Below are 72,089 nucleotides of genomic sequence, written 5' to 3' on the forward strand. Positions count from 1 at the left end.
GGGTTAAACTTTGTTCAGACCCCGTGTTGATGTAGTATCAACTAAGGATAAGTTGAGTTTGCTATTTTGTTATATTGAAACGAAATCTTTGGATTTCGATATCGAGGAAGATGAGGGAAATATTCCCTTGGATTGGTTGATGATTTCTGATTATCTTAGAACGGATATTGGAAACTCTGAACCGAGAAGATAGATCGGTGTATTAATACACTGGTGTTTCCATCAAGTCGGATGATGCGATGCGGGAGCTAGCGGTAAATTTTTTTGGGAGGAACGTATTGATGTGTTATTTCCTTGGGAATGAGTTTTAATTAAGGTTGAGGTTAGTTGGATAATTATGCGGAAGAGTGGAAATGAAATTTTAGGTTAAATTGTAATAGCATCGAATGTTGCTAGGTTCAAGTTAGAAATTTTGAGGAATACTTTGAGGTTATCGAGTGCACATCTCACAGAGTATAACGTCTAGCAAAGGTTTGATTATGAAATGAATTTCAAAGGTTGATTTGCTAAAATATTTAAAATATTTTAACACGTAATTGTGCCCAGACATATCACGAACATGCATTTTGAATGTCACGAATAGGATTGCATTGAACACTGAGTATGTTCACTAAATAAAAGATAAATTAATAATTGATACATGCATAATAGTACATGCATCACGTGCATAGAAATGATTAGGGTTAGATGCAACTCTTTGGGGATGAGAGATGTCATCACCCTGGCGCACAATTATGTAAAATGGATTTTTCGATAAAGTGTTTTGAGAAATATGTTTTGAAACGAGCTCGCGAGTCACACTATGATAAATGTGTTTGTAAAGTTGTCGAATTTCAAATAATTTTGAAACTGTTACCGAAATGTAGCTAGACAAATACTCTGTGATGATGGTTGTGAATTTTGGACGATTACTTAGTTAGGAATCGATCTGCGTTTTCAGAATCTTGTGCTTCTTAAAAAGTAATGATGGCTTGAGGTTTGCGCTCGAGATTTGAGTTGTGCTAAAAAGCGGAATAGAGTAATTTAGAATAGAAATCTTTCGTGATAATTTCCGATTTGTGATTTAAGGATTTGAGGTTTAAGGATGTTGGTTATGCTCATGTGTGTATATACACTACGTTTTTAAAGGAAACTTTATCTTTTCAGATTTGAAATTGTCCAAGTATTTTGGTATATGAATATAAAGGTATTTTCATAAATAAGGAGATTTGTATTGTTAAATTTTACCCTTCTGAGTAAAGGAAGGATTTTTATCAAATTGGTTTCAAAAGAAATGGTAATTTTGTGGGCTTAACGATTTCTTCAAATTGTGATTTTATTTACAAATTAAGATTTGTAAGTGACAATAAAATTTTATTGTTTTTAAAAAATCAATGTATATTTTCAATATAAAGGATGTTTCCACGGTTTGTGTATTTTTGAAATGGGGATAATTTGATTTTAGCAAGTTTGGATTAAAGAGGACATAAATTTTGTCAATTTACTGTTTTATAAATTTACAAACGCATTGAAAAGTAAAGGGAAAATTTCAAATTCAAAATGCGAATATTTTGAAAATTTTCAAGGGTTCATAAACCGATGGATTTTCAACGGTAAAGGTATTTCGATATTGAATGCAAAAGGCTTAATTACTTAAAAAACCCTCACCTTTAACTTCTTTTTCGTTTCTACCCTGACCTAGGAAAATTGTCACATATACTCATGACCTTGTCTTTATGTTTCACCTCTACCCTCGAGGTATTAAATTTACATCCTTTCATTTGAAAAAAAAGTTTAAAATAGTCCTTCATTTTTAGTATATATTCTAATTACACGTCAATGTTATTAATTATACAAAAATTGAATTTTTTTTTGAAAATAATAATATTAGCGGTTTTTTAAATTGGAGTATAATTGTAGATTGTAATTAATAAAAAATATTTTATTTATTTTATTTTATTTAAATTAAAAAATTAATTAATTTTAGGACTTATTTGAGCGTTTTTATAGATTAAGTATTTGTTTGTAATTTTTTTTATTAGAAAAGGGTATAAAATAACCCTTATATTTAGTTATTTTCAATAAATCATTTTTTTTTGAAATTTGGGGTAGAGGTGAAACATAAAGACAAGGTCATGAGTATTTGTGACAATTTTTCTAGATCAGGGTATAAACGAAAACAAAATTAAAGGTGAGGGTTTTTAAGTAATTAAGCCAATGCAAAAGGAGGTGTAAGACGTCAAGTTTTTTTTAAAAGAGAAGTGGAAAATTTGTATATAAACTGTTTTGTATTAAAAGATTTTATACCCCCAAGGGTTGGTTTTGAGCATAACTAACAATCCGGTCGTAGTAAACTGGTCGCGATTCATGAAAATGGGTCGTGACAAATTTTTATAGTCAATTGATTAAATAATTTTGAGAATTTGAGTTCAATTTGGTTTTATGAGATAGTTGATTTGAGAATCGGGAATCGCGGTTAACAGGTTCGACAACCATGATTGGTTGATCGATTTTGTTAATTGATGGAATTATTGTAATGTCTTGTTATCGTCTGGGTCAGTGGTTGAACCCTTGGTGAGAGAGGCAAAATATTTTTTTAAGTTGTGAGGTGTAGTCGAGGATCATTGTAATTGATATTGTTTATTATTAATCTGGAGTTTCTATTATTATGAGTTAAATTCACGTTTTCTTGGGAAAAACGGTATGCGTCTTGTGTTTTTATGATTCACAAGTTAATGGTATTATCGAGTTGGTATTAATCATTAGGATTGGATGATTAGTATAGTATTTGATGAGGAACTGAAATATTATTTGAAGTTTACTGGGTTTTGTTATTGATTATTTCGATGTCGAGATGTTATAAGTGAAAGTAAGTAAGTGCTTTAGAACGATAGATTTTTATCAGCTATGTTTGCAGTATCCTTGTTTTGTTTGAGGCAAAAGAGCTTGCAATTGTAGAACTATAGACGAGTTAAGGGCTTGATCTTGTATTTTGATATTAAGGATTTTATAATTATTAATATTCGAGGTGGTTTTGGAAGCCATTCCGGTAAAGAGCATTTGTGACTATTAGTTAGAAAATTGTGGATTATTCAACTGTGTTGATCGAGCAATGGTTGGAGCACCTAGTTGTTAGACTCAGAATTTTGCCCATACGTGTGTTGTAACCGTTTAAAGTGCGAATCAGTATCAGATTTAAAATTCGAGGTCGAATTTTTCATAGGTTGTGGAGAATGTAATACCCCATATGTTTTTGGCGTGTTTCGTCTTGTGTTGACTTTCTCTGGGTGGAAAATTTGATTAGAGTTATCATCGAAAGAGATTTGAGATTTGTTCTTGATTATCCTAAGTATTTCAATCGAGCTTTATGTGGGAGAGTTTGTATTCCTTCGTTTGATTTCACCTAGAAAGGGCGATATCATTTTATGTTAAGTGGAAATTAGTATTAAGGCTTTGCGACCTTTTAAGATTGTTTGGTTATGAAAGTTGTGGTTTTGCGTTATCGTTCGAGGAACAACCTGTTGCGTTTTGCTTACGCAAGTGCGTTGGTCGTTAAGCACATAGTACTAATGATTTTAGTCGGGTTGGTTTTTGATTAAAGATTATTCTTAAAAGACCGGGTTCGTTGTAGTGTTGTTGATTATTGTTCTTGTTACGTTGGGTATCTTGTTGATACGTTTTCATATCAGTCTTGTGCATTTGTTCAGCTAGACGTGTAGTTTTATGCTATGTTGTTCGACAGTTGTTTTTGTTTTAAAAATCGAGGACGATTTTGTTTTAAGTTCGGGAGAATGTAATACCCCGTGTTTTTCCGGCTAGTTCCGATGAACTTTCCAATATACCTTGGATTTGTTTGAGTTAGTTTGACTTCTCGAAAACATGGTTTGAAGGTTCATGACCTCTTGAATGATGTTTTATGATGTTTTGAGTGTGGTTTGGGTCATCGGATCGATTCTGAGCTTAAAGTCAAATTTCACATTTTTCCTTCTTGGGCAGAAAAGTTAGCGGTCGCCAACTTTAGTTAGCGGTCGCTAACTACTTTGCGGTCGCGAACTAGTTTGCGGTCGCCAACTTGCACTGTACAGTTCGCCGTTTTTCTATAAATACCACCTTATTCGACCTAAATCAATTTTGAACTTTTCTTAAAACCCTATTGCGGCTGTCACTCTCAGATTATCATCTCCTATTGATTCCTCAACCTATTTTCTTCAATTGTAAGTATTTTAATCAACTATTTCAACATTTAATCCCTTAAAACGCATTCAATCGATTTCTTATTAATTGTTCTCTATTATATGTTGCTATAGGCTGAATTGAGTTATTATTTTTCTGGGTTTTCTCTATTGGATCATTATTAATCTATTTCAAGAGGTTAGTGGTTCTAATCCTTTGCTTTGAATTGTAGAAATTGTTAGATATTGGTTTACTTTAATACTTTGGGTGATATAGCATGTTGTATATTCTGTTTTGACTTGATTGAAATCTGAGATTTCATACTTTGGGTGTTGTTGTTGTTAATTGTTGATGTTCTTACTTGATTAGCTTGGAATCATTGTTTAGACTAAGGGCTATGTGATTTGGTATGTGGTTATGAATTAAATTATGTTTCTCTTTCTATAAAAATCTGGAAATACGTATATAAATTTGTAATAGGTGGCTAGTTAAGAATCTTACATTGGGTGACTTGAGATCATTGGCTAGACTTAAGTGTGGTACTAAATTGTAGGTTTCTATAAGTAATCCGATGTTTTAAAGGCATATAAATGTGGCTGAAAATTATCTTTTCAAAAGGGTTATTTTGATAGTTCTAATACGTTGGGCTAATTGATTGAATTGGAAATTGTTGGACAAATCGTTTATAAGTTAAGATAAGTTACCATTGTTTTGATAGTGGATTAAAAAGGTAATTTCAAATCTGAATTGGTTAGTTTATAAGTGTTTATAATCATTGTTGTATCTATTTAAAGTGATTTAACACGTTGTGTTTATTTGGGTAATCTTTTGCCAAGTGTTGGCTTAAGTGTTGGCGTGTTGTTACAATTGGATTGTTAGTGATGTTAAGTGTTGAGTTCCTTTGTTTCAAGTTAATATTATTGTAAAGATATTCCAGATTTTTAAATTTGGTTTATACATTGGTTTTGGGTGGGTTAGACTTTGGTCGCCTGACATGTGGGAAGAAATTGAGCATAGTGATGACTCAGTTGACTCACTACTTTGGAATCACTTATTTGAAATAAAGTTGATTTGGGTTTTTTCCCACTCCGGTTTATGTTTTAAAGGTCGGGAACTTAACTTAACATGACTTGTTGTTGGCTTGTTATTTTATTGAGTATTGTGTTTATTTTGATGGGCTTTACCTTGACTTGTCGTTTGTGCTAGTCCTATGTGGTTTCTAGTACTCTTTAGAGTTAGGGTATGTTTTTAATTATTATTTATACCTTGTTTAGACCCGTCGACCGTTCGTACTTCGGAGACGAAACATGATTCGTTTGCTTGCGAGGTTGTCACGTGGATTAGCAAGCAGTGAGTTTGTACTTACTATTTACCGCTTTATTAAGTAAATTGTTATTTTAATATTAAATATATATACTATACGTATATTTCGAACTGTTTTTATATTATGGCTCTTAGTTGGAACATGCTACCTAATGGGCATCATTAGGACTGCGTGCGCACCGGTATTGATCTGCGTAAGGTATATATGGAAATGTGGCAACTCGGTGTGAGCATAGCTCTCGGGACCAGGTAGAGTAACTCGGTGTAGCTCAGCTCTCGGGACTCTGGTATAAGTGTGGTCAGTGGTAACTCGGTGTAGCTCAGCTCTCGGGACCAGACCTATTGGATTGTGATATTTATTAGAATTGTGGATTAGGGTTCCAACTATTATCCGTAATATCGTTATTAAATGTTTTAAACGGTTTTAAAGGTTTTCCACTTATTAAATGTAGATAGTGGTATAAACTCATCTCAGTATATCTGACCCCGTTGTTTTCCCAATTTTCCCCAGGGTTATGATTTGAGAGAGTCTGGTGATCTCCGCATTTACTTTTCCTCGGAGGTTCCATTTATTTTAGTAAAACTGTAAAACTGTTTTATTCTTAGACCGCAGTAGTAACTAGACGTCTTTATTGTTATTATATCTTTGTCGGATTGGTTCGACTGGTTTTATTGCTTTGGCATGTTATATCATTTACTTGGGTTTATGATAAATCTATTTTAGACTCGGAATTGGATAAGCATGTTATATTAACTGATGAATATTATAACTGCTAGATTTAGGCTGAAGTCTCGATTGCCCCCGAGCATTGGTTTTCTGCAGGTATAATTGAATTGTATGTTTAAGGAAGGCTAGCTACGGGTTTCGGTACTACATTACCCATACCCTAGCGCCGGTCGCGATTCATGAAAATGGGTCGTGACAAACTTGGTATCAGAGCTTTGGTTTCAAACCAAGGCCTTATGCATGTTGTGTGTTTATTATTTTGGCATGATAAGTTGATGTCGTGTCTTAGGAAATACTGCGGAATTAGGATTCGTGTCTTGTCTTTTTAAAACGTCATCATTTGTTTTCAAATTTTCAGCCTACATCCTATAGGTGATGTCTGTCAGTCTTTATTTGGTATTGATGCTATGATTGTCAATTAATTTCACTTGGATGTTACTTGCTGTGATTTATTATGTTGAGGTTATTTCACTTGGGTGATTTTACTTTTGCTTTCGATTTCTCGGGAAATCATAGCCTGGTAAATTTTTCTAAAACTCGTACTTGGGTATGATGTTGTTTTATATATTTTGGCTTTATGCCACTAATGAATTAATAACGATGGATTATTTCGTAGTACATGTTGGCTTTGGCCGTAATTGTTGGGTGCTATATACGCTAGTACATATGAGGATACATTTGGGTGTTAGTCTTGTTTCCTAATAAAGAAATTTTGGATTAAACTTTAAAACATGTTTTATGGTCATATATGGTCTGACCACATGTTCTTTAAGGGTGTTTTTTTTATTAAGAAAAGTAATTTTGCTTAAATTGTGTTTTGACACAAAATCATAAGAGAAGTTTGATTTTAAATTCTTAAAAAGTTTGATTTTTGGTTGAGTTATCAGTAAAAAGAAATTCTTGTGTTTTGAAATATTATGTTTGGTCTGGTGTTAACAAGCAATTATTTCAAAATGATATTTTATGAGATGAACCATTGTTTTAAGAATTTAACGTTGAACTTATTTTATCATGTTGTAGTATGCCAGCATTTTAAATTTTTGGGATTTACAGAATAGATGTTTGAAATCAAAGATTTCTCACTTGAGTTTTAAATTACCGTTTAGCGGTTGGTTTAAGTTGAGTTTCCAAATTTGAAAGGCTGGAAATTTTATTAAAATACTTTTCCGGATTTACAAATATTTTAAATACGTTTTATAAACAGTTGTTTTGGGTTTGACTTGGGTCACCCAAATTTAGGAGTTGAGCTTGGTAGTTGTAATGACTCGGCTAGCTCGATGATTTTTATTGTTTGAGATACTTGGGTATCCGTTTAAAAGCAACTAATAAATAAGAAGAGACTTTTACAGACAGTGATTTTGTTTTAGCCGTGGGGCTCAACAAATATTTGGAAGTTTTCATATTCGACTTTAAATTTCAAAACGAATTTTAAAGCATACTATTAAAGGATGATAAAATTACATGATGATTTTGTAATGAGATTTTAAAGAAATGTTGTGGCATGTCCCGATTTGTCTTTTAAATATGTTTGGGTTAATTGTGTTCAATGGCATGCTTGGGTGAATTGTGGTTCATAGAATTCGTAATCTGTTGGTAATAAAATTTGTTGTAAAACTCGCTTGTCTGTTGGACTAAGTTGATTGTTTTGTTTTGTCTCTTCGTGCGGAGTAGCACGTGGGATGATTTATTTCATGCGGTTATAGTAGATACCTGATTTTTAGTTTGATTGTGGGTTAAACTTTGTTCAGACCCCGTGTTGATGTAGTATCAACTAAGGATAAGTTGAGTTTGCTATTTTGTTATATTGAAACGAAATCTTTGGATTTCGATATCGAGGAAGATGAGGGAAATATTCCCTTGGATTGGTTGATGATTTCTGATTATCTTAAAACGGATATTGGAAACTCTGAACCGAGAAGATAGATCGGTGTATTAATACACTGGTGTTTCCATCAAGTCGGATGATGCGATGCGGGAGCTAGCGGTAATTTTTTTTGGGAGGAACGTATTGATGTGTTATTTCCTTGGGAATGAGTTTCAATTAAGGTTGAGGTTAGTTGGATAATTATGCGGAAGAGTTGAAATGAAATTTTAGGTTAAATTGTTATAGCATCGAATGTTGCTAGGTTCAAGTTAGAAATTTTGAGGAATACTTTGAGGTTATCGAGTGCACATCTCACAGAGTATAACGTCTAGCAAAGGTTTGATTGTGAAATGAATTTCAAAGGTTGATTTGCTAAAATATTTAAAATATTTTAACACGTAATTGTGCCCAGACATATCACGAACATGCATTTTGAATGTCACCAATAGGATTGCATTGAACACTGAGTATGTTCACTAAATAAAAGATAAATTAATAATTGATACATGCATAATAGTACATGCATCACGTGCATAGAAATGATTAGGGTTAGATGCAACTCTTTGGGGATGAGAGATGTCATCACCCTGGCGCACAATTATGTAAAATGGATTTTTCGATAAAGTGTTTTGAGAAATATGTTTTGAAACGAGCTCGCGAGTCACACTATGATAAATGTGTTTGTAAAGTTGTCGAATTTCAAATAATTTTGAAACTGTTACCGAAATGTAGCTAGAGAAATACTCTGTGATGATGGTTGTGAATTTTGGACGATTACTTAGTTAGGAATCGATCTGCGTTTTCAGAATCTTGTGCTTCTAAAAAAGTAATGATGGCTTGAGGTTTGCGCTCGAGATTTGAGTTGTGCTAAAAAGCGGAATAGAGTAATTTAGAATAGAAATCTTTCGTGATAATTTCCGATTTGTGATTTAAGGATTTGAGGTTTAAGGATGTTGGTTATGCTCATGTGTGTATATACACTACGTTTTTAAAGGAAACTTTATCTTTTCAGATTTGAAATTGTCCAAGTATTTTGGTATATGAATATAAAGGTATTTTCATAAATAAGGAGATTTGTATTGTTAAATTTTACCCTTCTGAGTAAAGGAAGGATTTTTATCAAATTGGTTTCAAAAGAAATGGTAATTTTGTGGGCTTAACGATTTCTTCAAACTGTGATTTTATTTACAAATTAAGATTTGTAAGTGACAATAAAATTTTATTGTTTTTAAAAAATCAATGTATATTTTCAATATGAAGGATGTTTCCACGGTTTGTGTATTTTTGAAATGGGGATAATTTGATTTTAGCAAGTTTGGATTAAAGAGGACATAAATTTTGTCAATTTACTGTTTTATAAATTTACAAACGCATTGAAAAGTAAAGGGAAAATTTCAAATTCAAAATGCGAATATTTTGAAAATTTTCAAGGGTTCATAAACCGATGGATTTTCAACGGTAAAGGTATTTCGATATTGAATGCAAAAGGAGGTGTAAGACGTCAAGTTTTTTTTAAAAGAGAAGTGGAAAATTTGTATATAAACTGTTTTGTATTAAAAGATTTTATACCCCCAAGGGTTGGTTTTGAGCATAACTAACAATCTGGTCGTAGTAAACTGGTCGCGATTCATGAAAATGGGTCGTGACAAATTTTTATAGTCAATTGATTAAATAATTTTGAGAATTTGAGTTCAATTTGGTTTTATGAGATAGTGTATTTGAGAATCGGGAATCGCGGTTAACAGGTTCGACAACCATGATTGGTTGATCGATTTTGTTAATTGATGGAATTATTGTAATGTCTTGTTATCGTCTGGGTCAGTGGTTGAACCCTTGGTGAGAGAGGCAAAATATTTTTTTAAGTTGTGAGGTGTAGTCGAGGATCATTGTAATTGATATTGTTTATTATTAATCTGGAGTTTCTATTATTATGAGTTAAATTCACGTTTTCTTGGGAAAAACGGTATGCGTCTTGTGTTTTTATGATTCACAAGTTAATGGTATTATCGAGTTGGTATTAATCATTAGGATTGGATGATTAGTATAGTATTTGATGAGGAACTGAAATATTATTTAAAGTTTACTGGGTTTTATTATTGATTATTTCGATGTCGAGATGTTATAAGTGAAAGTAAGTAAGTGTTTTAGAACGATAGATTTTTATCAGCTATGTTTGCAGTATCCTTGTTTTGTTTGAGGCAAAAGAGCTTGCAATTGTAGAACTATAGACGAGTTAAGGGCTTGATCTTGTATTTTGATATTAAGGATTTTATAATTATTAATATTCGAGGTGGTTTTGGAAGCCATTCCGGTAAAGAGCATTTGTGACTATTAGTTAGAAAATTGTGGATTATTCAACTGTGTTGATCGAGCAATCGTTGGAGCACCTAGTTGTTAGACTCAGAATTTTGCGCATACGTGTGTTGTAACCGTTTAAAGTGCGAATCAGTATCAGATTTAAAATTCGAGGTTGAATTTTCCATAGGTTGTGGAGAATGTAATACCCCATATGTTTTTGGCGTGTTTCGTCTTGTGTTAACTTTCTCTGGGTGGAAAATTTGATTAGAGTTATCATCGAAAGAGATTTGAGATTTGTTCTTGATTATCCTAAGTATTTCAATCGAGCTTTATGTGGGAGAGTTTGTATTCCTTCGTTTGATTTCACCTAGAAAGGGCGATATCATTTTATGTTAAGTGGAAGTTAGTATTAAGGCTTTTGCGACCTTTTAAGATTGTTTGGTTATGAAAGTTGTGGTTTTGCGTTATCGTTCGAGGAACAACCTGTTGAGTTTTGCTTACGCAAGTGCGTTGGTCGTTAAGCACATAGTACTAATGATTTTAGTCGGGTTGGTTTTTGATTAAAGATTATTCTTAAAAGACCGGGTTCGTTGTAGTGTTGTTGATTATTGTTCTTGTTACGTTGGGTATCTTGTTGATACGTTTTCATATCAGTCTTGTGCATTTGTTCAGCTAGACGTGTAGTTTTATGCTATGTTGTTCGACAGTTGTTTTTGTTTTAAAAATCGAGGACGATTTTGTTTTAAGTTGGGGAGAATGTAATACCCCGTGTTTTTCCGGCTAGTTCCGATGAACTTTCCAATATACCTTGGATTTGTTTGAGTTGGTTTGACTTCTCGAAAACATGGTTTGAAGGTTCATGACCTCTTGAATGATGTTTTATGATGTTTTGAGTGTGATTTGGGTCATCGGATCGATTCTGAGCTTAAAGTCAAATTTCACATTTTTCCTTCTTGGGCAGAAAAGTTAGCGGTCGCCAACTTTAGTTAGCGGTCGCTAACTACTTTGCGGTCGCGAACTATAGTTCGCGGTCGCCAACTTGCACTGTACAGTTCGCCGTTTTTCTATAAATACCACCTTATTCGACCTAAATCAATTTTGAACTTTTCTTAAAACCCTATTGCGGCTGTCACTCTCAGATTATCATCTCCTATTGATTCCTCAACCTATTTTCTTCAATTGTAAGTATTTTAATCAACTATTTCAACATTTAATCCCTTAAAACTCATTCAATCGATTTCTTATTAATTGTTCTCTATTATATGTTGCTATAGGCTGAATTGAGTTATTATTTTTCTGGGTTTTCTCTATTGGATCATTATTAATCTATTTCAAGAGGTTAGTGGTTCTAATCCTTTGCTTTGAATTGTAGAGATTGTTAGATATTTGTTTACTTTATTACTTTGGGTGATATAGCATGTTGTATATTCTGTTTTGACTTGATTGAAATCTGAGATTTCATACTTTGGGTGTTGTTGTTGTTAATTGTTGATGTTCTTACTTTATTAGCTTGGAATTATTGTTTAGACTAAGGGCTATGTGATTTGGTATGTGGTTATGAATTAAATTATGTTTCTCTTTCTATAAAAATCTGGAAATACGTATATAAATTGGTAATAGGTGGCTAGTTAAGAATCTTACATTGGGTGACTTGAGATCATTGGCTAGACTTAAGTGTGGTACTAAATTGTAGGTTTCTATAAGTAATCCGATGTTTTAAAGGCATATAAATGTGGCTGGAAATTATCTTTTCAAAAGGGTTATTTTGATAGTTCTAATACGTTGGGCTAATTGATTGAATTGGAAATTGTTGGACAAATCGTTTATAAGTTAAGATAAGTTACCATTGTTTTGATAGTGGATTAAAAAGGTAATTTCAAATCTGAATTGGTTAGTTTATAAGTGTTCATAATCATTGTTGTATCTATTTAAAGTGATTTAACACGTTGTGTTTATTTGGGTAATCTTTTGCCAAGTGTTGGCTTAAGTGTTGGCGTGTTGTTACAATTGGATTGTTAGTGATGTTAAGTGTTGAGTTCCTTTGTTTCAAGTTAATATTATTGTAAAGATATTCCAGATTTTTAAATTTGGTTTATACATTGGTTTTGGGTGGGTTAGACTTTGGTCGCCTGACATGTGGGAAGAAATTGAGCATAGTGATGACTCAGTTGACTCACTACTTTGGAATCACTTATTTGAAATAAAGTTGATTTGGGTTTTTTCCCACTCCGGTTTATGTTTTAAAGGTCGGGAACTTAACTTAACATGACTTGTTGTTGGCTTGTTATTTTATTGAGTATTGTGTTTATTTTGATGGGCTTTACATTGACTTGTCGTTTGTGCTAGTCCTATGTGGTGTCTAGTACTCTTTAGAGTTAGGGTATGTTTTTAATTATTATTTATACCTTGTTTAGACACGTCGACCGTTCGTACTTCGGAGACGAACCATGATTCGATTGCTTGCGAGGTTGTCACGTGGATTAGCAAGCAGTGAGTTTGTACTTACTATTTACCGCTTTATTAAGTAAATTGTTATTTTAATAATAAATATATATACTGTACGTATATTTCGAACTGTTTTTATCTTATGGCTCTTAGTTGGAACATGCTACCTAATGGGCATCATTAGGACTGCGTGCGCACCGGTATTGATCTGGGTAAGGTATATATGGAAATGTGGCAACTCGGTGTGAGCATAGCTCTCGGGACCAGGTAGAGTAACTCGGTGTAGCTCAGCTCTCGGGACTCTGGTATAATTGTGGTCAGTGGTAACTCGGTGTAGCTCAGCTCTCGGGACCAAACCTATTGGATTGTGATATTTATTAGAATTGTGGATTAGGGTTCCAACTATTATCCGTAATATCGTTATTAAATGTTTTAAACGGTTTTAAAGGTTTTCCACTTAATAAATGTAGATAGTGGTATAAACTCATCTCAGTATATCTGACCCCGTTGTTTTCCCAATTTTCCCCAGGGTTATGATCTGAGAGAGTCTGGTGATCTCCGCATTTACTTTTCCTCGGAGGTTCCATTTATTTTAGTAAAACTGTAAAACTGTTTTATTCTTAGACCGCAGTAGTAACTAGACGTCTTTATTGTTATTATATCTTTGTCGGATTGGTTCGACTGGTTTTATTGCTTTGGCATGTTATATCATTTACTTGGGTTTATGATAAATCTATTTTAGACTCGGAATTGGATAAGCATGTTATATTAACTTATGAATATTATAACTGCTAGATTTAGGCTGAAGTCTCGATTGCCCCCGAGCATTGGTTTTCTGCAGGTATAATTGAATTGTATGTTTAAGGAAGGCTAGCTACGGGTTTCGGTACTACATTACCCATACCCTAGCGCCGGTCGCGATTAATGAAAATGGGTCGTGACAATTTACAAACGTTATGAAACAAATCCAAACGTTTTCCCTTTTTAGCGATTTAAGCGAAAGTTTTACAAATGTTGCGAAACAAATCCAAACGTTTCCCCTTTTAGCGATTTAAGCCAAACGTTTAAAATGTTACAAAAAAATCCAAACGTTTCACCTTTTTAGCGATTTAAGCCGAACATTTACAAATGTTACGAAACAAATCCAAACGTTTCACCTTTTTAGGAATTTAAGCCAAACGTTTACAAATGTTACAAAACAAATCAATACGTTTCACCTTTTTAGCAGTTTAAGCCAAACGTTAACAAACGTTACGAAACAAAACAAAACGTTTCACATTTTTAGCGATTTAAACTAAACATTTATAAACATTACCAAACAAAACCAAACGTTTACAACGTTATTAAACAAATTCAAACGTTTCACATTTTTAGTTATTTAAGCCAAACGTTTACAAACGTTACACAACAAAACCTAACGTTTAAAACGTTACGAAAAAAATCCAAACATTTCACATTATTAGTGATTTAAGCCAAACATTTAACAACGCATTGAAACAAATCCAAACGTTTCACTTTTTTAGCGATTTAAGCCAAACATTTACAAAGGTTAAGAAACAAAACCAAACGTTTACAATCATTATGAAACAAATCCAAACTTTCACCTCTTTAGCGATTTAAGCCAAACGTTAACAAACGGTACGAAAAAAATCCAAACGTTCACCTTTTTAGCGATATTTTAGCCAAACGTTTACAAAAGCTACGAAACAAATCCAAATGTTTCACCATTTTAGCGATTTAAGCCAAACGTTTACAAACGTTACGAAACAAAACCAAATGTTTCACCTTTTTAGCGATTTAAGCCAAACGTTTACAAACGTTACGAAACAAATCCAAACGTTTCACCTTTTTAGTGATTGAAGCCAAACGTCTAATAACGTTATGAAACAAATCCAATATGCCCCCGGTTCTCTACTAATAGAAACCTGATGCCCTTATTTCTTCTGCTGGTGGAGACCTCATGCCCCTTGATCTCTGGCTGGTGGAGACCTGATGCCCCCGGTTCTGCTGCTGATGGATGCCCGATGCCCCCAGTTCTCTAACTGATGGAGACCTGATGCCCCCGTTTCTCTGGCTGATGGAGACCTGATGCCCCCGTTACTCTGGCAGGTGGAGACCTGATGCCCCCGGTTCTCTACTGATGGAGACCTGATGCCCCCGTTTCTCCTGCTGGTGGAGACCTGATGCCCCCGTTTCTCTGGCTGGTGGAGACCTGATGCCCCCGGTATTCTAGGCAAATGGGACTAGCGCATGTGACTTCCGGTTGTGGCGAGGCTAGCGCCCGTTGTTTCCGTATGACGGGGACCTTAAATCTCCCAAATCTCCGGATGAGGAATTCTTCTGTTCCTTCTGTTTGGCTGGGGTAGTATTCTGCTTCTCTATTGGAGGACTTTGATGCCCCCTGTTATGAGATTTTCATCTCTGGGTAGCGGAGGCTTGTTGCCTATTCTGTAATTCATCAGGAGGTAGAGGCCTGTGAGGGTTATGGTGGTCCGTGTTGGTCGGACTCCGTCTTCGGGTGTCGTAGGCTTAGTGCCTATTCTTGCTATTTCTTTTGGGCGTGATCCTGGTGTTTGTTTACTTTTGAAGGTACCGGCATTGAGGCTGTTGTTTCTTGTGTTTCCGGAGCTGATTCTTGAAGGTAGTGGTCTGGCGGTTGTTGTTTCTTGTGTTTCTAGAGCCCAATTTTTCGAAAATCGGCCCAATTTTTTGCTTATCCTATTTTCTTGTGGGGTAGGTTCTGCTCCCTACGTCGTGTGGGCTCTACTTCTTGTACTCTTTGTTTCCCCCTCATTAGAGCGTTCAGTTTTCCGGTTTGGGGAATTTCTGGGGTACGAGTTTGGAAACCCGTCTTATTTCTTGGAGGAAGGCCCGACGCCTTTTCTGCATACTTCTGGAGTAAGGAGGAGGAAGTCTGTCTCGTTTCTGGAGGAAGAATCGACGCCTTTTTAGCATACTTCCGGAGTAAGGAGGCGGAAGCCCGTCTGGCTACTTCTGATAATAAGGCCACATTATCCGTTCCATAGTGGAAAGTTTGGTGCTTGTTTTGAGGACTTCGATATCTCTTGATTCTGGGATGAAGACTGTGATTCCCTATGTCATATGGAATAAGGGTTCTGATGTCCCCTTGAGATTCCGAGATTCCGTCTTAGGATAGCGATGACATGTCTGCATGAAGCCTATTGAGAGGAATCTGACGTCTACTGTCATCTGGATTTCCATCTCCGGATAGAAAAGGATTGTTGCGTGTCTGTGTCTTTTTGGTAGTATAGAGACTTAGAGTCTGCTCTGGAAGCCTTGATGCCTCCTGCTATTTGGATGTCCTTCGTAGGACGGTAGAGGCATAGCCATAAGTTTAGTATGAGGCCTGAAACTTGTGATGAGGGTTTTGATTCCCCCTGTTATCCAGATTATTGAGGTGTATCTTGCTTATGGGAGCTTCTAGGCCTGCTCGTGACGTCCAAATTTGCGAAAATTGGCCCCATTTTTCATTTTCTTGAGCTTGTCTATTTTAGACTCGGTGTTACCCCCTTACTGAAGCATTCAGTTTTCTGGTGGAGGACTGGATATTTCAATGAAGAATCTTGCTCTTGCTTCGTCAATCGGGCTCCTGTAATCTGGCTTTGGATAGATCGATCTATGATTTCCATGACAGTTTATGCGCATTTCAACAATTACATGACGCTACTTGGAAATGTATTTGATTATTATTATCATTTCATTATTATCAACTATCTCAAAGAATGTGCTTTAGAATTTATGGTCGTTTATCTGTCCTTTTTAGGTACTTGTGCTGGTCAATAATCATGGCATGCATGGTTGATAAGAGCTCTATATCGCCAACTCATTGAATAACCGGTACAATTGAGATACTTTCTGTTTCAAAAGGCCATACCCCTGTCGTCAATTAGTCCTTACGGATTTTCTGGATTTGACTATTTTTATGAGCGTCTTATGCGGCTCGCAGGCGTCCAGAGGAGGTCTAGTAGCGCACTCCTTCTTCCACTCTTTAGATCGTCCCGCTCTCGTAGATAGGTGGGCTGCTGCTTGGTTGTGGACTTCTTTGTTGGTGGTGATTCCTATCCGAGCTAGACGTCCGTTCTAATGTGTGCCTCTACTGCTGGATGCCTTTGAGTCGCGTAAGCCTTCCGGTATGTGGAAAAATCTTTTTATGCCAAGAGACCTATGAGAGATCTCTTGTGGGTGCTACCCCGCAAGCTGCTATCCCATTAAGATAGCTATCCGGTTTTTCTTATTATTTAGGAGTAAAGTCTCTTGCGACAAAATTATCTCTAGAAGTTATTCACTTCTTTGTACCGGTTATTGAATGAGCTAACGACATAGCTCGATCTCATCAATGCATGCATATATGGCTATTGAAAAAAAACATGTCCGTCAGGCAAGACATAACATAAATGAGCATAATAGAATTCATCATTGACTCTAGAATTTTAATGAAATAAAAAGTTTGAAAATAATCAAATGCAGAGAAAGCATTGTAAATAGGTCTCCTAGGGTTTGAGACTTGGGATGGGTCCCTGTATCCGTCTTGCTGGAAATGCGTTCGATCCGGGCGCTAATTCCTCTTGCTTCTGATGCTTGGTCTCTTCTTGAGGTCGACGTGGGACATTAAGTGTGTAGTTGAGCTTTTCCAAAAGTTCTGCTGCTTTATTCGTCTGTTCTGGAAATGGTTGGAACCCTTTGTTGTTCCTTTCGATTGATCTGGAAAGCTAAGAGCTCCATTCTCCCGCATGATTTTTCCAGATAGATGGGATCCATGTTGTCCCGTCTGCTTGTCCTGGATAGATTAAACCCTCGCCGTCTCGCTTTGCTATTCTGGGTTACTGAAACTTTCGCTGTTCCATTCGGTTGTTCTGGAAAGCGGAAACCTCCATCGTTTTGTCTGGTGGAAACCTTTGCCGTTCCATTTGACTGTTCTGGGTTACTGATTCTAGAGTCGTGGAAGATCCATTCTAATTCTTCCGGAGGCCGGAAGCCCGATCTAACTCTGTAGGTGTCACGACCCATTTTCATGAATCGCGACCGGCGCTATGGTATGGGTAATGTAGTACCAAAACCCGTAGCTAGCCTTTCATTTAATACATAAACACATAAACCTGCAGAAAACTAATGCTCGGGGGCAACCGAGACTTCAGCCTAAATCTAGCAGTTATAATATTCAACAGTTAATATAACATGCTTATTCAATTCCGAGTCTAAAATAGATTTATCATAAACCAATGTAAATAATATAACGTGCCAAAGCAATATAACCAGTCGAACCAATCCGACAAACTATATAATGCGGTCTAAGAATAAAACAGTTTTACAGTTTATTAAAATAATAGGAACCTCCGAGGAAAAGTAAATGCGGAGATCACCAGACTCTCTCAGATCATAACCCTGGGAAAAATTGGGAAAACAACGGGGTCAGATATACTGAGATGAGTTTATACCACTATCTACATTTATTAAGTGGAAAACCTTTAAAACCGTTTAAAACATTTAAATACGATATTACGAATAATAGTTGGAACCCTAATCCACAATTCTAAATAATAAACATAATCCAACAGGTCTGGTCCCGAGAGATGAGCTACACCGAGTTACCACTGACCACACTTATACCAGAGTCCCGAGAGCTGAGCTACACCAAGTTACTCTACTTGGTCCCGAGAGCTATGCTCACACCGAGTTACCACATTACCATAATTACCTTTCCCAGATCATTACCGGTGCGCACGCAGTCCTAATGATGCCCATTAGGTAGCATGTTCCAACTAGAAGCCATAATATAAAAACAGTTCGAAATATACGTACAATATATATATTTAATATGAAAATAACAATTTACTTAATAAAGCAGTAAATAGTAAGTACAAACTCACTGCTTGCTAATCCACGTGATAACCGGCAAGCAACTAATCCTGGTTCGACTCTGAAGCACGAACAGTAGACGGGTCTAGACAAATAAAATAATTATTAAAAACAAACTCTAACTCTAGAGAATACTAGACACCACATAGGACTAGCACAAATAACACGTCGGAATTAAATAATCCAAAACAACCCAAAAATACCCAAAAGGTAATAATGCACAATTATTATAAGTCTATTGAGTTCTTATTTAAAATCCAATTTATAAATATTATTTAATAAATTTTAAATAATAAATAGATTTCGAACAGTGGGTTAGCCGAGTTACCAATAACTACCAAGCTAACCTCACTTGTCGGGTGACCCAAGTCTAACCCGACTCAAAACGTTTATCAAATATAAACCCGAGTTTATATTTATAAAATAATTCGATAAAATAATAATCCATTTTAAAGGCAGAACTCAATAACTTCAATTTCAAGTAACCCAAGTTACAACCCAAAAATTTAACCATTTTAAGTTTAAAAGTTTAGGGACTAAACTGTTCTTTAGCCAATTTGGGACTAAATTGTACTTTAGCCAATTAGGGACTAAACTGTACTTTAGCCAATTTGATATTCAAAATAAAATTTATTACTTTTACTTATAATTAAAACAAAATATAAAGTTACCAACTAAAAACCCACTTAATTAAGTTATAAAAACATTCAAGGGCTAAATTGTAATTTAACCAGTTTCATGCCAAATAGATATTCGAAATTAAATAAGGTTATTATAATTCAAAATGAAATATAACGTTATAGTCAACAACTTAATAAGTTACAAATATTATTAAGGGCTAAATTGTACTTTAGCCACTTTGATATTCGGAAGTAAATATAATTACCCGAGTAATTATATTAACTTAAATTATTAAAAGACTTATTGTTTACACTTTTCTAATTTTAATCCAAATCAAGATTCAAGGGTTATAATTAAAACAAAATTAATTAAGATAACCTTAAGCATTAACTTGTTTTAAAAGAAACAATATGGTGACTATAACGGCTAATTAGCCATCCCTTTCCATTTAAAATAAACTCTTCCCCGCCAACCCTCATTCATGAACATAGAACAAACCATGAACCAAGACACCAAAATTTAACCTTAATGATTCATCACTCAACTTAACTAAATTATACCTAATGTTAATATAGTCAATGTAACCAACAGGAGATGGAAGCTAAGCCATGAACACCATACGCCAAGGAACATAACGAACAAACGGAGGAGGAGGACGATCGCCGAACCTCAAACAACGTATAAATCAACCTAAAAAAAACTATTCATAACCTAATAGCAAACTAATTGCTCCACAATTCACCCATCTTAGAGCAGTTCACATCAGTATATCGATGTAAAGGAACGGCAGAAAACAATACAAGAAAGCGATGAACCGTACGGCGATAAACGAGGAAATTTCACGTACCGTTTACGATTATAACACGTCGGAATCAAAGGAGTCGATGGATAATGAAAAATCGTCGAAGAAGTTCTCGGTTTATAGCTAAAACAAACGAGGGGAATCAAACGCCGTATAATACGATATCGAAAACATGAACTAGGAAGAGAGTCGTGAAGCTTACCAATGATAGCGTGTTTGAAGAACAAGGAGAAGGGTGTGCTGATCTTAAACGTTTCTGAGTTTGAGAGACGGCTAGGTTTTGCAATACGTTTGATGAAACAAAAAAAAATAAAAAAGTTATTATAAAGGGTTGATAAAAACGTGTGATAGTTAAACTGCAACATAGGTCCCGTTCGTTCTTGCCAAAGCACAAACGATCAGTGCAAAAAAGAAGGGTCTTGTTGCTGGATTGATGAAGGGAAATGGCTTTCTTGGGCCAAAGGAAAAGTTATGTGTTGCTGGATTGATGAAGGGAAATGGCTTTCTTGAGCCAAAGGAAAAATTAATTTCTTGGCCCAAAAAAAATATAACTAACCCATCTTTTGAACCAATCACGAACCGAACCGTTTAACCTTTAATTAACTTCGAAACACAATCGGAAGCTCGTCAAAAACACTGAAAATTATACGGGGTATTACATTCTCCCCAACTAATTACAAATTCGTCCTCGAATTTAACACGATAAGCAAACGATAGCAGAAAAACACATAACACAATTAAACTCATAAAGATCATATAAAATTTAAATATCGTACCTCACGGAAAAAGAAAAGGATAGCGATTCCGCATATCCGACTCGGTCTCCCAAGTGCACTCCTCTACAGAATAATTGCGCCAGAGAACTTTGACCATCGGAATCTCCTTGCTCCGCAATTTACGCACTTGCGTATCAACAACCTCCACTAGTTGTTCCTCATACGATAACTCTTGATCAATCTCAACGCTCTGAGGCACAATCACATGCGAAGGATCAGAAATGCACTTCCTCAACATAGAAATATGAAACACAGGATGCACTAGAGACATGTCTGGCGGCAAAACCAGACGATAAGCCACAGCTCCAATCCTCTCTGAAATATCGTAAGGACCAATATACCTCGGTGCCAACTTTCCCTTGACACCAAAACGAACCACGCCTTTCATAGGCGAAACCCGAAGAAACACGAAATCACCAACATGAACCTCAATGTCTTTCCTCTTCGGATCAGCATAACTCTTATGCCGACTAAAAGCAGTCTCTAACCTCCGTTTGATCAACGGTACCTTCTCTGAGGTAATCTGAATAATCTCTGCTCCCGAGAGTTTACGCTCTCCGACCTCCTCCCAACAGATAGGAGATCTACACTTGCGCCCGTACAAAGCCTCATACGGCGCCATCTCGATACTCGCGTGATAACTGTTGTTGTAAGAAAACTCAATCAACGGCAGATGAGTATCCCAGCTACCCTTAAAATCGAGAACACACATCCTGAGCATATCCTCCAACGTCTGAATAGTCCTCTCAGATTGACCGTCAGTCTGAGGGTGAAAAGCTGTACCGAAATCCAACCGAGAACCCAAGGATTCCTGTAACGCTTTCCAAAACCTCGAAGTAAACACAGAACCTCTGTCTGAAACAATAGAAACCGGTACACCATGCAAACTGACAATCCTGTCGATGTACAACTGAGCCAACCTCGAAGCAGTATACGAAACCTTAATCGAAAGGAAATGAGCTGACTTGGTCATCATACGGTCAACTATCACCCAGATGGAATCGTACCCCTGTCGAGTACGTGGTAAACCAACCACAAAATCCATAGCAATCCGCTCCCACTTCCATTCTGGAATAGGTAGTGGCTGCAGATAGCCAAAAGGTCTCTGATGCTCCAGCTTCACATGCTGGCAAGTCAGACACTTAGAAACATACTCAGCGACATCTTTCTTCATCCCGCTCCACCAATAGGTACCCTTAAGATCATGGTACATCTTAGTAGAACCCGGATGAAAACTATAAGCAGACTTGTGCGCTTCCTCCAGAATCTGGTCCCTCAAACCATCTAAATCCGGAACACACAGTCTCTAACCATGTCTCAGAACACCATCCATAAAAGTGAAATCAGAATTTCCATCCTGCTGAACCTCCTCAATAATCTGTTTCAACTGTGGATCCTCAGCTTGTAAAGCTTTGATCCGATCAATCAAAATAGGTTGCACTTGTAACTGTGCTAACAAACAACCAGCCTGATAAATCTGGAAACCATAGCCCGAAGCTATCAAACTGTGCCACTCTCTAACCATGGGTCTACGCCCAATCTCAGAAATATGAGCCAAACTGCCCGAAGACTTGCGACTCAACGCATCGGCTACTACATTAGCCTTACCAGGATGGTACTGAATAGTACAGTCGTAGTCTTTCAGCAACTCTAACCACCTCCTCTGTCTCAAGTTCAATTCTCTCTGATCAAAGATATACTTCAGACTCTTATGATCAGTGAAAATCTCACAAGTAGCACCATACAAATAATGCCTCCAAATTTTCAATGCAAAAACCACACCTGCCAACTCTAAATCATGAGTAGGGTAAATCACCTCATGCTTCTTCAACTGTCTGGAAGCATAGGCAATCACCTGTCCATGTTGCATCAGAACGCAACCCAAACCAATCCGAGACGCATCACAATACACTGTGAAACCGTCAATGCCAGAAGGCAATGCCAAAACCGTAGCTGTAGTCAAAATCTCCTTGAGCTTCTCAAAGCTCACCTCGCACTTGTCAGTCCACTCAAACTTAACACCCTTCTGTGTCAGTTTAGTCAACGGTGCAGATATTCTGGAGAATCTTGCACGAACCGACGATAGTAGCCAGCTAAACCCAAAAAACTTCTGATCTCGGTAACTGACCTCGGCCTCTGCCAATCCATAACCGCCTCAATCTTCTTCGGATCAACCTTGATCCCATCTTTCGACACCACGTGTCCTAGAAAGGTAACCTGATCCAACCAGAACTCACATTTTGAGAACTTAGCATACAACTGATGCTCTCGCAACGTCTATAGTATAGTCCTCAAATGGTAAGCATGCTCCTCCTCACTCCGAGAATAGATCAAAATGTCATCAATGAAGACGATAACAAATTGATCCAAAAACGGCTTGAACACTCTGTTCATCATATCCATAAACGCTGCTGGTGCGTTCGTCAGACCAAAGGACATAACCAGAAACTCAAAATGTCCATAACGAGTCCGAAAAGCAGTCTTAGGCACATCTGCATCAAGGATCCGAAGCTGATGATACCCAGACCTCAAATCAATCTTGGAAAAACACTTCGCACCCGGCAACTGGTCAAACAAATCATCGATGCGAGGAAGGATATCTGTTCTTGACAGTAGCCTTGTTCAACTGTCTGTAGTCGATACACAGTCGAAAGGAACCGTCTTTCTTCTTCCTAAACAGAACTGGAGCACCCCACGGAGAAGTACTCGGTCTGATGAACCCGCTATCCAACAACTCTTGTACCTGGTCCTTCAACTCCTTCAGCTCTGCCGGAGCCATCCGATACTGCGGTATCGAAATCGGAGCTGTACCAGAAACCACATCAATGAAAAACTCAATATCACGATCAGGTGGTAATCCAGGCAATTCCTCTAGAAATACATCAGTGAACTCATTCACTATCGGAACATTATGCATATCACCACTACTAGTCTCCAAATCACAAACCACAGCAAGAAAACCCTGGCAACCCTTGCCCAACATCCGCTTCGCCTTGAAGGCGGAAATCAGATTCTTAGGTGTCTCCGCTTTTTCTCCCTGAAAGGAAAAAGGTAGATCACCTGGAATCCTGAACTCGACTGACTTCCCTCGACAATCAATAGAAGCATAATGGCGCGACAGCCAATCCATCCCCAAGATGACATCAAAAGAAAGAACGTCAAGTACAATCAAATCAGCACATAATTCTCTACCCTGAATAACCACTGGGCAAGAAGGATAAACAACGTCCACTACTACACCTTCAGACATAGGTGTAGACACAGCTAGAGGTTCACTAAACACAGATGGTGCTATACCCAATTTCCCAGCAAAACATGTAGACACAAACGAATGGGTTGCACCCGCATCAAATAATACCAAAGCATCAGTAAAAGAAATCGGAATGGTACCTTGCACCACAGCATTTGATACACGCGCATCCTGAGGAGTAAGAGCAAACACTCTGGCCTGACCCTGCGGCTGCTGCTGCGAACTCTGCCTACCGCCGTTACCACGGCCACCAAAACCTCTATCACCAGAACCTCGGCCCCGCTGGCCACCAAAAGATGTTGCAGGTTGAGAGTACCCTACAGACTATGAAAACGCAGGTCTCTGCTGCTGATAAGATGACTGCGCCACACTGGAGTTAAACATATGCTGCCCAGATGTCGGACACTTCCTGGAAAAATGACCCGGCTGGCCACAAGAAAAACAACCTCCAGGAGCTAACTAACACTGACCAAAATGCATGCGTCTACAGTTCTGGCAGAACGGAATGTTCGATCCACCACTGTACCCGCGTCCTGAACCACGGTTACTCCCACTGCTACTGGAGCTGTACGGAGCACTCCTAGCACTATGCCTCCTTTTGTTGTGAGTACGGCGACTCCCCTTATTGGCCTAAGAAGAGCCACTGTAGTAGTTCCCACTACCATGCTGCACTGGGGCTTGTTGCCCCACACTAGGAACATCACTCTTTCCCTTCTGGTTCTGGGAAGGGTCAGAGATCGTCCCAAACTGAATCAACGAATTCTCCATCCGTCGAGCACTGTCCACTACCCGAGCAAACTCCATGTTTGCCCCTATCAGCAAAGGATGAAACTCGGAGCCTAAACCCCTGATATAGCGGTCGTTCACTCGCCCACGATCACCTTGTAGATCTGTAGCAAACCGTCCCAAACGGACAAACTCTGTAGTGTAGTCTGTCACTGATCTATCCCCTTTCTTCAAACTTTGCAGCTTCTCTCTGAAATTCTCAGTAACAGAGAAAGGTAGATAGTATCCTCTGAACCTGATCACAAAATCAGCCCAAGACAATGTAGCAATATCTGGTCTGATGTTATCACAAAACCAGTCTTTGGCTGGACCCTTCAGCGACATCTCCACAAGCATCACTGATTGACGCTCAGTAGCTTGAATTCTCTGACTATTGTACTAAAACTCTTCCAAAAAGTCAAGAGCATCCCCAGTACCATCAAAAGAAGTCGGATTCAACTTCGTGTAGGTCATCACCATCTCTCTGTCTGTCGGAACGTGACCAACACCAGCAAGTCCACCCATACCAGCTGCAGCACCAGCCTGAGGTTGCTGAGCTTTTCCAAAAGTTCTGCTGCTTTATTCGTCTGTTCTGGAAATGGTTGGAACCCTTTGTTGTTCCTTTCGATTGATCTGGAAAGCTAAGAGCTCCATTCTCCCGCTTGATTGTTCCAGATAGATGGGATCCATGTTGTCTCGTCTGCTTGTCCTGGATAGATTAAACCCTCGCCGTCTCGCTTCGCTATTCTGGGTTACTGAAACTTTCGCTGTTCCATTCGGTTGTTCTGGAAAGCGGAAACCTCCATCGTTTTGTTTGGTGGAAACCTTTGCCGTTCCATTTGACTGTTCTGGGTTACTGATTCTAGAGTCGTGGAAGATCCATTCTAATTTTGCCGGAGGCGGGAAGCCCGATCTAACTCTATAGGAGACCAGAAACCCATTCTGACTCTGTAGGAGGCCGGAAGCCCATTCTGACTCTATAGTAGGCCGAAAGCTTGTTCTGATTCTATAGGAGGCCGAAAGCCTGTTCTGACTTTGTATGAGGCGGAAGCCCGTTCTAACTGTAGGAAGCCGGAAGCCTGTTCTGAATTTTTTGTAGGCCGGAAGCCTGTTCTGATTCTATATGAGGCCGAAAGCCTGTTCTGACTCTTCAGGAGGCCGGAAACCCGTTTTGATTCTCTAGGAGGACGAAAGCCCATTTTGATTCTTTAGGAGGCCAGAAGCCTGTTCTAACTGTATTATGGGGTTGTGGACGGCCTGGTAGAAACCCCCTTCTGATCTGTCAGCTGTCTGGGTTGCTGATTCTGGAGTCGTGGTAGAACTCTTTTCTGGTATGTTGGACTGATTGCTTGACATTCTGGATGTTGACTGGATACTCGATAGAGCAGTCAGTAGCATGGCTGAAAGACAAGGGGTTAGTGCATGATGCATGTCGCTGCATCCTTAAGGGGTTAGTATGATGGCATTTTAAGATACTGAATGCATGAGATGCATGATATGTTATGCGATGTAGGGTTAGTTTTGAACACATAGCACGTAGACACGTTGTTCCTTCCAACCTTATTTCTCCCACATACCTGTTCCGGGCGAGGTTTATTCCTATGTGTTTTGGTCTGGACCCTCGCACCGCAATGCAATAGTCGGCGTTCCTGCAAACATCTCTCTTCTAGCAATTCTAAAGCAGATAGACAGCATTTGTCGATGTATTGACTTTAAATCCCTTTCTGGAAGGGGTTTGAAAACAGGTAGGGTGGACGTGGATGTCCGTTTTGAAATCGGGAATTTGATTTAGCCTAGCGGCTGTATCTAGCGAAAAGGAGTTTTCACTAGACTGGTTATTGGAGGTTCGATTAAGCGAAGGTGTATCACTTAATCGAATTTGTTTCTTTTAGGTCTGGCCTAACTAGAAGTTTTGAAAATCTGGTTTTGAAACTGGAAAATTTGTTAGGCTAGACCTAAGACTAAGACTAAACTTACTAGTTTTTGAAACACTGGATTTAGAATCTTTACATTGACAGTTATGCCTCAAATACAATCATTATATTGGGTATTTTCCTAGAGGGTAGAGTCATTGGGTTTTGGTAGTAGCCGCTTTAAGGCTCCCACAAATAGATATACCTTTGATAGGTCTCCTCAATCACGAGTACAAACGACCGAGTTACTGGGCTGTGAGTGATACTACTCCGCATAAGACGTTCTGGGTAGTGCAGTGCAAAGCCAGAGCGTGAGAGCGGCTATGAGCATCAGGGCTGGATAGAGACTCCTAGAGAGTAGGTGAGAAGAGTAATTTCTAATGCAATGCAACATGTGTGAATATGTCAGGAAATTAAAGCCGGAGATCGATAAGGTGCAAGCCGTGCGGCTTAGGTCCATGGCAACCGTTTTTTAAAACAATTATGAAAACGTTTTTATGTTTATGTTTTAAAAACAGTTGTTTTAATCCCCCAGTGGAGTCGCCACTATGAACGGAGCGAGGTTCGGGGGCCGCTCGCCTAAGGCTTATGGCTGACTTTTCAATCGGGACATGGTTTAAAAATGGAGTCGCCACCTAGTTCAAGTAGGAAATGCCTTTAAACCGACTAGATAGCTTTACTCGCCTCCGGTAAGACAATCGTGCATCGGACCAAAGACTAGGGTTCGTGGACCTCCCCGAGACTCTTGTGCTTGGCTTATCTGTTATCGGCTTTATTTTCTGGACATATTCATTTTTATCTCATCTCAACAATATATGCAGTTCACAGGATATGAAAGCTGTAAATAAACATGTATGAAAGCAGTAAACACGTTTGACGCGCATATGACTGGATATTGACTGGCATTTACACCGCAATGGGATTTATTAAGGATTCAATTCATTTAATAATTGACGGGCAGCAGTTTATCCTTCAAATTTTGGAATCAGATCTACCGATAGTTTTGGAAGAATGGGAGGATAATTCTTCATCGAACTCTTCTGATGATTCGGGTAGCGTCAAAAAATCAGTTTCAATCAAGGGCTGTCGAGAAGATCTTATTACGGCTGAAACAGTTGAGGTTCTTCCAGCTCGTGTGGGTTCAGCAGTGTCATCGCTTGTTTTCCATCTACAATCAACTTCTCATCAGAATTTTGATGGAGCAGCGGTAGGAAAAACTGATAATTCAAACGCTAGTGTGAGCGTTTCTTCGGACCAGACGCCGGTTTCATTCAAGGGTTTTATATAGCAGAAGCGCAAGACTAAAAGAATTGATTATTCAGGTCTAGTTTGTTCAACTCAGTCAGCCAGCCCGGACTCATCTTTCTCAGACAGCTACATCAGCAACATGAATGTAATGATCTCAGCTACAACAGACAAAATTAAAAAGGAGATTGAAGCTCGCAACACTTGGCAAGTTGGATTGCAATTGGGGTTATTTTCACCAGTTAAGGAAGAATGAATTGTCCAACTTCTTTCGCAGGGGATTGCTTCGGAGGTGTAGCAATTTGTTTGCTGCTTCTTCAATCCAGGTTTTAAACATTTTTAATGTCTTACAACTTTAATTTCGTTTATTGGAATTGTCGAGGGGGGGTTATCTTTTGCCCGTAAAAAACGTTTTATTCGTTCGTTGGTGTCTTCTAATAATATTTCTTTGTTGGGTCTTATTGAAACAAAAAAAGAGGTGTTTGATGATTTTAGCATTCGATTCTTGGGGCCTCACTTGGACTTTGATTACTGTTTTGTTCCATCTACTGCAACTTCGGGTGGTCTGTTATGTGTTTGGAACTCAAAGTCTATTTCTCTGATGAGGATTGTTAAAACTAATAGATGGATTACTTTGGACTTTATCTCGAGTGGTCTGATTGTTAGATTTATTTTGGTTTATGCTAGCAATTGTCCAAGAGAGCGAGCTTTGATGTGGGCTGATATTCTTCCGGAATTTAGTTTGGATTTTATTTTTATTCTTGTTGGCAATTTTAATGAGATTCTGCATCCTTCGGAACGCTTTAATTGCACGGAGTTTTCCTCGTCTATGTTGGAATTTTCAGATTTTATCTCTAATTCTAACTTGATAAAAGCTTCTTTACAAGGCATATTATTTACATGGCAGAGCAATATAGCTAGATCAAAAATAGACAGATGATTTTTATCTTCTCCTGCTTTTTCATCCTCGACGAATCACATATTGAAAGCCTTGCCTAGATCATATTCGGATCACGTCCCTATTCTTTTCAGCTCGGAATTGAAAACAGACTGGGGTCCTAAACCGTTCAAATCCATTAATGCTTGGTGGAGTCACAAAGAATTTAACTCTTTTGTTGAGAATTCTTGGATTTCTATCACCCTTAGGCAACCTAGTGCGAATTTGGTGTTCAAGCTGAAGGAATTTCGTAAATTGTTGAAAGCTTGGAACAGGGACATATTCGGCAATATCGATACTCGTCTTGCTGATGTGCAGGCAGCAATTGTTGACATGGAAACAGGCTCGGATTTTCATAGCCTTTCTTTAGCAGACGGTACAAGGCTCGCAAACCTTCGCATCGAGTTCAATCAGATACCTAAGCATCTAAAGTCTCTTTGGCATCAGAATTCGAGACTTAGCTGGAATTTAAACGGAAATACAAAATACTTCCATACGGTGGCTTCAATGCATTCGAAAAGTAATTTGATTTCTGAATTTCTTATTGGTGGTGTTTTGTATTCTTCTCCTGCAAATATTAAACAGATGGTCCATTCTTATTATAAGAGTCTGTTTAAAAGGACATTTTCTATTCGATTCTCTTTTGATAGTCTTCCTATCAAGTCACTTTCTGACTTGCAGGCTGCTTCAATCTCGATTCCCTTCTCTGAGGAGGACATTTTTTCCACTCTTATGAGTTGCGATGACAATAAAGCTCCGGGTCCTGACGGATTTAATTATTGTTTCTACAAAAAAGCTTGGAAGACGTTAAAGAATGATTTCATTGGCCTATTCGGAGATTTTTATAATTCAGCAGCTTTTCCGATTGGCATTAATACGACTTTTATTGTTTTGATTCCTAAATTTCAGGGTGCGATGGACATCGAAGGTTTTCGACAAATTAGCTTGATCAATGGAGTTTTTAAGCTTATATCGAAGGCTCTAGCTAATAGACTTTCTCCAGTTCTTCCTCTGGTCATCTCTTAAAATCAGTTTGGGTTCATTAAAGGGAGGAGTATACACGATTGTCATATGATTGCGTGGGAGATTATTCACCTTATGAAACGGCAGAAGGAACAAGATTTTCTTAAAGCTTGATTTTAAAAAGGCCTTTGATTCAATCTCTTAGCAATTTATTCTGCAGATGTTAAAGAAAATGAATTTTGATAACAAATGGAATAGTTGGATTTCTTCGTGCTTTGACTCTGCCCAACTATCTGTTCTTCTGAATGGCTGCCCTACAGAATATTTTTTCATGGAAAAAGGAGTCCATCAAGGCGATCCTATTTCTCCTATGCTTTTTGTTTTAGCGGTGGAAAGTTTGCGTGCAATTTTTGATAAATCTTGTAATATGGGGATGTTGTCTGGTATTCGGATTGATGTCCTAGTCGAGGATCTTTCCATTCTTCAATTCGCAGATGACACTCTCTTGTTCCTGCCTTGTGATTTGAGAATGATTGAAATTCTTCTTCGTATCCTGCGTTGCTTTGAATTTATCTCAGGTTTGAAAATTAATTACCAAAAGTCGTCGATTATTGGAATTAATGTTGATGCAGTTACTATCTCTCAAGCTTCAGACATACTTAAGTGCAAAATAGATGAGTTGCCAATCACTTATCTAGGACTTCCGTTGTCGGATAGAGCTGTTGGCTCTAAACTGTGGAATCCGGTTATTTCGAATTTCTCAGTTCAGTTGTCTACTTGGAGAGGTAATTTATTGTCTCCTACAGGGAGATTAACTCTTATTAAGTCAGTCCTGTGTAGTATTTCTGTTTATTTCCTTTGCACTTTTCGCATCCCTCAGTCTGTGGTTGTTTCTTTGGAGCGGATAATAAGTAGATTTTTGTGGACTGGGAATTCTAATAGCAAAGGTTTCAGTAAAGTGGCTTGGCCAGACGTCTGTATTCCTTACTCTTCAGGCGGCCTTAATATCACTCCTTTGCACATTAAGAATCAGTGTCTGTTAATGAAGTGGATTTGGAAATTAATAGCTTCTGACAGGAACTTGATTTGGTTTGCTGTTATTTGTAGTAGCTATTCTTTTATTTCCGGGTTTGATATTGAATCAGTTAATTCAATTCATCTTTCTCATATTTGGAAAGGAATTATTATTTCTTGTGTTAAAAACAGTGATCTTTGGAATTGTTTCAAGGAAGCAGCGGTAATGGTTTTGGGAGATGGAAACAACATTCGTTTTTGGCAGGATAAATGGACGTCGGCTCCACTCAATCTTTCTTTTCCTGACCTGTTTCTTCTCTGTCGTAATAAGGAAGCTACTGTTTCTGCAGTTTATAACTCGGCAACTCTGCAGTTCATAGGTTTCTCCTAGAATCGTCGGCTTCGCCTTGGTGAGCAGCAGCGATTCTCAGATCTGTTGCAGCTGCTACCTCAAGGAGCAGCTCTTTGTTCTTGTTCGGATAAGCCAGCTTGGTGCAATGATTAGCAATACACTTCTACTTCAATGATTCAGCTGCTGAATTTAAAATATTACAGTACATCTACTTCTTAACTGTTGCAGTGCATTTGGAAAGAAAAGGTTCCTCCGCTGATTCAATTTTTTGTTTGGTTGTTAGCTAGAGATCGCATCTCTTCAAAGGATAATTTAGTTAGAAGACGGGTGATTAATTCTGATTTGGTTTTTTGCTCGACTTGCTCAATGGAAGAATCGGGTATTCATATTATTTTTCACTACAAATTTGCTTGGCTATTTTGGTAGACTTTTTTTTATAAGTGCAATGTTAGTTGGGTGGCGCCGGGAACTTTGGACAATTTTTTCATTCAATGGGTTTCCATTCCAAACGGGAGGCATCGCAAGCTTTGGAAGCTTTTTTGGTTCTATGGAGTTTGGCATCTTTGGAAGGCTAGAAACAGACGTTTATTTGATGAGGAAACAGTGGATGCTACGTCTTTGATTTATCTGACAATCTACAAAGCAGTGGAGTTTCATAGGACACAGGATCATGTTTTTTCTTACTCGGGCAATGACGTCTTTAGATGTATTGATTTCTTTTGTAACTTTTATTAGTTTTTTGTCCTGTTTCTGTTTTTTTGCCATCCATCGTTCATGGATGAGCTAATCTACTAATCATTTATCAAAAAAAAAAAGTAGCAGGTACTCCTGAACATACATCTAACCTTAGAGGTTTCTAGCAAATAGCATAAGTCTTGCTGGTCTGGATTGATTGCATGCACAAAACCTAAAACCGGATGTATAAATGTGATTGATTGACTTTATTAATGTGAGTCTTGAAAAACCTATACAATCATTAATACTTTTTCGTATTAGTCATACGATGTCTAAGTGATGGGCTGGACTTGCATTAATGGGCCAATTTTAGGTGATAGTCCTTTAACCGGTTATTATTTGATTTGGATGCCTTTGTAAAGCAGTAAACACTGCTAGCATGCTCAGGGGCAGTTGGATATACATACAAGGTTAGGAATACCTTTAAACCTCATTGACTTTGAGTGCCTGGCACTCGCGCGGGTTTTGACCATCTATCTGGTCAGAATGGGCTCTCAATTAGATCACGAGAGTTGTGCGTCTCGTCGATCCAGTTCTACTGATTTTCTCCGGAGTAAATTCCGAGTTCGGGTTAGCCCGAAATCGACTCTGGAAGTTGCTGGTTTGCTGGGCCTCAGGCTCGTGGGCCCGGTTTATACACTATGTTATATATTGGGCATTTTGAGTCTGTTTTACATATGGTCTGACCCGTTACAATATAGAATATGATTCTATTCTAAATTCGCTAGGTCTGGGATCAAACTGGGCCTGATTTGGAGTCCAGATGGGCTTGGAAACGCGTTTTGAAGTTTGGACCGAAATCTGGAAGATCTGGGAAGCGAATTTGGGATTTGGCGAAGGAAGAGCACGGTACCGGTTCAGAGTGTTGGCGCCGGCAGGATAAGGCAGCGGCGGCGCCGGTTCATTGTGGCAGCGCCGTCGGTTGCAGCGGCCGCGTCGGCAGTTCGTCGACAGCAGTTATGGGATTTTGTTTTGCTCCGTTCTCACTCGTTTTAGCTCCGTTTTTCATGCAAAAGTAGTCAAAACCGCATAAAATCGAACAAGGAATCCGAAAAACACATAATCATAGTGTTTTAAGCTCATCTAGACGAATTTATCTTTCTAGGCAGCAACTCGTTTTTTTTAAGTTTTAAGGTCTAAACTAACTAAGATCTCCTAAAAACATGCATTCTTAGAGCTCTAAATTAACTAGATTTATATATTTGAGCTTAAGCATGATTAATTATAGCAATTTAACATGTCTATCATCGAAGTTTATGGCAGTTATTGAAAGCATCAGATTGATTAATTAAAGCTACTTTAATGAGAAATAAGCAAATAATCTAAACATGCAACCTAAGATAAATTACAGCAATTATGACAATCATATATGCCACGGCAAAATCAAAGGAATTATAATAGAGGGTCCTCAGAAGTACCGTTTTGAGTCCTTGACTAGTTTACTGGCGAAGTGGATGCGGAATCCAGCTTCGAATCTGTGCAGGGGTTGTGTCTTGGAGAATCAAAGCGTATTAGGTGTTTTCAGGACTGGATTTTGTATGTGTGTGATGGCCGAATTTTCTGGTCTATTTTTAGGGTTTGTGTGCCACCCTTAGTCAGGCTATCTTAAAGTTGTATTTATAGTGATTAGGGGTGACCCAGGGTTTCTTAGTATCTTCTAGAACATTCTAGAATATTCTAGGGTGAAAGTGAGTGAAGTGATAAGCTTTTAGGTGTTAAGATTAGCCTTAAACTCTATCTTTTTGATTAAATTCGGATTTAAAAGTGGTTGCTAAGTAAAAGATTGCTAAAAGTCCGTTTTAGTGCCCGAAAGTCTTAAAACAGGTTCATCAGGCCCTATAGGTTTGGTTAAGGTCAATTTCGGTCCGTCAAACTTGCAAATTTGCCCATAAACTTCTATAGAAATTAGTCCAATTTCTAGACTTAGATTACAATCCCTTTGGATTTTTAAGGGCTATTCACGCCTAATTAAATTTTAATCCTCCAAGTTTGTAACTGTGCACATATTACGCCTGCTTAGATTTCAGCAAGCAAATCGAAAGCTCGTCACCCGGACAAATTTCTTTGGAAATCATCATTGGACGCTTCAGTTCCTTATCACCTTTTTACCTGTCCGAAGAATTTGTGTCTACAACGTTACAAAAGAAATCCAAACGTTTCCCCTTTCTAGCGATTTAAGCCAAACGTTTACAAACGTTACAAAACAAATCCAAATGTTTCACCTTTTTAGCAATTTAAACCCAAACGTTTCACCTTTTAAGCGATTTAAGCTAAACGTTTACAAACGTTACGAAACAAATCCAAACGTTTCACCTTTTTAGCGATTTAAGACAAACGTTTCACCTTTTTAGCGATTTAAGCCAAACGTTTCACCTTTTTAGCGATTTAAACCAAACGTTTACAAATGTTACGAAACAAATCCAAACATTTCCCCTTTTTAGTGATTTAATCCGAAATTTTACAAACGTTACGAAACAAATACAAACGTTTCCCCTCTTTAGTGATTAAAGCCAAACGTTTATATTACTAAAAAAATCCAAACGTTACAAAACAAATCCAAATGTTTCACCTTTTTAGCAATTTAAGTCAAACGTTTACAAACGTTACGAAACAAATCCAAACGTTTAACCTTTTTAGAAATTTAAATCCAAACGTTTCACCTTTTTAGCGATTTAAGCCAAACGTTTACAAATGTTACGAAACAAATCCAAACGTTTCACCTTTATAGCAATTTAAGCCAAACGTTTCACCTTTTTAGCGATTTAAGCCAAACGTTAGCAATCATTACGAAACAAATCCAAACGTTTCACCTTTTTAGCAATTTAAGCCAAACATTTACAAACATTACGAAACAAATCCAAACGTTTCACCTTATTAAAAATTTAAGCAAAAAATTTACAAACGTTATGAAACTAATCCAAACGTTTAAAACATTAGGAAACTCTTTTTAGCAATTTAAACCAAACGTTTACAAACGTTACGAAACAAATCCAAACGTTTCCCCTTTTTAGCGATTTAAAACAAACATTTACAACCATTATGAAACAAATCCAAACTTCTCACCTTTTTAGCGATTTAAGCCAAACGTTTACAAACGTTACGAAACAAAACTAAACGTTTCCCCTTTTAAGCAATATAAGCCAAACGTTTACAGAAGTTATGAATCAAATCCAAACTTTCACCTGTTTAGCAATTTAAGCCAAACATTTACAAACGTTACAAAGTAAATCAAAACGTTTCACCTTCTCATTGATTTAAGCCAAACATTTACAAACGTTATGAAATAAATCCAAGCGTTTCTCCTTTTTAGCGATTTAAGCCAAACCTTTACAAATATTACGAAACAAATCCAAATGTTTCACCTTTTTAGCGATTTAAGCCAAACGTTTTCAAACGTTATGAAACAAATCCAAGCGTTTTACCTTTTTAGCAATATATGCCAAACATTTACAAACGTTACGAAACAAATCCAAACGTTTCACCTTTTTAGCGATCTAAGTCAAACGTTTACAAACGTTACGAAAGAAATCCCAATGTTTCTCCATTTTAGAGATTTAAGCCAAACGTTTAAAACGTTACGAAACAAATCCAAACGTTTCATCCTTTTAGCGATTTAAGCCAAATGTTTACAAATGTTACGATACAAATCCAAACATATCACCTTATTAGCGATTGAGGCCAAACGTTTACAAATATTACGAAACAAATCCAAACGTTTCCCCTTTTTAGCAATTTAAGCAAAACGTTTTCAAACGTTACGAAACGAATCTAAACGATTCCCCTTTATAGCGATTTAAGCCAAACGTTACAAACATTACGAAACAATACCAATCGTTTACAAACGTTTCGAAACAAATCCAAACGTTTCACCTTTTTAGCAATTTAAGCCAAACGTTTACAAACGTTACGAAACAAATCCAAACGTTTGCCCTTTTTAGCGATTTAAGCCGAACGTTTACAAATGTTACGAAACAAAACCGAACGTATCACCTTTTTAGCTATTTAAGCCAAACATTAACAATTGTTTCAAAACAAAACCAAGCGTTTCACCTTTTTAGCGATTTAAGCCGAACGTTTAAAAACGTTATGAAACAAATCCAAACTTTTCACCTTTTTAGCGATTCAAGCCAAATGTTTACAAACACTACGAAATAAATCCAAGCGTTTTACCTTTTTAGCAATTTAAACCAAACGTTACGAAACAAAACCAAATGTTTCAACTTTTTAGCGATTTAAGCCAATCGTTTACAAACGTTACAAAAACAAATTCAAATGTTTCACCTTTCTAACGATTTAAGCCAAACGTTTACAAACGTTACCAAACAACTCCAAATGTTTTACCATTTTACCAATTTAAATCCCAACGTTTCACCTTTTTAGCGATTCAAGCCAAACATTTACAAACGTTACGAAACAAATCAAACGTTTCACCTTTTTCGCGATTTAAGCCAAATGTTTACAAACATTACGAAAAAAAACCAAACATTACGAAACAAATCCAAACATTACGAAACAAATCCAAACGTTTCGCATTTTCAGAGATTTAAGCCAAACGTTTACAAACATTACGAAACAATACCAATCGTTTACAAACGTTACGAAATAAATCCAAACGTTTCCCCCTTTTAGCTATTTAAGCCAAACAATAACAATTGTTACAAAACAAAACCAAGTGTTTCACCTTTTTAGCGATTTAGGCCGAACGTTTACAAACGTTACGAAACAAATCCAAACGTTTCACCTTTTTAGCGAGTTAAGCCAAATGTTTACAAACACTACGAAACAAATCCAAGCATTTCACCGTTTTAGTAATTTAAACCAAACGTTACGAAACAAAACCAAACGTTTCATCTTTTTTGCGATTTAAGCCAAACGTTTACAAACGTTACAAAAACAATTCCAAACTTTTCTCCTTTCCAGTGTTTTAAGCCAAACGTTTACAAACGTTACCAAACAAATCCAAATATTTCACATTTTTAGCAATTTAAATCCAAACGTTTCACCTTTTTAGCGATTTAAGCCTAATAGTTACAAACGTTACGAAACAAATCCAAACGTTTTACCTTTTTAGCAATTTAAGCCAAACATATACAAACGTTACAAAACAAATCCAAACGTTTCACCTTTTTAGCGATTTAACCCAAACGTTTACAAACATTACGAAACAATACCAATCATTTACAAACGTTACGAAACAAATCCAAACGTATCCCTTTTTTAGCGATTTAAGCCAAACGTTTACTAACGTTACAAAAACAATTCCAAACGTTTCACCTTTCTAGCGATTTAAGCCAAACGTTTACAAACGTTACCAAACAATCCAAACATTTCACATTTTTAGCAATTTAAATACAAACTTTTCACCTTTTTAGCGATTTAAGCCAAACAGTTACAAACATTACGAAACAAATCCAAACGTTTCACCTTTTTAGCGATTTAAGCCAAACATTTACAAACGTTGCGAAACAAAACCAAACGTTTAAAACGATACAAAACAAATCCAAACGTTTCGCATTTTTAGCGATTTAAGCCAAACGTTTACAAACATTACGAAACAATATCAATCGTTTACAAACGTTACGAAATAAATCGAAACGTTTCACCTTTTTAAAGATTTAAGACAAACTTTTACAAACTTTACGAAAAAAATCCAAACGTTTCACCTTTTTAGCGATTGAAGCCAAACATTTACAAATATTACGAAATAAATCCAAACGTTACAAAACAAATCCAAATGTTTCACCTATTTAGCGATTTGAGCCAAATGTTTACAAACGTTACGAAACAAATCCAAACGTTTCACCTTTTAAGAAATTTTAGCCAAATGTTTACAAACGTTACGAAACTAATCCAAAAGTTTAAAACGTTACGAAACCTTTTTACCAATTTAAGCCAAACATTTAGAAACATTACGAAACAAATCCAAACATTTCACCTTTTTAGCGATTTAAGCCAAACATTTAGAAACGTTACGAATTAAAACCAAACGTTTCACCTTTTTAGCGATTTAAGCCAAACGTTTACAGACGTTACGAAACAAATCCAAAGGTTTCACCTTTTTAATGATTTAAACCAAACGTTTACAAACGTTATGAAAAAATCCAAACGTTTCCCCTTTTTAGTGATTTAAGCCAAACGTTTACAAACGTTACGAAAGAAATCCAAACGTTTCCCCATTTTAGCGATTTGAGCCAAACGTTTACAAACGTTACGAAACAAATCCAAACGTTTCGCCATTTTAACAATTTAAGCCAAACGTTTATAAACGTTTAAAATGTTACAAAACAAATCCAAACGTTTCACATTTTTTGCGATTTAAGCCAAACGATTACAAACCTTACAGAACATATAACCAAATGGTTCACATTTTTAGCGATTTAAGCCAAACTTTTACAAACGTTACGTAGCAAATCTAAGTGTTCCACCTTTTTAGCGATTTAAGCTAAATGTTTACAAAAGTTACGAAATAAATTCAAGCGTTTTCCCTTTTAAGCAATTTAAGCAAAATGTTTACAAACGTTACAAATCAAATCCCACTGTTTCACCTTTTTAGCGATTTTAGCTAAACGTTTATAAACGTTACTAAACAAAACGAAACGTTTAACCTTTTTAGCGATTTAAGCAAAATCTTTAAAACGTTGCGAAATAAATCCAAACGTTTACAAACATTACGGAACAAAAACAAACGTTTCATATTTTTAGCAATTTAAGCAAAACGTTTACGAACATTACGAAACAAATCCAAACGTTTCACGTGTTTAGCGATTGAAGCCAAATGTTTACAAACGTTACGAAACAAATCCAAACGTTTTCCCATTTTTGCGATTTAAGCCAAACGTTTATAAACGTTACAAAACAAAACCAAACGTTTACAAACGTTGCGAAACAAATCCAAATGTTTCCAAACGTTAGGAAACAAATCCAAAAAATTTCCCATTTTAGCGATTTAAGCGAAACGTTTACAAACGTTACTAAAGAAATCCAAACGTTTCCCGGATTTAGCAATTTAAGCTAAACATTTACAAACGTTACGAAACAAATCCAAACGTTTACAAACGTTACTAAAGTAATCCAGACGTTTCACCTTTTTAGTGATTTAAGCCAAACATTTCACCTTTTTAGCGATTTAAGCCAAATGTTTCGGCTTTTTAGCGATTTTAGCCAAACGTTTACAAACGTTAATTTCACTTTTTTAACAATTTAAATCTGAACATTTCACCTTTTTAGCGATTTAAGCAAAACGTTTACAAACGTTACGAAACAAATCCAAACGTTTCACCTGTTCAGCAATTTAAGCCAAACGTTTGCAAACGCTACCAAATAAATTCAAACGTTTCACCTTTTTAGCGATTTCAGCCAAACGTCTACAAACGTTACGAAACAAATCCAAACGTTTCACCTTTTTAGCGGTTTAAGCCAAACGTTTTACAAACGTTACGAAACAAAACTAGATGTTTCACCTTTTTTTCTATTTAAGCCAAACATTTACAAACATTACGAAAAAAAAACCAAACGTTTAAAACGTTACAAAACAAATCCAAGCGTTTTACCTTTTTAGCAATTTAAGCCAAACGTTTATAAACGTTGCGAAACAAATCCAAACGTTTAACCTTTTTAGCGATTTAAGCCAAACGTTTACAAACGTTGCGAAACAATTCCAAATGTTTCACCTTTTTTGCGATTTAAGCCAAACGTTTACAAACGTGACTAAACAAATCCAAACGTTACGAAACAAAATCAAACGATTACAAACGTTATGAAACAAATCCAAGCGTTTCACCTTTTCAGCAATTTAAGCGAAACGTTTACAAACGTTACGAAAAAAAATCCAAGTGTTTCACCTTTTTAGCTATTTAAGCAAAACGTTTACAAACGTTACGAAATAAATCTAAATGTTTCACCTTTTAGCGATTTAATCCGAAAATATACAAACGTTACGAAACAAAACTACATTTTTAGCAATTTGAGCCAAACGTTTACAAACATTACGAAACAAATCCTAACGTTTCCCCATTTTAGCAATTTACCCCAAAAGTTTAAAACATTACGAAACAAATCAAAACATTTCACCTTTTTAGCGATTCATGCCAAACGTTAACAAACGTTACGAAAAAAATTTAAACGTTTCCCCTTTTTAGCGATTTAAGCCAAACGTTTACAAATGTTACGAATAAATCCAAATATTTTCCCATTTTAGCGATTTAAGCCAAATATTTACAAACATTATGAAACAAATCCAAGCGTTTCACATTTTGAGCGATTTAAGTCAAACTTTTACAAACGATACGAAACAAAACCAAACGTTTTAAACATATACGAAACAAATCAAAACGTTACACATTTTTAGCAATTTAAGCCAAACGTTTACAAACATTACGAAACAAAGCCGTTCACAAAACTTATAAAACAAATCCAAGCGTTTCACCGTTTTAGCAATTTAAGCCAAACATTTACAAACGTTACGAAACAAATCCAAATGTTTCCCCATTTTAGCGATTTAAGCCAAACGTTTAAAATTTTAGGAAAAGGATGCAAACGTTTCCCCTTTTTAGCAATTTAAGCCAAACATTTACAAACGTTACGAAACAAATCCAAACGTTTCACCTTTTCAACGATTTAAACCAAACGTTTACAAACGTTACGAAACAAATCCAAGCGTTTCACCTTTTTAGAAAATTAAGCCAAACGTTTACAAACGTTACGAAACAAATCCAAGCGTTTCACCTTTTTAGAAATTTAAGCCAAACGTTTACAAACATTACGAAACAAATCCAAACGTTTTACCTTTTTTGCAATTGAAGCTAAATGTTTACAAACGTTTCGAAACAAAGCCAAAAGTTTACAAACGATACGAAACAAATCCAAGCATTTCACCTTTTTAGCAATTTAAGCCAAACGTTTACAAACGTTATGAAACAAATCCAAACGTTTCTCCTTTTTTAGTAATTTAAGCCAAACGTTTAAAATTTTTTAGTGATTGAAGCCAAACGTTTACAAACTTTAGAAAACAAATTCAAATATTTCACCTTTTTAGCAATTTATGCCAAACGTTTACAAACATTACGAAACAAATCCAAACATTTCACCTTTTTAGCGATTTAAGCCAAACATTTGCAAATGTTACGAAACAAATCCTAGAATTTCACCTTTTTAGAAATTTAAGCCAAACGTTTACAAACGGTATGAAAAACAAAACCAAATGTTTCACCTTTTGAGCGATTTAAGCTGAACGTTTACAAACGTTACGAAACAAATCCAAACGTTTCACCTTTTTAGCGATTTAAGCCAAACGTTTACAAACATTATGAAACAAAACAAAACGTCTAAAATGTTAAGAAAAAAATCCAAACGTTTCACATTTTTAGCGATTTAAGCCAAACGTTTACCAATACTACGAAAAAAAACCAATCGTTTACAAACATTACGAAACAAATACAAACATTTCACCTTTTCAGCAATATAAGCCAAACGTTTACAAACATTACGAAACAAATCCAAATGTTTCACCTTTTTAGCTATTTAAGCCAAACTTTAACAAACATTACAAAACAAAATCAAACGTTTCACCTTTTTAGCGATTTAAGCCAAAATTATACAAACTTTACGAAACAAATCCAAGCGTTTCACCTTTTTAGCAATTTAAGCCAAACGTTTACAAATGGTACAAACAAAACCAAGCGTTTTACCTTTTTAGCAATATAAGCCAAACGTTTACAAAGATTACGAAAAAAATCCAAACGTCTAAAATGTTACGAAACAAATCCAAACGTTTCACATTATTAGCCATTTAAGCCAAACGTTTACCAACATTACGAAACAAAGCCAATCGTTTACAAACGTTAAGAAACAAATTCAAACGTTTCACCTTTTTGGCAATTTAAGCCAAACGTTTACAAACGTTACGAAACAAATCCAAACGTTTCCCCTTTTTAGCAATATAAGCCAAACTTTTACAAACGTTACGAAAGAAATCCAAACGTTTTACCTTTTTAAATATTTAAGCCAACCGTTAACAAACGTTACAAAACAAAACCAAACGTTTCACCTTTTTTTAGCAATTTAAGCCGAATGATTACGAACGTTACGTAACAAATCCAACCTTTTCACCTTTTTAGCTATTTAAGCCAAATGTTTACAAACGCTACGAAACAAATCCAAGGGTTTCACCGTTTTAGAAATTTAAACCAAACGTTTACAAATGTTAGGAAAAAAAAACCATATGTTTCACCTTTTTAGCGATTTAAGCCAACCGTTTACAAATGTTACAAAAAAAATCCAAACGTTTCACCTTTTTAGCGATTTAAGAAAAACTAATCCTAAAGTTTCACCTTTTTAGCAATTTAAATCCAAACGTTTCACCATTTTAGCGATTTAAGCCAAACGTTTACAAACGTTACGAAACAAATCCAAACGTTTCACCTTTTTAGCGATTTGAGCCAAACGTTTCACCCTTTTAGCGAATTAAGCCAAACGTTTACAAACGTTACGAAACAAATCGAAATGTTTCACCTTTTTAGCGATTTAAGCCAAACGTTTACAAGCGTTACGAAACAAAACCAAATGTTTCACCTTTTTAGCGATTTAAGCCAAACGTTACGTAACAAATCCAAACGTTTCCCCATTTTAGCGATTTAAGCCAAACATTTAAAACGTTACAAAACACATCCAAACGTTCCACATTTTTAGCGATTAAAGCCAAACGTTTACAAACGTTACGAAACAAATCCAAATGTTTCACATATTTAGCAATTTAAGCCAAACGTTACGAAACAAAACCAAGCATTTCACCTTTTTAGCAATTTAAACAAAATGTTTACAAACGTAACGAAACAAATCCAAGCGTTTCACCTTTTTAGCAATTTAAGCCAAACGTTTACAAACGTTAGGAAACAAATTCAAGCGTTTCACCTTTTTAGCAATTTAAGCCAAACGTTTACAAACGTTGCGAAACAAATCCAAATGTTTCACCTTTTTAGCAATTTAAGCAAAACGTTTACAAACGTTACGAAACAAATCAAAACGTTTCACCATTTTAGCGATTTAAGTCCAATGTTTACAAACTTTACGAAACAATCCAAAGGTTACGGAAAAAAACTAAACGTTTACAAATGTTACGAAACAAATCCAAGCGTATCACCTTTTTAGCAATTTAAGCAAAATGTTTACAAACGTTACGAAACAAATCCAAACGTTTCAACTTTTTAGCGATTTAAGTCGAACGTTGATGGTTCCGGGTTCTAGACGGTTCAAAAAAAATTGAAAGTAAAATTGAAATTTAGTTTTTAAAAAGTATAATTTAAAAATAAAATAACACGTGAAGAATAATTGTTGCAAGAAAATAATAAAATAAAAAAATTATAAATATTATGTTGATTAAAATAATTGACTAAAACAAATATAGTATATATCTTATATAATGTATATATATAATATTACAATTAATTAACCTTTTATCGACGGGTTTGACCCTTAAATCGCCGGTTTAGACCCGGAACAGCCAGTTCACGGTTCAAAAAATTTAGAACCGGCTCGGAACCGATTTTTCACTGTTCCGAGCCGGTTTTGATCCGGTTCCGGGCCGGTTCATGGGCTTACCTGGCCCATGGCCAACTTTAGTTTGATTTGATATTTAATTTCAAAAGTTTATATCTATGTAATACAAAGAATGCCTATATTTTTTAAAGAGAAAAAATATTTAATTATTTTTGAAAAAAAAACTAAAATACATTATTTATTATAATTAGATATATATTTGATTTGAAACTTAAGATTTCTTTGTATTTTTTAAAAGAATAAAGAATATAAAATGTAAAATAATTTGTATATTTTTAAACACTGAGAGTAGAATAGAAGAAATCTAAAAAGAGAAACTTTATGCTGAACCTGGAATTTTATGACTGTTGCCAAATAAAAACAAAAGTCCTCTCACCTGAGTTTGATAACTCTCATCCCAAATACAATACTAAACATTTTTCATCAAGGTTTGCTTTTTCTTTTTTACTTAACTTGTACAGTTTTTTTTCCTTATCCGATCATGAGTTTAATTTAACTTGTGGGTTTTCATGAACAGATTGTTTATGCACCTGGTAAAACTTGAAGTTTTCTTACAGTGCTCTAAAACAAAAATAACAATTTGGGTGTGGTCTCTCTTGTTTCTCTCATAAGTCATAAGCATTCATTATCATCAAGGTTTGCTTTTTTTTTGTCTTTCGTCTGTCATTTTTTATTTATCATTTTGTAATAAAAAAGTTTAAAATGAGTTTAATATTATAGTTTAATATGCTTTTAACTTGAGTTTATGCCGGTAATGTATCACTTTGCTCGTAATGTAACCCTAATTTAAGTTAGACTGCTATAAATTCTTAATTCTCAGCAAAGTAAGCTAAATAAGTTTTTCAGCCTAACTTTCTTTTCTTACTTATATAAAACCTAGGGTTTTATATTAGCTTATAATCCTTTATGTTCCTCTTTTTTACTCAAATTTTTTTGTTTTGCTTTGCTTTTTCAAGTCAAAGGTAAAAAGTGAAATAATGTCTTCTTAAATACACATTTAAATATAAAATAAAATAGTGTTTTTAAAAAATAATGTTTTCTTAATTGATGACTGATAACGAGGCTAGAAATTGCACTTTCAAAATTAAACTAACTGAATAGTTTAACTTTAAACACATTGCGGCCATTTTTGGCCTTGAAATTAATTAAGAGCATTTTTGTACCCTTAGTCCAATAGCTAAAGGACCTGCATGTCGGCTGCCTGACATATACGTGGCAGGGTACGTACAGCAAAATGAAAATAAACACTTTTCGTATTACTTTTCTGTTCTGTATCTCCCTCAAATCAATTTGCAGCTCGAGCCATTTTTTCTCTTTGCTTTGTATGCTTCAGTTTTTATTTTTTGTTTTTGTCACTGATTCTTGATTTAGTAGTACAACTAGGTATAGGGACACGAAATACGGACACATATGAGAAATTGATTCTTAAAATACCGTAGTTTTGAGAGAAAACACCCCTATGAGAAATTAATTCTTACCAATACAATCACTTTTTAAATTGTAATCACTCAAAAATACCCTTTTTTTTCTTTTCATTTATAGTCTAAACTTTAGGTGTTTTGGGATAATTAACAATACAAATGTCACTTTTTGAGCTTCAAACAAAAATAATAAGCTAATTTTAAAATTTCATTCTATGAAGCACCGATACGGGTACGAGTATTGGTACGGGGAACAACATTTAAAAAAAATAGGACATCGGCATGGCGGGGACACGGCAATTTTTTACCAAACGTTTACAGACGGTACGAAACAAAACCAAGCGTTTCACCTTTTTAGCAATTTAAGCCAAACGCTTACAAACGTTATGAAACAAATCCAAACGTTTCGCCTTTTTAGCGATTTAAGCCTAACGTTTACAAACGTTACGAAAAAAAGCCAAACGTCTAAAACGTTACAAAACAAATCAAAACGTTACACATTTTAGCGATTTAAGCCAAACGTTTACCAACATAACGAAACAAAACCAATCGTTTACAAATGTTACGAAACAAATCCAAACGTTTCACCTTTTTAGCAATTTAAGCCAAACGTTTACAAACATTACGAAACAAATCCAAACGTTTTCCCTTTTTAGCGATTTAAGCCGAACGTTTACAAACGTTACAAAATAAAACCAAACGTTTCACCTTTTTAGCTATTTAAGCCAAACGTTAGCTAATGTTACAAAACAAAACCAAACGTTTCCCCTTTTTAGCAAATTAAACCAAACATTTACGAACGTTACGAAAAAAATCCAAGCGTTCAACTTTTTTAATAATTTAAGGCAAACGTTTAAAAACGTTACTAAAGAAAACCAAGCGTTTCACCTTTTTAGCAATTTAAGCCATACGTTTACAAACGTTACGAAACAAATTCAAACGTTTTACCCTTTTAGCAATTTAAACCAAACGCTTACAAACGTTACGAAACAAAACCAAACGTCTAAAACATTACGAAACAAATTCAAACGTTTCATATTTTTAGCGATTTAAGCGAAACGTTTACCTACATTACGAAAATAAACCAATCGTTTACAAACGTTACGAAACAAATCCAAATGTTTCAGTTTGTTAGCAATTTAAGCCAAACGTTTACAAACGTTAAGAAACAAATCCAAACGTTTTCCTTTTTTGGCGATTTAAGCTAAACGTTGACAAACGTTAAAAAACAAAACCAAACGTTTCACCTTTTTAGCAATTTAGGCCAAATGTTTACAAACTCTACAAAACAAATCCAAGCGTTTCACCTTTTTGGAAATTTACACCAAACGTTTACAAACGTTACGAAACAAAACCAAATGTTTCACCTTTTTAGTGATTTAAGCCAAACGTTTACAAACGTTACAAAACAAATCCAAACGTTTTCACCTTATTAGCGATTTAAGCCAAACGTTTACAAACGTTACGAAACAAATCCTAACATTTCACCTTATTAGCAATTTAAATTCAAAAGTTTCACCATTTTAGCAATTTAAGCCAAACGTTTACAAATGTTACGAAACAAATCCAAACGTTTCACCTTTTTAGCGATTTAAGCTAAATGTTTGGTCTTTTTAGCGATTTAAGCCAAACGTCTACAAATGTTACGAAACATGTCCAAACGTTTCCCCTTTTTAGCAATTTAATCCAAACGTTAATAAACGTACGAAACAAATCCAAATATTTCATCTTTTTAGCGATTGAAGCCAAGCGTTTACAAATATTACGAAACAATTCCAAACATTACAAAAAAAATCCAAATGTTTCCCCTTTTTAGCGATTTTAGCCAAACATTTACAAATGTTACGAAACAAATCCAAATGTTTCACCTTTTTTTCAATTTAATTCCAAACGTTTCGCATATTTAGCAATATAAGCCAAATGTTTACAAACGCTACGAAACAAATCCAAACGTTTCTCCTTTTTAGCGATTTAAGCCAAACGTTTCCAAACGTTACGAAGTAAATCCAAACGTTTCACCTTTTTAGCGATTTAAGCCAAAAGTTTACAAACGTTACGAAACCATTCCAAACGTTTTCACCTTTTTAGTGATTTAAGCCAAATTTTTACAAGCGGTACTAAACTAATTCAAATGTTTAAAACGTTATGAAACCTGTTTTAGCAATTTAAGCCAAACGTATACAAACGTTACGAAACAAATCTAAATGTTCCAAACATTTCATCTTTTTAGCGATTTAAGCCAAATGTTTACAAACGCTACGAAACAAATCTAAGCGTTTCACCTTTTTATAAATTTAAACCAAATTTACAAACGTTACGAAACAAAACAAAAGGTTTCATCTTTTTAGCGATTTAAGCCAAACGTTTACAAACGTTACAAAACAAATCGAAACGGTTCACCTTTTTAGCGATTTAAGCCAAACGTTTAAAAACGTTTCGAAACAAATCCTGACATTTCATCTTTTTAGCAATTTAAATTCAAACATTTGACCATTTAATTGATTTAAGCCAAACGTTTCGCCTTTTTAGAAATTTAAGCCAAACGTTTACAAATGTTTCGAAACAAATCCAAAAGTTTCACCTTTTTAGCGATTTAAGCAAAATGTTTCACCTATTTAGCGATTTAAGCCAAACGTTTACAAACGTAACGAAACAAATCCAAATGTTTCACCTTTTTAGGGATTTAAGCCAAACGTTTCCAAACGTTACGAAACAAATCCAAACGTTTCACCTTTTTAGCGATTTAAGCCAAACGTTTACAAACGGCACGAAAAATTCCAAACGTTTCACCTTTTTAACGATTTCAGCGAAATGTTTATAAGCGTTACGAAACTAATTCAAACTTTTTAAAACGTTATGAAACCCATTCTAGCAATTTAAGCTGAACGTATACAAAAGTTACGAAATAAATCCAAACATTTCACCTTTTTAGAGATTTAAAACAAACGTTTACAAACGTTACGAAACAAATCTAAACATTTCACCTTTTTAGAGATTTAAAACAAACGTTTACAAACATTACGAAACAAATTCAAACGTTTCGCCTTTTTACCGATTTAAGCCAAATGTTTACAAACGTTACGAAACAAAACCAAACGTTTCACCTTTTTAGCAATTTAAGCCCAACTTTTACAGACGTTACGAAACAAATCCAAATGTTTCACCTTTTTAGCGATTTAAGCCAACATTTACAAACGTTACGAAACAAATCCAAACGTTTCCCCTTTTTAGCAATTTAAGCCAAACGTTTACAAACGTTACGAAACTGTAATACCCCAAAATATTTAAGTATTTAATTGGACCATGTGTCCAGTTCTTATTCGCCGGGGTGACGATATCGGAAATAATTTCCAAGAAATTAAAGTAAATAAGCCTTTAGTAGGTCGGTCTTGGGAAAGTAATTATGCGGAATTTAATATTATATTCCAATTCTAAAGTTTGAATTTTAATTAAAAGGAAAAATGTCAAGAAAAGCCCCAAACTAGAGTTCAGGGACTAAAGTGGTACTTTAACCAGTTAAGTCCTGAAAAGGGAAATTATTTCGCCAAGGTCCACAAAATGTTTTATAGTATATGTGATAAAAGTTTCGGGTCAATCGGAGACTTTTTAAAATTTGGACGCGGATGGGTTTTGACCTAAATTGTAATTTTTGAAAAGTTCAAGGACCAATTGTAAATAAGCCAATTAAGCCTCCAGAATAGCAATTGAAAGATTATTGACGGAAAGTAATAATCTTGTGTTAGTATTATTTATTGGAATATAAATAATACGTAAGTAATTGAGTTATAGTGACTATTAACCATTTGGTTAAATAGAAAGTATAAAAGAGAAATGATTTGAGTTAAAGAAATGAAGGATGAAAGTGGATAATTAACCAAATATACATATATATGTTGATCATTCAAAGAATGATCCAGAAGAATGAAAGGAGCAACAATGAAGGAGAGATATCGACGATCAACTTCGATCCATCGCCATTTCTCGTCCAAATCGCGTGTTCTTTATATCGATTTGTTCAGAATTCGATTCTCTATCTACAACGGGCATCAAATCAAGGTAAGCTTGACGTTTTGGTTTAAGGTTTCGAGCGGTTTTATCGTTTTAACGATTTTGGATTTGAATTCGATGTATTAAGCTTGAATCCTATATCTTTGATGTTGTTAAGCAATGGGGGATTGATTTGGAATGTTGTAGCACGTCGGAAAGCCCAGAAAACTGGATTTCCAAGGTTGTGCACGTGGTGCACGAACGTGCACCAGCAAAAATGCACGAACGTGCACCAGCATAGTGCACGAACGTGCATATGAATAGTGATGCACGAACGTGCACAAAAGTGCGAGAACGTGCATATGAACAGTGTTTCATACCCTTTCACGTATTATTATTATCGTTATAAAAGTTATTTTCATACCCTATTAGTATTATTATCAATACATCGCATGTATACGATTTGCTTGCATGAGATGTTATGTTTGATGAATTGAATTATATGAATGCCATTATATTCATTGTTTTGAATATGAGTAGCTAGTATGAGATCTATAGAAATCAATTACCTATTGAGTGTCAATGGGCTATGAGATTACCAGTGAGTCAATCTAGTATAATTAGAGTGTTGTGATGATATAAGAATACGCTTGATCACGAGAATTTGAATAAGAGTGCGATATGAGAGTGAACTCGGTTAAAATAACCTGAGCCCCACGTGAGTGGACTCGGTTAAAGTAACCTGATCCCCGTATCCAGTGGGTTGGACCCACCAGTGGGTTGGACCCACCAGTGAGTTGGACTCACACTTTGGAATTAAGAGATTGGTCGCGACTGACGTGGTTGAGTGTAAACACTCCCGGGTCGGACAATTTGGATCAAGTTGATTCGATTATATACGTTAAGCAAATCAAGGATTAGAGTTTCGATAGAGTTTGTTATTTAGGAATGTTTGCTCTGTGCTTATATCATGTATGGAATTTACATACGTATTAAGCATGTGATGCTATATTTTGATAATACCATTAGTAACTTGCAAACTCACTCAGTATTTTCCCAAATACCGACCCCTCACTCTAATGTTTGCAGGTAGTCGGAGTCGGATCAGACAAACCATCTCCATTGTGCCAGAAGTCATTGGACTTGCATAAGTATGAAATCCTAGAGCTGCAGTAGTCAGTAGGCGTAAATAGAAGATTTTTAGGAATTGGTTTCAAATAACTGATTTTCATTGTAAACTCTAATATAATATTTTAATAACTATAAATGCATTATCTAAAAGAGTTTTCCTGAAAATGTTTTATATATAATATTATACATTTAAATGAGAAAAATTATTAGTGGTTTTAGGCTTGCTAAGGGTTTCGGAGCTACCACTCGAATTCCCTAGCGCCGGTCTCGGCTCAATAATTTGGGTTGTGACAGAAACAAATCCAAGTGTTTCACCTTTTCAGCAATTTAAACCAAACGTTTAAAAACGTTACGAAAGAAATCCAAACGTCTCACTTTTATAACAATTTAAGCCAAATATTTACAAACGTTACGAAACAAATCCAAATATTTCACCTTTTTAGCCATTTAAGCCAAACGTTTACAAACGTTACAAAACAAAGAAGACGTTTCACCTTTTTTGCGATTTAAGTCAAACGTTTACAAACATTATGAAACAAAACCAAACGTTTAAAACGTTACGAAACAAATCCAAGCGTTTCACCTTTTTAGAAATTTAAGCCAAACGTTTATAAACGTTGAAAAACAAATCCAAACGTTTCACCTTTATAGCTATTTAAGTCAAACGTTTAGAAACGTTACGAAACAAAAATGTTTCACCTTTTTTGCGATGTAGGCCAAACGTTTACAAATGCGACAAAACAAATCCAAACGTTACGAAACAAAACCAAACGTTATGAAACAAATCCAATCGTTTCACCTTTTTAGCAATTTAAGCGAAACGTTTACAAACGTTAAGAAACAAATCAAAGCATTTCACCTTTTTAGAAATTTAAGCAAAACGTTTACAAACGTTACCAAACTAATCTAAATGTGTCACCTTTTTAGCGATTTAATCCGAATTTATAAATGATACGAAACAAAACCAAACATTTCACCTTTTTAGCAATTTGAGCCAAACGTTTACAAACATTACAAAACAAATCCAAACGTTTCCCCATTTTAGGGATTTAAGCCAAAAGTTTAAAACATTACGAAACAAATCCAAACATTTCACCTTTTAAGCGAGTTATTCCAAACGTTATACAAACGTTACGAAACAAATCCAAACGTTTTACCTTTTTAGCGATTGAAGCCAAATGTTTACAAATGTTATGAAACAAATTTAAACGTTTCCCCTTTTTAGCGATTTAAGCCAAACGTTTACAAATGTTACGAAAAAAATCCAAACGTTTTCCCATTTTAGCGATTTAAGCCAAACGTTTACAAACGTCTCGAAACAAATCCAAACGTCTCTGGTTTTTTGAGTCAGATGCCAGAGAGATTTGCACGTTACGGTGGCGTGCGTGGGCATGTCCAGGACTCTATTCCTCTGTTCTATATGACGCATTTTTTTGCGCCTGCTGACTGTACCCATGTGAGTATTTCCCTTTTCTGTTCTTTTGTTCTGAGGGCCCGTTTTCCCTGTTTAGACTGAGCGTCTTCTACTGGTTTTCAGGTGCCGGTGTCTTACGTGGCTCAGTTGGCCGATGCTGCTTACTACTGGCATGATCGCTTGTGCATGTTTCTACATAAATGAGGGTAAAAATAAATATGCAATATTTATATCCTATATGTATGCATGTATGCAATCCTATAGCTCTGACTGCTCTCTGGTTTCTTCTGTAGTTGTGCATTGACGATCTGAAGGAGCAGGTGCGTCTGACATGGCTGGGTCCGGCTGACAGTGACATCCCTCCTGGGTTCTCAGGCGGTGGAGGTGGACTTCGTGCTGGTAATCGTGGGCGTGGAGCCCGTGGTAGTTGAGGATCTGACATCCGGGGAGGTCGTGGAGACTTCGCTTCGTGTTTTGGTGGAGAGCAGTCCGGGCGCTATTCTTTTGACACGCCCTCTGGGTGCCGTTACAGAGACTTAGAGACCTTAGAGCAGGATTTGGACTCTGATAGTTAGGCTTGTATTGTATGTTTGTTACGTTTTGAACGTTTGCTTTTATTGATGATTGTGTAGGTTGTCGTAATATTTTGTACATTCGGCGTTCTGGACGTTTTATTTTCATAGCTCTGTTTTATTTGCCGTGTTTGTGTTATCCTTTTCTGGCCTCTCTGTTTCTGCTTCTGGTTTCTGGTTGATGGAGACCTGATGCCTCCGGTTCGCTGGTGGAGACCTGATGCCCCCAGTTTCTTCTGCTGGTGGTGGAGACCTGATGCCCCCGGTTCTCCCTGTTTCCGTTTCTAGTTTCTGACTGGTAGAGACCTGATGTCCCCGGGTTCTTCTGCTAGTGGAGAATCTGATGCCCCCGGTTCTCTTGCTGGTGGAGACGTGATGCCCCCGGTTCTCTACTGATGGAGACATCATGCCCCCGTTTCTTCTGCTGGTGGAGACCTGATGCCCCAGATATCTGGCTGGTGGAGACCTTATGCCCCCGGTTCTCTACTAATGGAGACATGATGCCCCCATTTCTTCTACTCGTGGAGACCTAATGCCCCTTGATCTCTGGCTGGTGGAGACTTGATGCCCCAGGTTCTGCCGCTGATGGTGGCCCGATTCCTCCGGTTCTCTAACTGATGGAGACCTGATGCCCCCATTTCTCTGGCTGGTGGAGACCTGATGCCCCTGTTACTCTGGCAGGTGGAGACCTGATGCCCCCGGTTCTCTACTGATGGAGACTGGTGCCCCCGTTTTTTCTGCTGGTGGAGACCTGATGCCCCCGTTTCTCTTGTTGGTGGAGACCTGATGCCCCCGGTTTTCTAGGCAAATGGGACTAGTGCATGTGACTTCCGGTTGTGGCGAGGCTAGCGCCCGTTGTTTCTGTAGGACGGGGACCTTAAATCTCCTAAATCTCCGGATGAGGAATTCTTCTGTTCCTTCTGTTTAGCTAGGGTAGTATTCTGCTTGCTATTGGAGGACTTTGATGCCCCATGTTATCAGATTTTCGTCTCTGGGTAGCGGAGGCTTGTTGCCTATTTGTAATTTATCTAGAGGTAGAGGCCTGTGAGGGTTATGGTGATCCGCGTTGGTCGGACTCCGTCTTCGGGTGTCGTAGGCATAATGCCTATTCTTACTATTTCTTTTGGGCGTGATCCTGGTGTTTGATTACATTTGAAGGTACCGGCATTGAGGCTGTTGTTTCTCGTGTTTCCGGAGCTGATTCATGAAGGTAGTTGTCTGGAGGTTGTTGTTTCTTATGTTTCCAGAGCCCAATTTTTCGAAAATCGGCCCAATTTTTTGCTTATCCTATTTTCTTGTGGGGTGGGTTCTGCTCCCTACGTCGTGTGGGCTCTGATTCTTGCATCGTACTCTTTGTTTCCCCCTCATCGGAGCGTTCAGTTTTCCGGTTTGGGGAATTTCTGGGGCAAGAGTTTGGAAACCCGTCTTATTTCTTGGAGGAAGGCCCGATGCCTTTTCTGCATACTTCTGGAGTAAGGAGGAGGAAGTCTGTCTCGTTTCTGGAGGAATAATCGACGCCTTTTTAGCATACTTTCGGAGTAAGGAGGCGGAAGCCCGTCTGGCTACTTCTGATAATAAGGCCACGTTGTCTGTTCCATAGTGGAATGTTTGGTGCTTGTTGTGAGGACTTCGATATCCATTGATTCTGGGATGAAGAATGTGATTCCCTATGTCATATGGGATAAGGGTTCTGATGTCCCCTTGAGATTCTGGGATTCCGTCTTAGGATAGCGATGACATGTCTGCATGAAGCCTATTGAGAGGAATCTGACGTCTACTGTCATCTGGATTTCCATCTCCGGATAGAAAAGGCATATTGCGTGTCTGTGTCTTTTTGGTAGTATAGAGACTTGGAGTCTGCTCTGGAAGCCTTGATGCCTCCTGCTATTTGGATGTCCTTCGTAGGACGGTAGAGGCATAGCCCTAAGTTGAGTATGAGGCCTGAAACTTGTGATGAGGGTTTTGATTCCCCCTGTTATCCAGATTCTTGAGGTGTATCTTGCTTATGGGAGCTTCTAGGCCTGCTCGTGACGTCCAAATTTGCGAAAATTGGCCCCATGTTTCATTTTCTTGAGCTTGTCTATTGTAGAGTCAATGTTACCCCCTTACTGAAGCATTCAGTTTTTTGGTGGAGGACTGGATATTTCAATGAAGAGTCTTGCTCTTGCTTCGCTCAATCTGGCTCCTATAATCTAGACTTTGGATAGATCGATCTGTGATTTCCATGATAGTTTATGCGCATTTTAACAATTACATGGCGCTACTTGGAAATGTATTTGATTATTATTATCATTTCATTATTATCCACTATCTCAAAGATTGTGCTTTAAAATTTATGGTCGTTTGTCTGTCCTTTTTAGGTACTTGTGCTGGTCAATAATCATGGCATGCATGCTTGATAAGAGATCTATATCGCCAACTCATTGAATAACCGGTACAATTGAGATACTTTCTGTTTCAAAACGCCATACCCCTGTCGTCAATTAGTCCTTGCGGATTTTCTGGATTTGACTATTTTTATGAGCGTCTTATGCGGCTCGCAGGCGTCCAGAGGAGGTCTAGTAGCGCACTCCTTCTTCCACTCTTTAGATCGTCCCGCTCTCGTAGATAGGTGGGCTGCTGCTTGGTTGTGGACTTCTTTGTTGGTGGTGATTCCTATCCGAGCTAGACGTCCGTTCTAATGTGTGCCTCTACTGCTGGATGCCTTTGAGTCGTGTAAGCCTTCCGGTTTGTGGCAAAATCTTTTTATGCCAAGAGACCTATGAGAGATCTCTTGTGGGTGCTACCCCGCAAGCCGCTATCCCATTAAGATAGCTATCCGGTTTTTCTTATAATTTAGGAGTAAAGTCTCTTGCGACATAATTATCTCTAGATGTTATTCACTTCTTTGTACCGGTTATTGAATGAGCTAACTACATAGCTCGATCTCATCAATGCATGCATATATGGCTATTAAGAAAAACATGTCTGCCAGGCAAGACATCACATAAATGAGCATAATAGAATTCATCACTGACTCTGGAATTTTAATCAAATACAAAGTTTGAAAATAATTAAGTGCAGAGAAAGCATTGTAAATAGGTCTCCTAGGGTTTGAGACTTGGGATGGGTCCCTGTATCCGTCTTGCTGGAAATGCGTTCGATCCGGGCGCTAATTCCTCTTGCTTCTGATGCTTGGTCTCTTTTTGAGGTCGACGTGGGCGTTGAGTGTGTAGTTGAGCTTTTCCAAAAGTTCTGCTGCTTTCTTCGTCTGTTTTGGAAATAGTTGGAACCCTTTGTTATTCCTTTCGATTGATCTGGAAAGCTAAGAGCTCCATTCTCCCGCTTGATTGTTCCAGATAGATGGGATCCATTTTGTCCCGTCTGCTTGTCCTGGATAGATTTAACCCTCGCCGTCTCGCTTTGCTATTCTGGGTTACTGAAACTTCCGCTGTTCCATTTTGGTTGTTCTGGAAAGCGGAAACCTCCTTCGTTTTGTCTGGTGGAAACCTTTGCCGTTCCATTTTACTGTTTTGGGTTAATGATTCTATAGTCGTGGAAGACCCATTCTAATTCTGCGGGAGGCCGGAAGCCCGATCTAACTCTGTAGGAAGCCGGAAACCCATTCTGACTCTGTAGGAGTCCGGAAGCCCGTTCTGACTCTATTGTAGGCCGAAAGCTTGTTCTCATTCTATAGGAGGCCGGAAGCCTGTTCTGACTGTGTATGAGGCCGGAAGCCCGTTCTAACTGTAGGAAGCCGGAAGCCTGTTCTGACTCTATTGTAGGCCGGTAGCCTATTCTGATTCTATTGGAGGCCGAAAGCCTGTTCTGACTCTTCAGGAGGCCGGAAACCCGTTTTGATTCTTTAGGAGGCCGGAATCCCATTTTGATTCTTTAGGAGGCCAGAAGCCTGTTCTAACTGTATTCTGGGGTTGTGGACGGCCTGGTAGAAACCCCCTTCTGATCTGTCGGCTGTCTGGGTTGCTGATTCAGGAGTCGTGGTAGAACTGTTTTCTGGTATGTTGGACTGATTGCTTGAAATTCTGGATGTTGACTGGATACTCGATAGAGCAGTCAGTAGCATGGCTGAAAGACAAGGGGTTAGTGCATGATGCATGTTGCTGCATCCCCAAGGGGTTAGTATGATGGCATTTTATGGTACTGAATGCATGAGATGCATGATATGTTATGCAATGTAGAGTTAGTTTTGAACACATAGCACGTAGAAAGTTTGGCACATACAACAGTTTGATATCACGGAGACACGTTGTTCCTTCCAACCTTATTTCTCCCATATACGTGTTCCGGGCGAGGTTTATTCCTAGGTGTTTTGGTTTGGACCCTCGCACCGCAATGCAATAGTCGGCGTTCCTGCAAACATCTCTCTTCTAGCAATTCTAAAGCAGATAGACAGCATTTGTCGATATAATGACTTTAAATCCCTTTCTAGAAGGGGTTTGAAAACAGGAAGGGTGGACGTGGAAGTCCGTTTTGAAATTTGGAATTTGATTTAGCCTAGCGGCTGTATCTAGCGAAAAGGAGTTTTCACTAGACTGGTTATTAGAGGTTCGATTAAGCGAAGGTGTATCACTTAATCGAATTTGTTTCTTTAAGGTCTGGCCTAACTAGAAGTTTTGAAAATCTTGTTTTGAAACTGGAAAATTTGGTAGGCTAGACCTAAGACTAAGATTGAACTTGGTAGTTTTTGAAACACTAGATTTAGAATCTTTACATTGACAGTTATGCCTCAAATACAATCATTATATTGGGTATTTTCCTAGAGGGTAGAGTCATTGGGGTTTGGTAGTAATCGGTTTAAGGCTCCCACAAATAGATATACCTTTGATAGGTCTCCTCAATCACGAGTACAAACGACCGAGGTACTGGGCTATGAGTGATACTACTCCGCATAAGACGTTATGGGTAGTGGAGTGCAAAGCCAGAGCGTGAGAGCGGCTATGAGCATCGGGGCTTGATAGAGACTCCTAGAGAGTAGGTGAGAAGAGTAATTTCTAATGCAATGCAACATGTGCGAATATGTCTGGAAATTAAAGCCGGTGATCGATAAGGTGCAAGCCGTGCGGCTTAGGTCCATGGCAACCGTTTTTGAAAACAATTATGAAAACCTTTTTATGTTTATGTTTTAAAAACCGTTGTTTTAATCCCCAGTGGAGTCGCCACTGTGAACGGAGCGGGGTTCGGGGGCCGCTCGCCTAAGGCTTATGGCTGACTTTTCGATCGGGACATGGTTTAAAAATGGAGTCGCCACCTAGTTCAAGTAGGAAATGCCTTTAAACCGACTAGATAGCCTTACTCGCCTCCGGTAAGACAATCGTGCATCGGACCAAAGACTAGGGTTCGTGGACCTCCCCGAGACTCTTGTGCTTGGCTTATCTGTTATCGGCTTTATTTTCTGGACATATTCATTTTTATCTCATCTCAACAATATATGCAGTTCACAGGATATGAAAGCTGTAAATAAACATGTATGAAAGCAGTAAACACGTTTGACGCGCATATGACTGGATATTGACTGGCATTTACACCGCAATGGGATTTATTAAGGATTCAATTACTTTAATAATTGACGGGCAGCAGTTTATCCTTCATATTTTCGAATCAGACCTATCGATAGTTTTGGAAGAATGGGAGGATAATTCTTCATCGGACTCTTCTGATGTTTCGGGTAGCGTCAAAAAATCAGTTTCAATCAAGGACTGTCGAGAAGATCTTGTTACGGCTGAAACAGTGGAGGTTCTTCCAGCTCGTGTGGGTTCAGTAGTGTCATCGCCTGTTTTCCATCTACAATCAGCTTCTCATCAGAATTCTGATGGAGCAGTGGTAGGAAAAACTGACAATTCAAACGCTAATGTGAGTGTTTCTTCGGACCAGACGCCGGTTTCATTCAAGGGTTTTATATAGCAGAAGCGCAAGACCAAAAGAATTGATTATTCAGGTCTAGTTTGTTCAACTCAGTCAGCCAGCCCGGACTCATCTTTCTCAAACAGCCACATCAGAAACATGAATGTAATGATCTCAGCTACAGCAGACAAAATTAAAAAGGATATTGAAGATCGCAACACTTGGCAAGTTGGATTGCAATTGGGGTTATTTTCACCAGATCAAGAAGAAGGAATTGTCCAACTTCTTTCGCAGGGGATTGCTTCGGAGGTGTAGCAATTTGTTTGCTGCTTCTTCAATCCAGGTTTTAAGCATTTTTAATGTCTTACAACTTTAATTTCGTTTCTTGGAATTGTCGAGGGGGGTTATCTTTTGTCCGTAAAAAACGTTTTATTCGTTCGTTGGTGTCTTCTAATAATATTTCTTTGTTGGGTCTTATTGAAACAAAAAAACAGGTGTTTGATGATTTTAGCATTCGATTCTTGTGGCCTCACTTGGACTTTGATTACTGTTTTGTTCCATCTACTGGTGCTTCAGGTGGTCTGTTATGTGTTTGGAACTCAAAGTCTATTTCTCCGACGAGGATTGTTAAACCTAATAGATGGATTAGTTTGGACTTTATCTGGAGTGGTCTGAATGTTAGATTTATTTTGGTTTATGCTAGCAATTGTCCAAGAGAGCGAGCTTTGATGTGGGCTGATATTCTTCCGGAACTTAGTCTGGATTTTATTTGTATTGTTGTTGGCAATTTTAATGAGATTCTGCACCCTTCGGAACGCTTTAATTGTACGGAGTTCTCCTCGTCTATGTTGGAATTTTCAGATTTTATCTCTAATTCTAACTTGATAGAAGCTTCTTTACAAGGCAGATTATTTACATGGCAGAACAGTATAGCTAGATCAAAAATAGACAGATGCTTTTTATCTTCTCCTGGTTTTTCATCCTGGCCGAATCACATATTGAAAGCCTTGCCTAGATTATATTCGTAATCACGTCCATATACTTTTCAGCTCGGAATTGAAAACTGACTGGGGTCCTAAACCGTTCAAATCCATTAATGCTTGGTGGAGTCACAAAGAATTCAGTTCTTTTGTTGAGAATTCTTGGATTTCTATCACCCTTAGGCAACCTAGTGCGAATTTGGTGTTCAAGCTGAAGGAATTTCGTACATTGTTGAAAGCTTGGAACACGGACATATTTGGCAATCTGGATACTCGTCTTGCTGATGTGCAGGCAGCAATTGTTGACATGGAAACAGGCTCGGATTTTCATAGCCTTTCTGTAGCAGACGGTACTAGGCTCGCAGACCTTCGCATCGAGTTCAATCGGATTTCTAAGCATCTAGAGTCTCTTAGGCATCAGAATTCGAGACTTAACTGGAATTTAAACGGAGACATAAATACAAAATACTTCCATACGGTGGCTTCAATGCATTCGAAAAGTAATTTGATTTCTGAATTTCTTATTGATGGTGTTTTGTATTCTTATCCTGCAGATATTAAACAGATGGTCCATTCTTATTATAAGAATCTGTTTAAAAGGACATTTTCTATTCGATTCTCTTTGAATAGTCTTCCTATCAAGTCACTTTCTGACTTGCAGGCTGCTTCAATCTCGATTCCCTTCTCTGAGAAGGAGATTTTTTCACTCTTATGAGTTGCGATGACAATAAAGCTCCGGACGGATTTAATTATTTTCTCTACAAAAAAGCTTGCAAGACGTTCAAGAATGATTTCATTGGCCTATTCGGGAATTTTTATAATTCAGCAGCTTTTCCGATTGGCATTAATACGACTTTTATTGTTTTGATTCCTAAATTTCAGGGTGCGATGGACATCAAAGGTTTTCGACAAATTAGCTTGATCAATGGAGTTTTTAAGCTTATATCGAAGGCTCTAGCTAATAGACTTTCTCCAGTTCTTCCTCTGGTCATCTCTTAAAATCAGTTTGGGTTCATTAAAGGGAGGAGTATACACGATTGTCATATGATTGCGTCGGAGATTATTCACCTTATTAAACGGCGGAAGGAACAAGCTTTTCTTATAAAGCTTGATTTTAAAAAGGCCTTTGATTCAATCTCTTAGCAATTTATTCTGCAGATGTTAAAGAAAGTGAATTTTGATAACAAATGGAATAGTTGGATTTCTTCGTGCTTTGACTCTGCTCAACTATCTATTCTTCTGAATGGCTGCCCTACAGAAAATAATTTCATGGAAAAAGGAGTCCGTCAAGGCGATCCTATTTCTCCTATGCTTTTCGTTTTAGCGGTGAAAAGTCTGCGTGCAATTTTTGCTAAAGCTTATAATATGGGGATGTTGTCTGATATTCAGATTGATGGCCTAGTTGAGGATCTTTCCATTCTTCAATTCGCAGATGACACTCTCTTGTTCGTGCCTTGTGATTTGAGAATGATTGAAATTCTTCTTCGTATCCTGCGTTGCTTTGAATTTATCTCAGGTTTGAAAATTAATTACCAAAAGTCGTCGATTATTGGAATTAATGTTGATGCAGTTACTATCTCTCAAGCTTCAGACATCCTTAAGTGCAAAATAGATGAGTTGCCAATCACTTATCTAGGACTTCCGTTGTCGGATAGAGCTGTTGGCTCTAAACTGTGGAATCCGGTTATTTCGAATTTCTCAGTTCAGTTGTCTACTTGGAGAGGTAATTTTTTTGTCTCCTGCGGGGAGATTAACTCTTATTAAGTCAGTCCTGTGTAGTCTTTCTGTTTATTTCCTTTGCACTTTTCGCATCCCTCAGTCTGTGGTTGTTTCTTTGGAGCGGATAATGCATAGATTTTTGTGGACTGGGAATTCTAATAGCAAAGGTTTCAGTAAAGTGGCTTGGTCAGACGTCTGCATTCCTTACTCTTCAGGCGGCCTTAATATCACTCCTTTGCGCATTAAGAATCAGTGTCTGTTAATGAAGTGGATTTGGAAATTAATAGCTTCTGACAGGAACTCGATTTGGTTTGCTGTTATTTCTAGTAGCTATTCTTTTATTTCCGGGTTTGATATTGAATCAGTTAATTCAATTCATCTTTCTCATATTTGGAAAGGAATTATTATTTCTTGTGTTAAAAACAGTGATCTTTGGAATTGTTTCAAGGAAGCAGCGGTAATGGTTTTGGGAGATGGAAACAACATTCGTTTTTGGCAGGATAAATGGACGTCGGCTCTACTCAATCTCTCTTTTCCTGATATGTTTCTTCTCTGTCGTAATAAGGAAGCTACTGTTTCTGCAGTTTATAACTCGGCAACTCTGCAGTTCACGGGTTTCTCCTGGAATCGTCGGCGTTGCCTTGGTGAATAGCAGCGATTCTCAGATCTGTTGCAGCTGCTACCTCAAGGAGCAGCTCTTCGTTCTTGTTTTGATAAGCCAACTTGGTGCAATGATCAGCAGTACACTTCTGCTTCAATGATTCAGCTGCTGAATTTAAAATATTACAATACATCTACTTCTTTTCTGTTGCAGCGCATTTGGAAAGAAAGGTTCCTCCGCGGATTCAATTTTTTGTTTGGTTGTTAGCTAGAGATCGAATCTCTTCCAAGGCTAATTTAGTTAGAATACGGGGATTTGGTTTTTTGCTCGACTTGCTCAATGGAAGAATCGGGTATTCATATTATTTTTCACTGCAAATTTGCTTGGCTATTTTGGTCGACTTTTCTTTATAATTGCAATGTTAGTTAGGTGGCGCCGGGAACTTTGGACGATTTTTTCATTTAATGGGTTTCCGCCATTCCAAACTAGAGGCATCGCAAGCTTTGGAAGCTTTTTTGGTTCTATGGAGTTTGGCATCTTTGGAAGGCTAGAAACAGACGTTTATTTGATAAGGTAACAGTGGATGCTACGTCTTTGATTTATCTGATAATCTACAAAGCAGTGGAGTTTCATAGGACACAAGATCATGTTTTTTCTTACTTGGGCAATGACGTCTTTAGATGTTTTGATTTCTTTTGTAACTTTTATTAGTTTTTTCTCCTGTTTCTGTTTGTTTACCATCCATCGTTAATGGATGAGCTAATCTACTAATCATTTATCCAAAAAAAAAGTAGCAGGTACTCCTGAACATACATCTAACCTTAGAGGTTTCTAGCAAATAGCATAAGTCTGGCTGGTCTGGATTGATTACATGCACAAAGCCTAAAACCGGATGTATAAATGTGATTGATTGATTTTATTAATGTGAGTCTTGAAAAACCTATACAATCATTTATACTTTTTCGTATTAGTCTTACGATGTCTAAGTGATGGGCTGGACTTGCATTAATGGGCAATTTTAGGTGATAAGTCCTTTAACCGGTTATTATTTGATTTGGATGCTTTTGGAAAGCAGTAAACAGTGTTGGCATGCTCAGGGGCAGTTGGATATACATACAAGGTTAGGAATACTTTTAAACCTCGTTGACTTTGAGTGCCTGGGACTCGCGCGGGTTTTGACCATCTATCTGGTCAGAATGGGCTCTCAAGTAGATCACGAGAGTTTTGCATCTTGTCGATCCGGTTCTACTGATTTTGTCCGGAGTCAATTCTGAGTTTGGGTTAGCCCGGAATCGGCTCTAGAAGTTGCTGGTTTGCTGGGCCTCAGGCTCGTGGGCCCGGTTTATACACTATGTTATATATTGGGACTTTTGAGTACGTTTTACATCCGTTCTGACCCGTTACAATACAAAATATTATTCTACACTAAACTCGCTAGGTCTGGGATCAAACTGGGCCTGATTTGGAGTCCGGATGGGCCTGGAAACGCGTTTTGAAGTTTGGACCGAAATCTGGAAGATCTGGGAAGCGAATCTGGGATTTGGTGAAGGAAATAGTGTCGGTGCCGGCAGGATAAGGAAGCGGCGGCGCCGGTTCATTGTGGCAGCGCCGTCGGTTGCAGTGGCCGCGTCGGTAGTTCGTCGACAGCAGTTCTAGGATTTTGTTTTGCTCCGTTCTCACTCGTTTTAGCTCTGTTTTTCATGCAAAAGTAGTCAAAACCGCATAAAATCAAACAAGGAATCCGAAAAACACATATTCAGAGTGTTTTAAGCTCATCTAGACGAATTTATTTTTCTGGGCAGCAACTCGTTTTTTTTTAAGTTTTCATGTCTAAACTAGCTAAGATCTCCTAAAAACATGCATTCTTAGAGCTCTAAATTAACTAGAATTATATATTTGAGCTTAAACATGATTAATTACAGCAATTTAACATGTCTATCATCGAATTTTATGGCAATTATTGAAAGCATCGGATTGATTAATTAAAGCTACTTTAGTGACAAATAAGCAAATAATCTAATCATGCAACCTAAGATAAATGACAGCAATTATGGCAATCATATATGCAACGGCAAAATCAAATGAATTATGATAGGGGGTCCTCAGAAGTACCGTTTTGAGTCCTTGGCTCGTTTACTGGCGAAGTGGATGCGGAATCCAACTTCGAATCTGTGCAGGGGTTGTGTTCTTGGAGAATCAAAGCGTATTAGGTGTTTTCAGGACTGGATTTTTTCTATGTGTGTGTGATGGCCGAATTTTCTGGTCTATTTTTAGGTTTTGTGTGCCACCCTTAGCCAGGCTGGCTTAAGGCTGTATTTATAGTGATTAAGGGTGACCTAGGGTTTCTTAGTATCTTCTAGAACATTCTAGAATATTCTAGGGTGAAAGTGAGTGAAGTGATAAGTTTTTAGGTGTTAAGATTAGCCTTAAACTCTATCTTTTTGATTAAATTCGGATTTAAAATTGGCGGCTAAGTAAAAGATTGCTAAAAGTCTGTTTTAGTGCCCGAAAGTGTTAAAAAAGGTTCCTCAGGCCCTATAGGTTTGGTTAAGGTCAATTTCAGTCCGTCAAACTTGCAAATTGGCCCATAAACTTCTATGGAAATTAGTCAAATTTCTAGACTTACATTACAATCTCTTTGGATTTTTATGGGCTATTTACGCCTAATTAAGTTTTAATCCTCCAAGTTTGTAACTGTGCACATATTATGCCTGTTTAGATTCCAGCAAGCAAATCGAAAGATCGTCACCCGGACAAATTTCTTTGGAAATCATCATTGGACGCTTCAGTTCCTTATCACTTTTTTACCTGTCCGAAGAATATGTGTCTACAACGTTACAAAAGAAATGCAAATGTTTCACCTTTCTAGCCATTTAAGCCAAACGTTTACAAACGTTACGAAACAAATCCAAATGTTTCATCTTTTTAGCGATTTAAGACAAACGTTTCACCTTTTTAGCGATTTAAGCCAAACGTTTCACCTTTTTAGCGATTTAAACCAAACGTTTACAAACGTTACGAAACAAATCCAAACGTTTCACCTTTTTAGCGATTTAAGCCAAACGTTTACAAACGTTACGAAACAAATACAAACGTTTCCCCTTTTTAGCGATTGAAGTCAAACGTTTACAAATATTACGAAACAAATCCAAACGTTACAAAACAAATCCAAACGTTTCACCTTTTTAGTAATTTAAGCCAAACGTTTACAAACGTTACGAAACACATCCAAACGTTTAACCTTTTTAGAAATTTAAATCCAAACGTTTCACCTTTTTAGCGATTTAAGCCAAACGTTTACAAATGTTACGAAACAAATCCAAACATTTCACCTTTATAGCAATTTAAGCCAAACGTTTCACCTTTTTAGCAATTTAAGCCAAACGTTTGCAATCATTACGAAACAAATCCAAACGTTCCACCTTTTTAGCAATTTAAGCCAAACATTTACAAACGTTACGAAATAAATCCAAACGTTTCATCTTATTAGAAATTTAAGCAAAAAATTTACAAATGTTACGAAACTAATCCAAACGTTTAAAACATTAGGAAACTAATTTTAGCAATTTAAACCAAACATTGACAAAAGTTACGAAACAAATCCATACGTTTCCACTTTTTAGCGATTTAAAACAAACGTTTACAAACATTATGAAACAAATCCAAACGTTTCACCTTTTTAGCGATTTAAGCCAAACGTTTACAAACGTTACGAAACAAAACCAAACGTTTCACTTTTTTAGCAATATAAGCCAAACGTTTACAGACGTTATGAAACAAATCCAAACTTTCACCTCTTTAGCGATTTAATCCAAACGTTTACAAACGTTACAAAGTAAATCCAAACGTTTCACCTTTTCAGCGCTTTTAGCCAAACATTTACAAACGTTATGAAATAAATCGAAACATTTCTCCTTTTTAGAATTTAAGCCAAACCTTTACAAACATTACGAAACAAATCCAAACGTTTCACCTTTTTAGCGATTTAAGCCAAACGTTTTCAAACGTTATGAAATAAATCCAAGCGTTTTACCATTTTAGCAATTTATGCCAAACGTTTACAAACGTTACGAAACAAATCCAAACGTTTCACCTTTTTAGCGATCTAAGTCAAACGTTTACAAACGTTACAAAACAAATCCTAATGTTTCCCCATTTTAGCGATTTAAGCCAAATGTTTAAAACGTTACGAAACAAATCCAAACTTTTCACCCTTTTAGCGATTTAAGCCAAATGTTTACAAATGTTACGAAACAAATCCAAACATATCAACTTTTTAGCGATTGAAGCCAAACGTTTAAAAAATATTACGAAACAAATCCAAACGTTTCACCTTTTTAGCAATTTAAGCAAAAAGTTTTCAAACGTTACGAAACGAATCCAAACGTTTCACCTTTTTAGCGATTTAAGCCAAACGTTTACAAACATTACGAAACAATACCAATCGTTTACAAACGTTACGAAACAAATCCAAACTTTTCACCTTATTAGCAATTTAGCCAAACGTTTACAAACGTTACGAAACAAATCCAAACGTTTCCCTTTTTTAGCGATTTAAGCCGAACGTTTACAAACGTTACGAAACAAAACCGAACGTTTCACCTTTTTAGCTATTTAAGCTAAACATTAACAATTGTTACAAAACAAAACCAAGCATTTCACCTTTTTAGCGATTTAAGCCGAACGTTTACAAACGTTACGAAACAAATCCAAACGTGTCACCTCTTTAGCGATTTAAGCCAAATGTTTACAAACACTACGAAATAAATCCAAGCGTTTCATATTTTTAGCAATTTAAACCAAACGATACGAAACAAAGCGAAATGTTTCACCTTTTAAGCGATTTAAGCCAATCGTTTACAAACGTTACAAAAACAAATCCAAACGTTTCACCTTTCTAACGATTTAAGCCAAACGTTTACAAACGTTACCAAACAAATCCAAACGTTTCACCTTTTTACCAATTCAAATCCCAACGTTTCACCTTTTTAGCGACTTAAGCCAAACATTTACAAACATTACGAAATAAATCAAACGTTTCACCTTTTTTGCGATTTAAGCCAAACGTTTATAATCGTAACGAAACAAAACCAAACGTTACGAAACAAATCCAAATGTTTCACATTTTTAGAGATTTAAGCCAAACGTTTACAAACATTACGAAACAATACCAATCGTTTACAAACGTTACAAAATAAATCCAAACGTTTCCCCTTTTTGGCTATTTAAGCCAAACATTAACAATTGTTACAAAAAAAAAAACCAAGCGTTTCACCTTTTTAGCGATTTAAGCCGAACGTTTACAAACGTTACGAAACAAATCCAAACGTTTCACCGTTTTAGCTATTTAAGCCAAATGTTTACAAACACTACGAAATAAATCCAAGCATTTCACGTTTTTAGTAATTTAAACCAAACGTTACAAAACAAAACCAAACGTTTCACCTTTTTAGCGATTTAAGCCAAACGTTTACAAACATTAAAAAAACAATTCCAAACGTTTCACCTTTCCAGCGATTTAAGCCAAACGTTTACAAACGTTACCAAACAAATCCAAACGTTTCACATTTTTAGCAATTTAAATACAAACGTTTCACCTTTTTAGCGATTTAAGCCAAACAGTTACAAACGTTACGAAACAAATCCAAAACGTTTAACCTTATTAGCGATTTAAGCCAAACATTTACAAACGTTACGAAACAAAACCAAACGTTTAAAACGTTACAAAACAAATCCAAACGTTTCGCATTTTTAGCGATTTTAGCCAAATGTTTACAAACATTACGAAACAATATCAATAGTTTACAAATGTTACGAAATAAATCCAAACGTTTCCCCTTTTTAGCAATTTAAGCCAAACGTTTACAAAAGTTACGAAACAAATCCAACCGTTTCCCCTTTTTAGCGATTTAAGCCGAACGTTTACAAACGTTACGAAACAAAACCAAACATTTCACCTTTTTAGCTATTTAAGCCAAACGTTAACAATTGTTACAAAACTAAACCAAACGTTTCGCTTTTTTAGCGATTTAAGCCGAACGTTTACAAACATTACGAAACAAATCCAAACGTTTCACATTTTTAGCGATTTAAGCCAAATGTTTACAAACACTACGAAACAAATCCAAGGGTTTCCCCTTTTTAGCAATTTAAACAAAACCAAATGTTTTACCTTTTTAGCGATTTAAGCCAAACGTTTACAAACATTACGTAACAAAACCAAACGTTTCACCTTTTTAGCAATATAAGCCAAACGTTTACAGACGTTATGAAACAAATCCAAACTTTCAGCTCTTTAGCGATTTAAGCCAAATGTTTACAAACGTTACAAAGTAAATCCAAACGTTTCACCTTTTCAGCGATTTTAGCCAAATATTTACAAACGTTATGAAATAAATCGAAGCATTTCTCCTTTTTAGCGATATATGCCAAACCTTTACAAACATTACGAAACAAATCCAAATGTTTCACCTTTTTAGCGATTTAAGCCAAACATTTTCAAACGTTATGAAACAAATCCAAGCGTTTTACCATTTTAGCAATTTATGCCAAACGTTTACAAATGTTACGAAACAAATCCAAACGTTTCACCTTTTAAGCGATCTAAGTCAAACGTTTACAAACGTTACGAAACAAATCCTAATGTTTCCCCATTTTAGCGATTTAAGCCAAACGTTTAAAACGTTACGAAAAAAATCCAAACTTTTCACCCTTTTAGAGATTTAAGCCAAATGTTTACAAATGTTACGAAACAAATCCAAACATATCAACTTTTTAGCGATTGAAGCCAAACGTTTACAAATATTACGAAACAAATCCAAACGTTTCACCTTTTTAGCAATTTAAGCAAAACGTTTTCAAAAGTTACGAAACGAATCCAAACGTTTCACATTTTTAGCGATTTAAGCCAAACGTTTACAAACATTACGAAACAATACCAATCGTTTACAAACGTTACGAAACAAATCCAAACTTTTCACGTTATTAGCAATTTAAGCAAAACGTTTACAAACGTTACGAAACAAATCCAAAAACATTTCCCCTTTTTAGCGATTTAAACCGAACGTTTACAAACGTTACAAAACAAAACCGAACGTTTCACCTTTTTAGCTATTTAAGCCAAACATTAACAATTGTTACAAAACAAAACCAAGCGTTTCACCTTTTTAGAGATTTAAGCTGAATGTTTAAAAACGTTATGAAACAAATCCAAACGTGTCACCTTTTTAGCGATTTAAGCCAAATGTTTACAAACACTACGAAATAAATCAAAGCGTTTCACCTTTTTAGCAATTTAAACCAAACGTTACGAAACAAAACCAAATGTTTCACCTTTTTAGCGATTTAAGCCAATCGTTTACAAACGTTACAAAAACAAATTCAAACGTTTCACCTTTCTAACGATTTAAGCCAAACGTTTACAAACGTTACCAAACAAATCCAAATATTTTACCTTTTTAGCGATTTAAGCCAAACATTTACAAACGTTACGAAACAAATCAAACGTTTCACCTTTTTCGCGATTTAAGCCAAACATTTACAAACATTACGAAACAAAACCAAACGTTACGAAACAAATCCAAACGTTTCGTATTTTTAGCGATTTAAGCCAAACGTTTACAAACATTACGAAACAATACCAATCGTTTACAAACGTTACGAAATAAATCCAAACGTTTCCCCTTTTTAGCTATTTAAGCCAAACATTAACAATTGTTACAAAACAAAACCAAGCATTTCACCTTTTTAGCGATTTAAGCAGAACGTTTACAAACGTTACGAAACAAATCCAAACGTTTCACCTTTTTAGCGATTTAAGCCAAATGCTAACAACCAGTACGAAACAAATCCAAGCATTTCACCTTTTTAGTAATTTAAATAAAACGTTTCATCTTTTTTGCGATATAAGCCAAACCTTTACAAACGTTACAAAAACAATTCCAAATGTTTCCCCTTTCTAGCGATTTAAGCCAAACGTTTACAAACTTTACCAAATAAATCCAAACGTTTCACCTTTTTAGCGATTTAACCCAAACATTTACAAACATTACGAAACAATATCAATCGTTTACAAATGTTACGAAACAAATCCAAACGTTTCCCTTTTTTAGCGATTTAAGGCGAACGTTTACAAACGTTACGAAACAAAACCGAACGTTTCACCTTTTTAGCTATTTAAGCCAAACATTAACAATTGTTACAAAACAAAACCAAGCGTTTCACCTTTTTAGCGATTTAAGCCGAACGTTTACAAACGTTATGAAACAAATCCAAACGTGTCACCTCTTTAGCGATTTAAGCCTAATGTTTACAAACACTACGAAATAAATCCAAGCGTTTCACATTTTTAGCAATTTAAACCAAACGATACGAAAAAAAACGAAATGTTTCACCTTTTAAGCGATTTAAGCCAATCGTTTACAAACGTTACAAAAACAAATCCAAACGTTTCACCTTTCTAACGATTTAAGGCAAACGTTTACAAACGTTTCACCTTTTTACCAATTCAAATCCCAACGTTTCACCTTTTTAGCGACTTAAGCCAAACATTTACAAACGTTACGAAATAAATCAAAAGTTTCACCTTTTTCGCGATTTAAGCCAAACGTTTACAATCGTTACGAAACAAAACCAAACGTTACGAAACAAATCCAAATGTTTCACATTTTTAGCGAATTAAGCCAAACGTTTACAAACATTACGAAACAATACCAATCGTTTACAAACGTTACAAAATAAATCCAAACGTTTCCCCTTTTTGGCTATTTAAGCCAAACATTAACAATTGTTACAAAAAAAAACCAAGCGTTTCACCTTTTTAGCGATTTAAGCCGAACGTTTACAAACGTTACGAACCAAATCCAAACGTTTTAGCTATTTATGTCAAATGTTTACAAACACTACGAAACAAATCCAAGCATTTCACCTTTTTAGCGATTTAAGCCAAAGGTTTACAAACGTTACAAAAACAATTTCAAACGTTTCACCTTTCCAGCGATTTAAGCCAAACGTTTACAAACGTTACCAAACAAATCCAAACGTTTTACATTTTTAGCAATTTAAATACAAACGTTTTACCTTTTTAGCGATTTAAGCCAAACAGTTACAAACGTTACGAAACAAATCCAAAACGTTTAACCTTATTAGCGATTTAAGCCAAACGTTTACAAACGTTACGAAACAAAACCAAACGTTTAAAACGTTACAAAACAAATCCAAACGTTTCGCATTTTTAGCGATTTTAGCCAAATGTTTACAAACATTACGAAACAATATCAATAGTTTACAAATGTTACGAAATAAATCCAAACGTTTCCCCTTTTTAGCAATTTAAGCCAAACGTTTACAAAAGTTACGAAACAAATCCAACCGTTTCCCCTTTTTAGCGATTTAAGCCGAACGTTTACAAACGTTACGAAACAAAACCAAACATTTCACCTTTTTAGCTATTTAAGCCAAACGTTAACAATTGTTACAAAACTAAACCAAACGTTTCGCTTTTTTAGCGATTTAAGCCAAACGTTTACAAACATTACGAAACAAATCCAAATGTTTCACATTTTTAGCGATTTAAGCCAAATGTTTACAAACACTACGATACAAATCCAAGGGTTTGACCTTTTTAGCAATTTAAACCAATCGTTGCGAAACAAAACCAAATGTTTCACCTTTTTAGCTATTTAAGCCAAACGTTAACAATTGTTACAAAACAAAGCCAAACGTTTCACCTTTTTAGCGATATAAGCCGAACGTTTACAAACATTACGAAACAAATCCAAACGTTTCACCTTTTTAGACATTTAAGCCAAATGTTTACAAACACTACGAAACAAATCCAAGGGTTTCCCCTTTTTAGCAATTTAAACAAAACCAAATGTTTTACCTTTTTAGCGATTTAAGCCAAACCTTTACAAACATTACGAAACAAAACCAAACGTTTCCCCTTTTTAGCAATATAAGCCAAACGTTTACAGACGTTATGAAACAAATCCAAACTTTCACCTCATTAGCGATTTAAGCCAAACGTTTACAAACGTTACAAAGTAAATCCAAACGTTTCACCTTTTCAGCGATTTTAGCCAAACATTTACAAACGTTATGAAATAAATCGAAGCATTTCTCCTTTTTAGCGATTTAAGCCAAACCTTTACAAACATTACGAAACAAATCCAAATGTTTCACCTTTTAAGCGATCTAAGTCAAACGTTTACAAACGTTACGAAACAAATCCTAATGTTTCCCCATTTTAGCGATTTAAGCCAAACGTTTAAAACGTTACGAAAAAAATCCAAACTTTTCACCCTTTTAGAGATTTAAGCCAAATGTTTACAAATGTTACGAAACAAATCCAAACATATCAAATTTTTAGCGATTGAAGCCAAACGTTTACAAATATTACGAAACAAATCCAAACGTTTCACCTTTTTAGCAATTTAAGCAAAACGTTTTCAAAAGTTACGAAACGAATCCAAACGTTTCACATTTTTAGCGATTTAAGCCAAACGTTTACAAACATTACGAAACAATACCAATCGTTTACAAACGTTACGAAACAAATCCAAACTTTTCACGTTATTAGCAATTTAAGCCAAACGTTTACAAACGTTACGAAACAAATCCAAAAACATTTCCCCTTTTTAGCGATTTAAACCGAACGTTTACAAACGTTACAAAACAAAACCGAACGTTTCACCTTTTTAGCTATTTAAGCCAAACATTAACAATTGTTACAAAACAAAACCAAGCGTTTCACCTTTTTAGAGATTTAAGCTGAATGTTTAAAAACGTTATGAAACAAATCCAAACGTTTC

General features: G+C 36.5%; 2 protein-coding genes across 2 annotated transcripts; both read left to right on the forward strand.

Moving 5' to 3' along the window:
• Positions 1-27,729: 27,729 nt before the first annotated feature.
• On the forward strand, positions 27,730-30,021 carry LOC126677172 (uncharacterized). Its single transcript, XM_050371660.1, has 4 exons — positions 27,730-28,050; positions 28,156-28,269; positions 28,441-28,945; positions 29,048-30,021. Exons 1-4 carry the CDS (start codon positions 27,730-27,732, stop codon positions 30,019-30,021), a joined length of 1,914 nt encoding a protein of 637 aa, XP_050227617.1.
• Positions 30,022-30,190: 169 nt separating this feature from the next.
• LOC126677173 (uncharacterized) lies at positions 30,191-51,769 on the forward strand. The gene is made up of 5 exons (XM_050371661.1): positions 30,191-31,333; positions 31,553-31,651; positions 31,766-31,996; positions 32,788-33,048; positions 51,689-51,769. The coding sequence occupies exons 1-5, from the start codon at positions 30,191-30,193 to the stop codon at positions 51,767-51,769; spliced, it is 1,815 nt and encodes a 604-aa protein (XP_050227618.1).
• Positions 51,770-72,089: the final 20,320 nt, after the last annotated feature.

Source organism: Mercurialis annua, linkage group LG4 (assembly GCF_937616625.2).
Source record: "Mercurialis annua linkage group LG4, ddMerAnnu1.2, whole genome shotgun sequence".
Classification (NCBI taxonomy): domain Eukaryota; kingdom Viridiplantae; phylum Streptophyta; class Magnoliopsida; order Malpighiales; family Euphorbiaceae; genus Mercurialis; species Mercurialis annua.

Bases quoted from the DNA above. Each gene is read 5' to 3' on its own strand.
- LOC126677172 (XM_050371660.1), top strand. From the start codon at position 27,730: ATGGGATTTATTAAGGATTCAATTCATTTAATAATTGACGGGCAGCAG. The intron at 28,051-28,155 runs GTGAGCGTTTCT...TGTTCAACTCAG, and splicing joins CTGATAATTCAAACGCTAGT to TCAGCCAGCCCGGACTCATC. The intron at 28,270-28,440 runs GTTGGATTGCAA...GGAATTGTCGAG, and splicing joins AAGCTCGCAACACTTGGCAA to GGGGGGTTATCTTTTGCCCG.
- LOC126677173 (XM_050371661.1), top strand. From the start codon at position 30,191: ATGAATTTTGATAACAAATGGAATAGTTGGATTTCTTCGTGCTTTGAC. The intron at 31,334-31,552 runs GCAACTCTGCAG...TAACTGTTGCAG, and splicing joins TTTCTGCAGTTTATAACTCG to TGCATTTGGAAAGAAAAGGT. The intron at 33,049-51,688 runs GTTTTAGCTCCG...ACTGGTTTTCAG, and splicing joins GTTTTGCTCCGTTCTCACTC to GTGCCGGTGTCTTACGTGGC.